Below are 72089 nucleotides of genomic sequence, written 5' to 3'. Positions count from 1 at the left end.
AGCAATGACCACAAGCAATGAGAACTTTTAACTGAAGTTGGCAGGTGAAGGGACAGCCAACCCTCTTCTCAGTGAGGATTAAAAGCTGTCAGTGCCCTCCCTCTCGCCCACAACGCTGGTTCATGAGGTTACAGTATATGAGAGCATACAGTTAGACTTGGTTTAGTCACCCAGCCTTGGCTTGTTTATACTGGATTACAAAGAGGGATGGAGGGGTTAAGCCTAGCAAGCTAAGAATGGGGAGATATTTTAATGTGCGTGAGTCTGAGAGGGTTTGTCTGATGCACGTGTGTGTGTTTTGACGGACAACGACTGGCAGCCTCCCTAACTGTGTTTGTCTCTTTGCAAGCTTTTGACTGACAGGTAGCGAGATTTGCCTGAGCGCTTTTGCATGAGAGCCAACAAGGGAAAGTGAACATGGCGGATTAGCTGGGATTATGTTGTCAGAGGGAGGGTTGACGGACAAACTACAGAGGAATAAATTGGAAATCTGTTTGAGGAGTGTACCGCCCCTCCTTCCTTGCTCCTTCTCTCATCCCATTCGAAATGACAAGGGGAAAATCATTAATAATTTATAAACAAGGCTGGCACATTACCTATGCATCTTTGGCTAGCCATGTGTCCGTATTTATACTAGTTGTCTCTTGTTTGCAGGTCCGGCCTCATTGGCTGGCTAATGTTATTTATTTAACATTATGACAAGTGAGTCATTGAGATAAAGATAAAGGTAAGGCTGGGCCTGATGGATCTCATTTTCCCATGCCCTCACTCCTCCTTGCATTAACTTCCGTCCTGCAGTAAATTAGTGCGTACAGTCTGCTAAGATGTTGTGTTTTCTGTTAGTGTGCTGATGCAATTTTTTGGCTGATTTTTCGATGCATGTTTCAGTGGTGTGCTAAAATGCTGTAAATGCAGACTTATGTTTATGACGTGCTTCCCATGATTCACACCATTGTAATTCTTGTTACAATGTTGGGCTTCTGTTTGCTTGTCTGCATCAGTTTAGTCATCACATATAGAGACCATTCCCCACTACACTCAAGAGCTGTCTGTAATATAGACTCTAAAGGTCAGATGAAGTAAACTATGTCCCTGACTGTTTATAATGAATCTCAGTTGCTATATTGACACGGTTTGTATGCATATTTTAGGCTAATGGAACTCCTCATATAATTGATATACTTTACTGCAAGTATAGTGAGTTTATATTGTAGGTTATATTTTGAAATTTTGTTAAAGATTATTTTTCTAATTATATTAAAACTTTCTTTTATTCTTTTTTTTAAGATTTATTTTCTTTACAAGATTAGGGTTTCTCTTGAATCCTTCAGATGTTTGAAATCCTCTCATTTTAACTGTTATTTAAACCTGACTTGGAAATCTAGTAAATAGGTTTACGTCTGTATGTTTTCATGCAAAATAATATCAATAAAAACAACAACACTAATAATCATTTCACATAATTTTTCTCCTCAGGGCACAGATCTTAATTAGAATCATTGGGTTATTTTGAAATGCACGGCAAACAATATTAATGAGTTGACTGCATTCTGCAGGAGGTTGGAGCATTAAGGATGCATGTCTGTACGTTAAACATATGAATATGCATTGGCATAGAAAATCTGCTCTCAGAATTTGCAATGAGCCAGTGCTGTGCTCTGAATAATAAGACATAAACAAGATTGAAATTTTACTCTATTTACTGCTAGATTGTTTTTAGAATTAAACCAGGCATAATTAATTTGGAATGATAATTGGGTTCACATCAATAGGTACAGATAATCTATAGCGAGGTATGTAAATGTATTTGATTATATTATATTATAAAAAGATATTTGTCTTTCTATTAGGCAAACTTTAATATATTTATTTAGTTATTTCCATGTTCTTTTGTAAGCCGTTTTTCATTTATGTTTTAATTTATTTGATCATTTATTATTTTTTAAACAGAAAATAAAAAAAATGTGAGAGGAGTAGATGGAGTGAGTTTATTTAAGACCAATGGGACATCTAATTTCAATTTATTTTTGCCATCATACTTTGTTTACATTGCAAATATGATGACAGTGTGAGTAATATTTCTGTATATGTAATCCTCTCTGGCTGAGGATGTTTTAAAGGAATGTCCTGTCCTCCAGGGACATAACCTAATATCAATGTTTGAGCAATTTCACCAAACCTCTCCTGTTTCTCTCTCCACACACACATTGCCGTCTCTGTGTCTGTGTCCATATACTCTGTCAAAACACTGAAGCTGACCCTGTTGCTTCCTGCCACAGTCTGAGCCGTCTGCTTCTGCTCTTTCACATTTCTTCATACGAAACATACACACATACAGTACATATAACGGTTACTCAAGTTACTCTCCAAATTTCCCAGTGAGACACAAACAGTAATATGTAATGTTGTCCAGTCAGAGGGGAAATTTGATGAAGTGGTAAGAACAATTTCAGAGAGGGGTGTGACAGACTCCCTCTATCTCATTTGTATTCTCATCATTTATCTCTCTAGTCTTCCTTTCTTGGTATTTGAGACACTATGTTTGGGGAGATTTTTAGTTTGAGGTTGATCGGTAGGCCCACGGTCAACATAACTGGAGACAAATATTATACATTACTCACCAAAACGTAACACGTCTAAAGAATGCTGGCTTTGCCGTTAAAAAGTGAAGAGACAAAATCAGCATATAACTAAATTAGAATATTAGAATGGTTTCTGAAGGATCATGTGACACGGAAGACCGGAGAAATGGGTGATTGAAAATTCAGCTTTGCCATCACGGGAATAAAGTACATTTAAAAAAATATATATTAAAATAAGAAAATTGGCTAATAGAATTTTGTAGTATTAATGTTTTTAATCAAATAAAGGCCAATTCACACAGCACAGACAAACACCAATGTGTGTGAACAGTTATTTTTCATAAAATTCTAAATCCAACGGCCAACTTGTTTGTTGATGTTTGTTTGTGTTTGTTGGCGTTTGTCTCTGCGCCTTGAATTAGCCTTATAAGAGACTTCTTTTAAGAAGAAGACGACAAAAACAGTAAAATTGTACCGTTCCCAAACTTTTGTGTAAAGTATTGTGATGTGTAAATTAATAATTCATATTACAACATGCAATAATTTTTGCACTGATTTAAACCTTTCCTTTTTGCTACTTTGTGCATGTAGAAAAGATAGTCTTTGATATTTTGATCATATGGTTTTTCACTTTGGGACAGCTGACACGTGTTGGGGTAGCATAAGGTCGCCATTCTGCTAGATCATTTTCCCCTCCCAGCATTCCTCAAGTCACGACCCTCAAAGCTGTCTTTGAGTTTGCAGGGGTCAGCACTGACCAAACACCCCAGATCATTCCTCCCCTTCACATCTCTCCAACATGACTTCTTATCTTCTTCAGTTCTCCTCACCTCTGTAACCTGCCCCTTTTCCCTCAGATTCCCCAATCATGACTGTAGCGTGCGACCGGCCCACTGGCCCAAGTTTGACTCGGGCATGAACTTTGCTGGAATAACAAAGATCCCCTTCCCCTCCTCCAGCCCTCCACATCCCCACAAGAGAAGGAAAAGCAAGCCTCTCCGTCCTTCTATCTAGTGTTCTTACAGACTGAAGCGGATGGTTGTTTGTTTCTGCCCGCAAACCCAGCAAATCTCCATTACTTCTGTTTTGATAAGCACAATGACGCAGATAATCTTTGTTATTATTATTGTTACTTTTCATTAGTTTAATTCATTTCTCCCTGCGGGGCTGAGATAGTAATGAGATCCAGACAGAACCAAATCTCTCTCTCTCTCTCTCTCTCTCTCTCTCTCTCTCTCTCTCTCTCTCTCTCTCTCTCTCTCTCTCTCTCTCTCTCTCTCTCTCTCTCTCTCTCTCTCTCTCTCTCTCTCTCTCTCTCTCTCTCTCTCTCTCTCTCTCTCTCTCTCTCTCTCTCTCTCTCTCTCTCTCTCTCTCTCTCTCTCTCTCTCTCTCTCTCTCTCTCTCTCTCTCTCTCTCTCTCTCTCTCTCTCTCTCTCTCTCTCTCTCTCAGCCTGTTCCAAAAAAGGTTAATACTGCCACCTGCAGTGACCATTTGATCTATTGCTACTGTATAACCACTCTACTGAATAAAGTCCTTCATTATAATTAAGCAATGTCACATGAGAAAAGGTGCTCTACGTAGCAGCGGCATGACTGTGATTCTGCCACTGATATTTACCAACAGTACGATTACAAGTGTGATATTGCTTAGTTATAATTAATAGTTCAAAATACTGAGTTAATTACACTAAAGACACTTACTCACTTTGACTATGCAAAGTCTTCAAAACAAAGCCATAGCAGAGCCGTAGCATCTACTTGCAACACATAGTGTTGTTCCTGGATCAATAAGTGCACTAAAATACAGCGCACTAAATTTTACTCAACAAATTGGTTAAATAAATGATTCAGTGATTCACTCATAAAAACTACTTTCATTCCTGTGTTTTGAACAAATCTGTTGACTGAATGCATCAATATCTCACTCATTGGGGCTGTTTACAGCTGGCCACTTAATGCGTTTCTCAGATCGGATGGCTATCTGATTTATCAAAATGATTCCATTTACACCTGGTCACATAAATGTGTTTTCGCAAAACGGATAGGCTATAAATCCGATCTTCAATTCTGGTTATATGCAGATTTAAAGGTCAAGTGTGTGATTTTTAGCGACATCTAGCGGTTCGGCTGCGAGTTTACACTAAGGGCTCAGCCCACCGCTCACCCCTCCCTTTCGAAGAAGCTACGGTGGCTAAAACGGGACAAACATCGTAGTCTGAGACAGCAGAGAATAGCCAGCGTAAACCAAGTTTCTGTACCACAGTCCATTATAAACCACATCATGGATAAAGTTTCAGGTGAGGATCAAGGGTCTTAATACATAATATAATAATAGTAATCAGCTGATTGTCTCACGAACGTAACCAGCACATTCTCCCCACATAGCAAACCCATAATACAGCGAGGGAGAAGAACCACATGAAACTATGCAACTATATATTTTTTCTAACAGGGTAGTAAAAGTTTAGCTGGCTAATATGAGCTGTTACTGTGGCTGAGCTGGTTAGAGCGTAAAGCCTTGTTTAAACTCGACGCGTCCGCATGAGCCCAAAGGTGCGTGCGGCAAAAATGACGTGATTGTAACAGCGCGCGCGCCTCCGCATCCCCTAGACACACTTACTACACACAATAGGCTTTTAACTCTGATTTTGGAAACTCGATCGACTTAAAATGCTTCCAAGATCGACGGGTTGGTGATTCCTGTAACTGTTTTACGGTCAATGACAAGAGTAGCCTAGCTGCTACTAATCAGCTGTCTCACGAACTTAACCAGCACATTTATCCCCACATAGCAAAGCCATAACACAGCGAGGGAGAAGAATTAAGTTACATGAAACAATCCAGCTACATATTTACACCACTGACAAGGGAAAAGTCACTACTCACGGTGTTTATGACTAGCTTCTTCTAGCTTCCTGCGGCTTCTCTCTCAAGGTAGTGACGAAACGCGCTCTGTAGTGTTGTTTGTTCGCGTTCGGCTACTGTAGAAACATGACGTCACAATATGGCGACCTTCATAGAAGGGGATTCTCGCGCCTATGTAGATATAAATGCCTCATTCTAAGGTAATAAAAACATTACGGTTTATTAAGTAAGTTCTTTATACACCACTGAACACATAGTAATGGATGTCATATTGCATTTCTGTTTATAAATACTCAAAAATGTTCTCAGCTGCTCATCTGCGGTGATGCATATGCTGTAGTAGCTGTCATATCTGGCTATAACATGACATACTATAGCCTATATAACAAGCTTTAGCATTGTTGGGAGGAGTAAAATTTACGTAGGCCTATTTGGTTTCAACAACCAGATGCATTTACCCTTGTCCAGTTTCGTCTGGAATGCGGCCCAGACCACCTTCTGAAGTGGTTTGTCTCGAGCGATCGAATTTAAATCCGTCTCGAATGCGTTTTCTGAGGGCATTTACACCTGGTCTTTTCACGATTGGATAGCTATCCCATCACAGAAAACACATAAAGTGGTCAGGTGTAAACAAGATATTCTCATTCTTCGTTATTAAATTAATCCGTGTTTCACATTAAGAGGCACAATTTGGACGTTAATCCATTCCCTGCATGTTGTCAAATAATTCCACAAAGTTGAATTTGCCTGTAATAATACTAATGTTTTAGATTTGAAATATTAACGTGTAGGCTAATGTGTTAGCCCACAGTTATTTGTCATAAACAATTTTTTTTTATAATTAAACCACACTGATTTTTGATCACTTGTAAAAAAATATATATATATATATACATACATACAGTATACAGTGTGTGTGTGTGTGTGTGTTATGAAGTATATGTTGAATGTATTGGTTGAATGAATGATTCAGTGACTCACTCATGTTTCATTCCATGAATGAATAAGTGTTTTGAATTAATCGGTTGATTGAATGATTCAATGACTCATTTGTAAAGACAGTCACTTACTGTCACCAACAGTTGTAACAATGTAACAGAAAGTGACTAAAAATCCCTACAAATAATGCACAGACTGACAGCCTATGAATGTGCAGTGATAATCCAGAATTATCCATGCGTTTGCCATTATATCTGAAAAGTGGGGTACAGTTTAAATGTATTGTTGAAGAGCAATATAAAAAAAATACCTATATTTCTACCCTTCTCTCTATATCTCTGTGATAACTGTTGCCACAAGGTATGTCACAGTGGATCTACTCCATCCAATAAATGATCGAGGCTTTACAAACTTGTCCGCGGATCCTCAAGCTCTTCACAAAAGTGGCTGAAAAGAGCTAATCACTCCCATTACTGTTTATCCCCTCCCTTAATCACCTTTGGCAAGACGCTAACAAATATTATCCCATTTTGCTAAATCCACTCTGCATGGCTACACTACCCACTTATGGCAGCTCCTGAGTTTACCTCGGGATTTAACAGGCTTGGGTGTGAGTGGCGGCGAGGCTGAGGACACTAATCTACACGCCAAATTTAGGATTAGCCTGTTGAGCCAGGTGACCTCTGGGGCCTGTCTCTGATTGGCCACATTGGAGAAAAGGCTGTGGATTGATTGGCTCTGTACACTGTAGAAGTGCTTATTGTCTTGAGCAATCATTTTCAAGGTGCTCTTTTTTTGTTGACTTGTATCATAAGGAGCCAACGGGCAAAGCATCTTTCTTACTTTTTCTCGAACCTGATAAGAGTTCATGTATATGCGGCAGTAGATTAAGGGGTTTAAACAGCACTATTTTGATTCCTTTCAAATGCTAGAGTGACAAAAGTACGATATGCAACAGCAGACCAGTGTGAAGTGTCTGTACAATTAGTCAGAGTTATTTTCTTTCACAACACCTCCTCACCTCACCAGTTGTATCTATGGTTCTTGCTTCAAGTTCCATCTAATATCTATTTGCTTATAACCTTTACATATTTTACACATTTCATTGAATAACTACTTGTAAAAGACAAGCTCGAGTCATACTCTGTTAAACATGAGCACAAGCATCTGTAGAGTTGTCAGAGGATGATTTCTAATTTCTTTGCTGATAACAAGCATTTAAAGGATTAAGTGGCATTCAGAGCGAAGATGAAACCCTCACCCTTATTCCATCTATTTCTTTATCATTCTTTCTCGCTCTCTGTTTTATGTATGCAGAATGTTAAAATGCAGTTCATTATTTGGCTGCATGATTTTGACCTTAGAGTAATCCTACATGATTGGATTAAGAGGCATAATTTGGACATTCATTCGTTCCCTGCATGTTGTCAAATAATTCCATAGTCATTATGATGAAAGATTTACCTGTGATAATACTGTTTTTATATCTGAAATACTAATCTGTAGTTTGTTATCCCACATTTATTTGTCTTTTACTATTTCTATTAATTAAACCAGCTGATTCTTAGTATAGCCTACTGCATGGGACAAAAATATTTTTTATTATTAATTTGGTATTCAACTTTGAATAAAACTGTGAATTCCTTCTTTCAAGACAAATAAATAAATTCATTCATTCAAATGTATGTTTCTCTTTTTCATGATTTTATATATATTTTAATTTGTGTATTTTATTTTATATAAAGGTTTGGGTTATCTCAGTGGTTTTAACACATTTTGTTATTAAATGAAAGAGAAAATGAAATGGTGTTAATATCTGACTAGTTTTGAAGTGCAAATGTTATTTTCAAAACTATATAGGCAGGTGAAATTGTGAAATAACATTTGATTTTATATAACATTTAAAATCGATTGCTATCTTCTATTATCACACGGTTTCTCTCTCATGCTCCAATACATTTAGGACCAGTTTAACAAATTCCAAAACAGTTGAAATAATCTGACATAGTCAAGGTAACACATTACAGCATCCCAACGATCCTATAAAGAGCCAGATATCTGATGCGTGTGTTGGCTTGGGTCCTGCTGTATCTGGGAGACAGGTTGCTTTCACATCCTCCCCCATCCTGAGTTGTAATGAACGAGCTGTCTTACCCAAACAAACAGGGTCTCTGGAGAGACATAACAGCTACCTCTCTAATCCAGGAAGTTGCTCTTATCACAACACAAATGGAGTGAAGAAGGGAATAGGCCTATACAGTATGTAAAACCCTCTATGAATATATATAAGATATGGCAGATCAAGTAAAGAAATCTGGGAGTGAAAGAACCTGTCAACTGTGATATGATATGCCTCAGGGCTATGTATTAAGTCCAACTGATTTGTTTGTTTTTATTGATGTGGATGATTATATTTTCTTTTTATAGCTTGATACATTTTAAAATGAGTTAAACGCTTTTAATTTTTGTTTTCAGAGAATGCATTGAGCATTGCAGTGCAGCCAAAAACTTGAAATTGATAACAAACCAAGTGCCATTTATTTATTATAAAGATATACAAACACACTTTTCAAGCAAGCCATTCCACAAAAAGAATGTATTTAATACAAACATATAAATCATAATATAAATAAATATTAATAAAAATAAAAACTTTTTGTTACTGTATATTTATATTATAAGTTGGGTTTGTATTAAAAATCCTAAATGATAGAAATTTTGTTACAGCAGTGGGAAAAGAAAACGTGAAGAAAATCACTAAACAGCACGAGCATAATAAGCTGATCTGTTAAAGAGGGATTTGGCAGTGAGAGGAGTAATTTGTGTGGCCGTCCTGATGTTTGGCGCCATTCATTAGACAACTTTATGGAGAGCTAAAAGCAGCTTCCAACATTCGTCCCACTCCCACACACACTGCCTTCCGTGTCAGGCACCGCACACGCAAACACACATTCAACTTGTAGTCACACATTCAATAAGCCAGGTCATTCTTGACATCACGTTTGTTTTGCTGGGTCAAGAGCAGTCGGCCATAAATATAAATAAGCACATTAAAAGCCAAAGATATCAGCAGCGCACCGCAGTGAAGATATCGTTCTGGAGATGTGTGAGAAAAAGCAGTGTTTTCATGATATGATCCAAACGGTGTCATATTATTACAAATGGCTTGGCTACTCATACTCTAAAAGTGCATAAATTATATTAAAGTTGTGCATTGCATTTACAAAGGAAATACACAAAGGAAAAGCACAATAATTCTGTTTATGTAAATATTGTTATATTGAACCCAGATATATATATATATATATATATATGTGTGTGTGTGTGTGTGTATATATATATATATACTGTATATATATATATAATGTATGTATATACATACATTATATATATATATATAATGTATGTATATATATATATATATATATATATATATTTTTTTTTAATATAAAAAGTTTACTTGTAAATCATCTGCAAACCACATTTTTTTCAGAATCACATTAACAAGCAGAAAATAAATAAATACTATCTTTAGGTTTTCTGTGCACTTCTTCTGTATTTTTACTGCTATGTGCTGCTTAAATCAACACATGTGTAATACATATCGGTTAATTATTGAATAATTGAAAAAGAAGGTACCCTTTTCCTTGGTAACCTAGACCACAACCAGAGAGTTTGTGTGGCTTAAAACAGCTGTGTTTTTACAACCTCTGAAACCTTACACAGCACAACCTTTGTTTTGTTTTTTCTTATATACCCAAACTACACCTGTCATATCCATCTCAGTTTAAAATACAACTGTGTGTGTGAAAGAGAGAGAGGGAGGGAAGTGGAGCACATCAAATTTAATATCCTCTCCCGACCTACAGTAATTCCTTTATTCCGTTCTTCACTTGTCCCAATAACACACATGGCACTTAATGAATGTGCAAATAAAATCAGACTGAAAGCCTAGACTCCAAGAACCAAAACTATTAAAATTTCATATTTAAATCCCAAACATTTGTGGAAAAATTCTCTGCAAGTTATCCTAACTTTGCTTTCTTGTTTACTCTCCACTTTTAAGCTGTAAAACTTGATGGTTTGCCCTGCCTGCCTCATTACAGACATTTTGACCCCCTGTTGGAAATGAAATGATGCCCCCTGTTGGCACGGATCTTGTGGGGATTAGGACGCCTCCCAGGATCAGCTGGGTCCTGCTCTGTCCCAAAGAAGTAAAACAAATATTAATCAGCAATAGCTCTGTCACACACAAAGCGCAAAGAGCCATAAGAGGATGGAAGGAGTTAGAAATCAGATGTTGTGGGAATGGGGGAGTAAAGACACCCCTGTGTGTGTGTGTGTGCGCGCGTGCAAGTGCGTGCGTGCGTGCGTGCAGGAACAGTAGTTTACTAGGGGACAGGAATGTTTGCTGTTCTCCCTGCCATCCTCAGGTTGGCAGAGGTCTGTGCCCGCACCATGTGTGCCAGTGTCAGCCAGCACTGCCTGCCCCGCCTCCACCTGCTCATTCGGGCAAAGCTACCACGGCGCCATCTGGTGCCCAGTGCAGCCACGCAAGCCATGCCATGTTTAATCAGCGCATATGAGCAAACAGAACGAGCAGGCTGAGCCAGGTGGCAGAGCCGGCTGCCCGTTTGACTGGGGGCCTGGGCGGCCAAACCCGGCAGGGGCATCAAAGCCGGCCCGGGATTTACTGAGTAACCAGCCCCTAATCCACCCCCTTATTGGCTCCATTCATATTGAAATGTGTGATCAGAGGAAAGAGGGAGAGCCTGGTCTGGCCGGAGAACGGGCTGGCACAGCTGCAGGGATAAAGTTCCACCATGAGAGCAGCACTTTATTAGACAGCTAAGGCCTCATTGATTGGATTAGAGTTTGGGGGTCATGGGTGGCAGTCTGTCTGTTTGTGTACGTGTATATATATATATATATATATATATATATGGAGGGCTGGTTCAAGGAAGTGTCATTTTCCACATCTCCTGACTTCGAGTACGTGTGGTAACCTGACTTGGTGAGTGCGTTTGTGAAAGGTTTGGTTCTGGTTGGTGCAGGACTTGGCAAAGCACAAAAGAGTGAACGAAACAGAGAATGGGCGGAACAAAATAGAGAGCAAAAGCTCAGGCCTGGTGTCTGCGCTAAAGATTGATTCCGCCCTGGCCTCTCAGCATGATCCTGACTGGTATTAAGTTGTAGCGCAGGAGAAGTTTTTTTTTTTTTTTTTTGCCAGACAACTGAAACAAGAATTAGCTGGTGACTTAAAGGTTTTCTCTGATTCCTCTGCTAGGAAGCGAGACCCGTTTAGGAGCGATTGAATGTGGCTTACCAGGGATCACTGATCATCCTCTGAGCTATTTTGTTTAGGGTAAAGTGTGTGTGTGTGTGAGAGAGAGAGAGAGAGAGAGAGAGAGAGAGAGAGAGAGAGAGAGAGAGAGAGAGAGAGAGAGAGAGAGAGAGAGAGAGAGAGAGAGAGAGCGTGAATATGAACATTTCACTGGAATTTTATGATGGCTTTTCAAGATATATAAAATATTAACAATTTTGTAAAATTATAATATTAATTTTAAGTGATTCTACAATGCATTTGAAAATATGCCAATTTTGCTTTTCCACCTTGTGATCTCATTCTATCCTCAAAATATTTCCACTTTTTTCATAACTTTATAAAGTAATGAAATAATATTTCATCAGTTTTATTCGCTTCATAAATGTTTTTGATTCCATATTTTAATAAAGATTGGCATGATAGCAATTTCACTATAATCAATAAAACAATTCAATGTAATGAATATAAATTAATAGAAATGTGAAAAATATTTAAATGATTCAAAATATCTCTCGTTTTAAAAAGTAACTGACATTTAGTATTTTATTATGATTTATTTGTTATTTTTAGTTCTAGAGTTTGGTTTTGTATTGATCACATTTATAAGCCAGTGATGATGTATATGTTTATACATTCTGTAAAATCATCACTGATGCGAGTTAATCAACTTTATCTGAAGCAGCATCTATTTTATATTTAATAAAAAAAAATTCTTGTCTTTTAATATGCAAGATTCCTTCAGGATCAAATCCTGAAAAGACCAGAATGAAATGTAACAGCTACAGACAGCTCCTGTTAATACTAGACTATGTGGTTATGTAACTGTTATTTGGACATTGGTTTCAAACTTTTTCCTGGAAAACAGCCTGTTGAGATTCCACTGGCAGAAGCACAGCTCCCAGTTAGTCCTACACAGGTATGAACGCCAAAACAAAACTGCAAATGAAAGTATTCTTCAGATTCCACCAAACCGATTTAACTGCTGCACCATCTATCTACAGTATTGTGAGACAGAGGAGTTGAAAAGGTTTGTGGCTAGAATGCATTAGTGGGTCCGAGGGTCGGGGCTAATCCATTTCGAGAGTGTTTAGAGTCTCCAGCCAGCAGACCTCGGTGGAATCCCTGTTCAAATTCAGCCGGCCCTGCCAACCAGCTAGCTAGCCACCAACTGAAGCCACACTTGACATCTTATTTAAAGCTTATTGAGTGAAAGGACTTTGTGCCAAGCAATTTCACAGTTATTTGCAAAAGATAAACCTTGGATCTGTAATCAGAGCATTGTAATCTGACAGAGGGGAACTGTTACCGGAGCTAATACCCTGGGTTTTTCTTCAATGAGGCGATGTTCTGAGTGCACATCTGAAGGGCCATCACGTTCACAAACTGACAACATGAGGAGTCCCGAATCACTCTGCATTGTTGGATATGATCATGCGTCAGTGTGCATGTTTCATATCGGATATCAGTTATAATATGCATCAACATTCCCTGTGTCCAAACATCTGTGGTATGTGTCCTTACTCACCGAGCATCAAAGGAAGATTTGTTAGCCTTTGTGGCAGACTGAAGCATGGAGAGGGGGAGGGCCATGAATGTGTGACAGGGAGAAAGGTCAAGTTCCTCCACCATGGCAATCTGACTTATTCATGCTCTTTAAAATAACCTCTCATCGTAAACCTAAAATGGTCAAGAAAAATACAGGACCCTTGCCTCCTATGATTCGTACATCTCTTCCTAATTAATTGGTTCAGCACATAAACCTGAGACTTGTCTCTATGCTCAGCATTTTTCATGCTGAAGTCAATAGTGACCGTCCGAGAAAAGATACAGCAGGTGTAGCACAAATGAAAGGGCACTTTGCCACTGGGCCACATGCTGATTGTTGACTAAACGGGATCTATAGTCCATCAATAGTCTAATATTATCTGCAGTATTTCATTAAGAACCAGTTTCTTTTGACTGAAACCTTTACTGCATTTTTATTCAATTGTCAGTCTGGCTTGCTAACACAATTTATATCGCAGATTTAACCATTCAGTAACAGCAAGCAAAAATGTCATTAGAAACCAGGAAATTCCATGTGATTATTTACAGCCGTGGCTCAAACGTAGTCATTTGAAACTATATTTTACTCATAGTTTGCTTATTGATTCCAGGGACTTTTCTGTACTCTCCTGCAAGTGAATCTTTGGTCATTCACTTCCTCTGCAGGTGAAGAAAAGAAAGACAAAATCTAAAACAGAAAAGGAAAGAAACCTCAGATTTCCTTGCGTGTATTACCTAGGGATTGGTCTGTATGAACACACACCCCTGATGGAGTCATCTGGTGAAGGCATGGTGCTGTTTTTTGGTTCAGAATGATGGGAGATTTATAGTGGTTTCATTGAACCCACGCCTCTGTGTCATAAAGGTTTATAATATTTTTCCAGGATGGAGATTTTTAAGCATATCTTTACCTCTAGCATGAAGATATAATTTACAGAGCCTGTAACTCACTGTGCTGTGGCAGAATTTCAAAGCATTAATACTGGACTGCTCGAACATGATAAATGACCTCTTTGACACTCCTCCGCTGAACACTGCACTCGGGTTATACATGCAGACGGGGAGAACAGGCAGGATCGAGATTACTGTAAAAGTCAAGCAGTCTGATTGCTCACACTTTTGAGTTTGACATTTACTTTCCCCATTGTTTGTGTGCTATACTCCATCTGTGTCGTTTGGCTGACATTATTATCCTGTCAAAAGTTGGAACTGAATCAGGGTAAAATAATGACACACCATATTTCACACGCACACACACATATGCCCATAAGCACAAAAAAAAAAAATCATTTTTTCCATCTGTGATTTCTGAGGTCCTAAGCTCTGGAAAATTGAATGAATCCCTTGCAGTGCTCCAATACACTTGGTTTCTTGTATATGTCCACCACTGTAGTGCAACATATATTTTCAAGTGCAGAATTCTCTTATTGTTTTTCTTTTATTTCTCTTCCTTTCAATCCCACAGGCAACATTTTCATCATTACTCCACGGGAATGGCCTTTCTAAAGGCGGATTGTTTGATTGTCTGCACATTAGCTCCCCCTTGTGGTGTAAAGAAATAAAAAACACTTGTCATCTAAATAAGCAAAGGAAAAGTGTTTTATTTAGGAAGGTTTTTAAAATCTTTTTTATATGGTCATACATCAGTTAATTATATTGCACCTGTATGTTGAGAAGAAAAAAAATATATACACATACATGCTATATACACACATGCTCACAAAAACTTTACTGCATTCCAGTATCTTTAAAGTTTATATATTGAAAACCTATGATTGTGAATGTTTAAGTCTATCTGCATTTGAAGTGCACCTTAAGTGCTATTATATGTTATAGAGAAGCACAGGAGTTCAAATAGGTAGAACAGAAAAGTTTTCAAACTGACTAAATCTGTGAGTTTATGAAAGATTAATTAAGCAAAGCTGTAAATAAGCATCTAATTTAAATATGCTTGTTGTTGTTATGTGTGGTTTGGTTTGTGATATGTCTTTTAGTTTAGGGTGGGTAAGGTTTTTAAGTGTTTTTTTAAAGAATGCTTTTGAATTATGCTATCCAGAGCTGCATTTATTTGATCAAAAATACAGTTTTGTGAAGTGTTATTACAGTTTACCCGTAATTTATTCCGCTAATGGAAACGTTGAATTTTCAACAGCATTACAGTCTTTAGTGTCACATGATCCTTTAGACATCATTGTAATATCCTGATTTGGTTCTCAGAAACATTTCTTATTATCAATGTTGATATTATTATCAGTGTTGAAAATAACTGTGATTTCTGTCATTTCAGGATGCTTTGATGATTCTTTGATGAATAGAATAAATAGAACGTTCAAAAGAACAGATTTTTTAAATGGAAATCTTCTGTAACCTTATAAATGTATTGAATGTCGCTTTAATTAATTGAATGTACCTTGCTGAATAAAAGATGAAAAAAATAAAATAAAATACTGACCCCAAACTTTTGAAAGGTGTGTGTATATACCTTCTTTTTTTATGAAAACGAACATAGCAGAGTACAGTGTCTTATCAGAAATGATCTTTTCCTTGTTCTGTTGGGTTGTTTTCTTAAAGGTTTGCTCATTTATCTCCCCTCATTCTCATTCAAAGGACCTTAATCCAAGGCCACTCTGTCTTCAGTAATTGGTTGTGATATTTTTAAACGTCTCTGTTTATTTTTTGGAGGAAAAAGATGTTTTACCTGTGACTCAGGTAATCAACGCCCTGTGCAACAGCAATTACGCACACCTCTCTGTGGGTGGCTTTAGGGCTGAGGGCCAAGGCTGTGGTGCTGGAGGAGCTTCCATTATGTAAGCCTTCCATAAGACATGCTCACCACCGGCCGCCCACACACAGTCGACTTAATGCTACTTTCCAGCGAGGCTGCAGCTCTTCTGCGTTGCCACAGAAACGGATGTACAGTTTCTAACCAACACAGAGGAACGGTTTGGCACAAGTTTCAGCCTCTGCCGACTCAACAGGCCTCAAGGTAAACATTCACAGCAATCATAACCACACATCAACTTGTGAAAACCACCTTCTCAGACATGCAACTTTGACCATGTCCCAGATCTTCTTGATTGACATAAGGCCCCTTGCATGTTTTTGAGGCCGGGTCTCGCCAGGTGAGCTCTGGGCCTGTTGGGGCAGATGTGCGGGCACTGCTGGGTGGGAGTTACCCTGAGGGCCAGCGTGGCTGGATTAAAACTCAAATCCTCCTGAGCTCCACACAGGATGGGTGGGGCACTCAATCACACTGGGAGAACACGGAGAAAGACACCTCAAAGCACTGGATTCATTGATTGATCATGATAATGGGAAATGTAAATTTGACGGTAATATGGAAAGACATGTCAATGTCATAAAATGTTCATTGTCATTTCGTTATGATTTCTTTCTTTTTTTTGTAGAAGCTACACTACTGTTCAAAAGTTTGGGGTCAGTAAGACTTTGACCGATTTTTTTTTTTAAATCAATTTTAATTACATTATTTTCTAACTATTTTAAGATGCATTTAATTGATCAAAAGTGACAGTAAAGGATTTACAACGTTACAAAAGATTTCTATTTCAAATAAACACTGTTCTTTTAAACTTTCTATTCGTCAAAGAATCGTGAAAAAATGGTTTCCACAAACAATATTAAGCGGCACGATTGTTTTCGACATTGAAAATAATAAGAAATATCTCTTGAGCACCAAATCAGCATATAGGGTCAAATAAATTGGTGAGCATATAGGAGACTTCTTTTCAAAAACAACATAAAAAGAGCTGACTGACCCCAAACAAATTATGGTAGTGTGATTTGAAACTTTTATGAAGCTCTTTTAAAATGGTTATACTATACAAAGTACCAAATTGAGTAGTAGTTAGCTGCACTATATTACTAACACTGTAAAAAAAGTTGTAAGTACAATCAAGTTGAATCTTGTATAACATAAAAAAAAGTTGAAAATTGCTTAACTTATTTTGATGAGTTAAAGCAGTATAAAAACATATGTTGTCATATACTTGATAATATATATATATATATATATATATATATTACAGTGAAATAACTGCATTGAGCTATTGGAGTAATATGTTGCTTGAAAAGAAAACTGATGGCGTCAATGGATAGTTTTTTTTTTTTTTTTTTTGTGGCCTGCTAAATGTGATTACATTTAACAGCAGCAAGGCCTAACAGGAACATGCATAGCCAACCAAACATTGTCCCTTTGTTTCGTGCGTAAAATGTGATATTAAACAGTGACGTAGCATTATAGTCACACTACACAGCTTTTAATTGGAAAAAGCTTGTTTCTAGAGAATCTACTGTGTTTTGAATTTGAATACCTGAATTTGTCTAGCTTGATAACCCTATCAGTTTGAACAAAGAGACTAAAAGACGTAGAGGTTTCCAAATCAAGGGAAATGCATGTATTTAGTGTCATGCAAGCTGGTTTTGAGCTTTTCCTAAAGGCACATACATAAGCTCGGCTTTTCCCTCTGAGCTCCAGAGGACCCAATAAAGCTCCTATCACAGAGAGGATATGGGGCATGTTTATCTTTTCTGACACAAACCACAGCGTCTCACAAATTAAACCACCCTCGCACAAACAATGCAGCCGCATGCTTTCATGCCCTCATCGGCTTCCTGTTGGGATGAGGCCTCTCACCGTTGGATATTGATGATGAGTTTTATTTTTCCTTCTTTTATTTTTTTTATAAAAAAAAAGATTTTTTTTTTTTTTTTTAAAGTCTTATTTCCATTCAGAAATTTGGGATTCAGTAAAAATAAGAATATTTTTATTCAGCAAAGATGCATTAATCAGTGTCAGTAAAGACATTCCTAATGTCTGTTCGTCAAAGTATCCTGATAAAAGTGTATCACAGTTTCCACAAAAATATTAAGCAGCTCAGTTGTTTTCAGCATTAGAAATATTAATAAGAAATGTTTATTGAGCAGCAAATATTAAAATGATTTCTGAAGGATCATGTGACTGAAGGCTGGAGTAATGAAGCTGAAAATTCAGCTTTGCCATCACAGGAATGACTTAAAATATATTTTAAAAAGAAATTTTAAATTGTAATACTTTTTTACTATATTTTGGATCAAATAAATGCAGCCTTGGTGAGCATAAGATACTTTTTTCAAAGACACTTTTAAAGGGGTCATATAATGCCATTTTTGTACAAGTTAATATGAATGTTTAGGGTCTAAATGAAAACTTTGTAATATACTTTTATTAAAAATTCTCATTAGTATTTTAAGAAAACTCTCATTTTACCTGGTCAAAAACAGCTCTGTTTTCAGCACGCCGTATCAGTGCATATGACTTTAAATGATAATGACCTTCGCTGACTCCGCCCCTCTGTTCTGTGGGGCGCTTTGACCAACGCACGTGGAGCGTTGCCTTGACAACAGTTGAGGGTATATTTTGGAGAAAGAATGGCAGCGGGAGTCTCTGAGGACACATCTGTGCAACCGTATCAGTTTGAACCGGAGTCGGACCTGGAACAAGATGACAGCCGCAAAGAAGTTCGACAATTAAGGCTCGAACAGGACGTTTCTGAATGGTTGGTTAACGTAATGTCACTTTGATCTATTTTTGTATGCACTGGCAGGGTAGAGTAGTGAGATACAAATGCAATATGTTTACTGATGTATACGTTAGTTCATTGACAGATTGACATTACAACTAATGGTCATGAAAAACTTTTTTTCGCGATTTGCAAAGATTAATATGAAGGTTAATAAAACTTTACACTTACTTCTTCTGGAGGTGCAGAGGGAACATAAATAGTTGCCACCGATTCTTTTTTCAGGAGCAGCTTCTTAGCAAAACCAGCTCATACTGACCCTCGTTTATAAAGCAGTCTGGTGAGAAATGATTCGCGCAAACATGAAAGCAGACGTTGCTCGTGGGGAATATTCCCTTCGAAAACGAAACTCAGCCACTGTGTCTTCAGCGGTTCGGATTTAGGAACATCAAAATGACTGCTGTGTTCGTTATTACACCCAAGAACAGAACACCACAATCGCTTAGACGCCATTCTGCTCCAGCGTATCAACGGACTATGATTGACAGCTCGCTCACGAGCGAGGGCGGGTCTGTTGAAATGCTGCTGTCAATCAACAATCGTGGGAGGGGCGTCCGTTTTATCGACGTCACAAAAACGAACGGCTCGATTTGAGGCAGGGGAAAACATATAAGGAGATTAAAACAAAAACACTGGATGGATTTTTATCATTATATGATGGTTGTGTACAGGCACTGCCAACACTCATTTCAGTACAATCAACTTGTAAAAGTGCATGTACCATTATATGACCCCTTTAAAATCTTACAGATCTCAAACTTTTGAATGGTGTTTTTCTTTTTCTTTTCTTTTTTAAGTGTGGCCTTAAAGGGATAAATTACCCCAAAATGATTCTGTCAAATTCTGTACTCAGACTCATGTCATTCCAAAATCTAACTTCTTTTTTCTGTGGAACAGGAAACAAGATATTTTAACAGTTAATAGGCTCATTGGACCACATTGACTTTGATTTTATGGACTATATCTTTTGTTTTTTGTGAAAGTTAAACAGGTTTGGAACAAAGTAAAGGTTAGTAAATGATGACAGAATTGTCCTTTTTTTAGGCGAATTATCCCTTTAAGCACTCCTTTAAAGAGCTATAATAATTCACACCCCGTCTGAATTGACCATTTAAATCTCTGAATTTCTTTGCAAATTTGCGTGGCAAAGTTCTCATGTGAGAAGAAGGTCTTTGTACTAGGAAAAAAAAAAGTGAAGGATCTGTCCCCTAGCACTCTGGTATTGAGGAGGCATTACATATTCACAGGGGGGGATCTAATGCAATTATGAGTGTTTACTTACACCATGTGTGGCCCCCTTCTGCTGCTCTGTGCCACTGGCTGCCCCGGCCAGCCAGGAGGAGATGAAAAGACACAGAACGGGAAGCCAGTGTGGCTCTGTTTGTTTTCAGAATTTAGCCCATCTCCCCTCGTGAGAGGCGCTATCTGAGACCCCTGCTAATTAAAGTTACCCAAGAAGGGAAGGAGCGCGCAGAGAAAGAGATGTGTTTGGATATGAACCCAACTCAAGAGCACACCGAAAGTCAAAAGTGGGGTTCGGCACTGTGGAAAAATATACATAATGTATGATGTGACAGCAAGTAGCCTTGTTAGTCGAGTATTAATGTTTGTTTTAAAGATTAGCTATGGCTTCTTTATTAGCAGCCATCTGAGGAGGTCTCCCTTTAGTGTCTCATTACTGATGCTGTGCACACTAAGGCCACCTCAATTACCTTAACCTCAAATATTGTCAATTAAACAGAGGAAACAAACAAGTGAAAAAACCCTCCTTTTATGTCGTTCTTCCGTAGTTATTAGTCCCCTCGTGAGATAATCTCCATGTGCGCTGATAATCAGCCGAGAGGACGTGTAGGCCCACTTTCTGAACTTAAACACGCCTCACACCCTGATTGTTTGACTTTCTTATATTTTGACTTTGTACCTAGGGACCGTGGTGACATTTCACGGGTGTGTGTTTTGTGGCAGAGTTGATATTAAGCAAATCTGCTGCTGCTTATATTTGCGCTTAGGGATTTTAAAGTGAAAGCAAGCACAAGCGGGAAAGGTTTCCGACCACCTGAGGGGAAAGCATTCGATATTTGCTAAATAGATAGAGCCTCCGAAAGCACTCCCAGTGTGAGGTTTAAACACACACATTCCTCCCCCCATAAGTAAATGTTCATATTCAATAAATGCTCTTCTCCGGTTTTAGCCAAAGTAACACTGCGACTCCATTCAAACATGAGGTGACCTTCCATTTAAAAACCATTATGTGACGTCTCCTGCTCTATTCTACAGTAAAATAGAAATGATGGTAGATCTTGATACCGTGGATCTGTAGATCAACAGATAAAGTGACAAATCCATTGGAAATCTCCAAGCAGCATATGGTGTAAGATTTAAGCCAGTGAGCTATTGAACCTAAGGCCAGGCTTAGCTGAAGGTAACAGACAGCATATATTCTAAATGTCTCTTGTGTCATCTGTATCTCTGTTGTGTGGGAGGTAGACAGAGAGTGGTGTTGCACATTTTATTTATCCTTCCACACCCATGTCCTTTTGTGCAACTCTTCTGGGTACACTGCAACAAACATATTTATCTGTGTATGAAAATGTAATAAGGCAAGTCTTTGTTTCATTGCAGTCAAAACATGTAGAGAATCATGGGTGTTGAGGCCCATCCTCCAATTTATAAACCTGACGGTGTTTCTTAACACTGCAATTACATAATTACTCCTTAGACACAGATGCTAACCATCCATTTCGGTGGGGTGTGTGTGTGTGTCCCTTCACAGCTATTACACAACATGACCTCAAATCCTCTACATGAGCATTAGAAAAACCATCACAAACAAACCTTGTCTCAAACCTTTTGTTCTGTGTTGGGGAATAACTTACTAAAACTGGAGAGTTTCTAACTTCATTACAATTTTGGTTGGCTGACATCTGTTTTCAAAAAAGAATTTACACTTCTGTTCAAACGTTTGGAGTCATGGGTAATTGTTTTTGAAATAAGTCTCTTATTCCCACCAATGTTGCATTTATTTAGAAAAAATTATATATATATATATATATAGAGAGAGAGAGAGAGAGAATATATATATATATATATATATATATATATATATATATATATAGAGAGAGAGAGAGAGAGAGAGAGAGAGAGAGAGAGAGAGAGAGAGAGAGAGATATTATTACAATTAAATATAACTATATTTAAAATGAAATATATTCACGTGATGGCAAAGCTGAATTTTCAGCAATCATTACAGTCTTCAGTGTCACACGATTCTTCAGAAATCATTCTTATACTGATTTACTGCTCAAGAAACATTTTAAAATTATTATCAGTTAACAGTTGTTGTGCATCTTAATATTTTGGTGAAAGCCATGGTAAATTTTTTCAGAATTCTTTAATGAATGGAAAGTTCAGAAGAACAGCATTTATTTGAAATAGCAATCTATTGTAACATTATGTCTTTAATGTCACTTTTGATTAATTTAATACATCCTCACTAAATAAAAGTATTAATTTATTATTTCATTAAAGAGTTTAGTTAAAATCTTACTGACCACAAACTTTTGAACAGTAGTTTATGTAATGTAATTAACATTAACCAAGAATATTGTTCATTGTTAGCTCATGATGCCTAATGCATTAAAGTATAATTGAAACTTACTGTAACATCATTAAAGTTTCAAAGTGCCTCCCAACGCTGCTTTTGTCATAATATTATAACTCTATTTAATAAAACGGTCCTCTAATTACCAGTAAAGTAGTTGTTTTACCAGTCAAATAATTATTATCTACTCCCCTAAAAATCCCCAACAGGCTATGCTAATCCAGTGTCCTTCAAGCAAGGAGATCCGCTGCAGTGCAGGTGTGCAGCTTCAGTATTGCTGACCTCTCCTAACCCTTCCAGCCACTTTGATAAGGGGTTTCCCTTGCTAGAGCAGCCAGGACTGTGTCACTGGATCCGGGTTTGCTGTGTTGAGCTTTAGGCTGGGGATGTCTGAGGCATTGGCTGGCATTAACACTAATGGCCCGGATTTACTGCTAAAACAGGGCTTCTACCAGGGTGGTCTTTCACCGACTTAGGGACGCATTCTTCCATGGCAGTTTGGGCTTTGTGTTCATCTGAACTAGGCCACTGTCTTTTTCTCTGAACTCTCTCTCTCTCTCTCTCTCTCTCTCTCTCTCTCTCTCTCTCTCTCTCTCTCTCTCTCTCTCTCTCTCTCTATGTGTGTGTGTGTGTGTGTGTGTGTGCTGTCTGTCTCTCTGTCTCAGGTACTTGTTTTAAAGTTATCATTGCCACTGAAGCTTGAGTGAACCATCAATTAAGACAATCCAGAGGCTGTGTTTGTTCATGTTCTCTGCCAAACCCTTTGAGCTCTGAGTAGCACAGGAAAGGAAACCTAAAAGAAGCACACCTCTCAAAGTAAAGAAATGCCAAAGAATACAGACAACCAAAACTGAATTTTATGCCTCACCACCACAGCTTCAACTTCAAACAAACTTTCAAGTAGACATTCATTTATAATAAATCTTGACTCAATTGTTCATACTGGCTAAGGTCACAATGACGTTTTATTTGTTCACTTGTATTTCCACATGAGAGGAATTCCATCTGACAAAGTCTTCATCTTGACAAATCTTGATTTACCTTCGCACATAAATCACTGCAATTACAAAGTCAACTGACATAAATATGTTTACATTTCAAAAGCGTCACAAGTGAGTTTTTCTTCATTCAGATCAAATCAATTTGTCTCTCAGTCTTTCACAGTCACGCTCGGTAGATCCTGACCCAGATCCTACATGGTCCAACCAGTTTGTTATCTATTCTTCAGCTACTGGGCCACCTATGTGTCTAACAATTTGGTTAAAATAAAAGTTTTTCAAATTCATGTTTCAGATGCATGGAATTTCTTGAAGAGGGAGGTTTTTCATCCTTAAGGCTATCACACGAAATTATAGAGATATTATATTGGCAAAAACATGAAAAATTGGCTCGTATGATCTTTTAACTGGAAGATCCGCTCACACATTGCATAGTGACCAAGGCTGTTTTGCACTTTCACCAATAGCACCGTCGCCTAGCAGTGTCACGCATTCACAGGTGCACCCCCACACACATTTGAACACCCTTGCACACGTTAAATATAATAATTAAGGGAGAAATCTTTTGATCCACATCTAAATATTGAGAAAGGCAACTCAGCCCCTTTGACATTTTTTCTCTTCCAAGCTATATTTGCTCAGCAATATTTACCTATGCTGGCATTTCCGTTGTTTGTCAATTTTCCTTATGAGTCTGTCGTGCCTGTCGGAATGATGCACGGTGCTGACTGCACATTTGGCAGGGTAAATGCCTGATATTTGCCTGGACCAAGCTCATGTGAGAGGAATATGTCTCATATCTGTCATGGTAAGCACACAGGACAAATCGTTATTCTTCATTAGAATCTGATACTCCATTGCTGTATTTGACTTTACCTTCTATTTATATGTCAATCACGTTGATGAAAAACACACAGCTCAATCAAAGGTCACCACATTTGTGATAGACAAGTGACATTTAAATTGGCATGGAATCATATTCGAAGTAAAATATAAACTTTAATTTAAATAAAATACATTTGTTCATTTAGCAGACACTTTGGCAAAACATTAGTATATCAGTCGAGTGGGTCTATTAGCCTACGCTGGAAGCTCTTCGAACGATTCACACTCTCAAACGTGACTTTGATGATTCAGAATTGTGAGGATTCGAAATAGCCTGCTTCACAAAGTTAACATTGAAAAAAGTAAGAAGAACTTCTTACCATCTTACCAAAGTTCTTACCATTTTGTCTCTAGTACAAGATTACAAGGCAATACCTACAATGTTTTGTAGAGCATTGAACATGTGTTCGGTTAGTTTCAAGTGCTTGCAAAGCAATTGGTTAAATTAGTTTGAGGTTTTTAAAAGATAATTGTCAACATGAAATAAATTATTGTCCTATATATAGTATATATTTCCCTTATCTGTCCTCATAATCTTTATCCAAAATAACTTCTCCCTCTTGCAACATCTCTTCTTATCTTATGGCGTTTGCCGGCACGAGGGTGGGAAATGTTCCCACATGATGATGAGATCACAGCAATAGCAAACCACAACGATCCAAATTTCCGATGGACAAAATTAAGTCAGTTTTATGCCAACCTTAAATTCTGAGCAATTTGTTTAAACGAACTGATTCAAAAGAGTCATGTAATGACCTGTAGAACCAGACATCACTTTTTATGATCGTAAACAATCGACACTACATGCATGTTTTTACAGTTGACACATTGCCGAGATAAATGACTGTATTTCACAATGCTGACCTCTGTTTATAAAATAAAATAGCTTTCCTTTGATTTTAAAAATACTGATGCTACAGCTCAAACTAAGATGTTTGCTACTTTTAGCGCCACTACTGATCCTGCCCACTAACTGAAGGTATGCAGTCTGAATGGTCCAATATAACCTAGTGGGCCTTTGTAAATCTATCCCCTATAAAATGCCCTGCATTTACAAATGAGCGCACTGAACAAGCACCTGTCGCTACTTGTCTTCTATCTTTTGATGTCTCAATTTTTTAGTGATCTTTCTCAGTTTCAATGGAAAGAGCAACACAGAGTCACAGCTTTGAATCTCAATCTCTGATTAATTGCACAATTTGGCAGGGGATGGGGTAAACGTGAGGGAGAGACTTTGCTTCATTTTTCCATTTTACGTAAAGATGGAAAAGGGGGAGGGGGTTCTGCCAAGAGTATTCATTTGATCTGAATGGAACTACAATTTATTTCTGGACAGCCATTCCAGTTCATCACGGAGAGGCATTCCCCAGCCAGCCCTTTGTCTCTGGTTCTGACAGGCCACAACTGCTATTCTAACCCTCAAGAGCATGCTATATTAAATCAATATATAATATTACCAAGGTCAAAATGCTACCTGTGATCAGCTGCATGTTTCCCCAACCCCTAGTGACACGCACCCATCCATCTGCTTATGACAAAATTCTTTCTGTTTTTCTAGAGGCTTCTCTCACACAGCATGTCCTACTTGGAGACAATGAAGGCTCAGAGGATAATATTATTGTAGATGAGGATGAGAACTGGTGGATAGTGGTTTCAAAGGGAAACAATGGTACATATTTAAAAGAATGGAGTCCTGGTGGTTTGCTCTGTAATGATGTGGAACATAAACACAAGAACATGGATATTCAGCCAAGCCTGAAAAGAAATACAGGCAAACTGAAGAAACTTTGTCTTAATTCAGACAGCACACAAAAGAAAGACAAAAGGAGTGAAAAGGGATGTTTTGTAGTACAAGATTGCCATCTACTGGCAAAAGAGAAAATATACAACCAAATGAAGCTTTATTGTGTGAAACAGTAACATTGTGACTCAATGTATATTACTTTTAAAAAAAAATTTTAAATTAAATTTTTTATCTGAAATAAAGCTTCTCTCTGCAGTACATATGAAACCATACTGAATGAAACTGCTGTGTGATGTGACCATTTTTAATGTTTACTATATAATTATGTTGAACAGGATTCAGGGCCAATGAGATCTGAACTGTGGAGATCTGTGCTGTTTAATTGCTTTATTGCATAGTATTTGACAACTTTTATTCTTCTTCCTGTAATGTCTGAACAGAATATAAACACTGTTCTGTTTGAGGAAGACAGGACGCTTCCTTCATTTCACATATTGATCACTGTACGAATACTGAAAAAGAGAAAGTGTGTATTAGTGTATATTTTATATATATACACACACAATTATTAGTCAATGTAAAGACTTCTGTGTGTCGTATATGAAAAATGTTATCAGCACAACACAAGGTCATTAGTATTCACAGAGCTGACCTTTTTCCAGTAATCATGAGATCGAAGGCATGGTTAACCTGATCTAAAGTCAGATTGTGTGTCACAAACTCATCCAGCAGAAGCTTCCCACTCATATAATCCTGCACCAACTTGGGCACCGCGTCAACACTCTTCCAACCTGTCAATCAGATTGCATTTTTCTGGGTGTCTTCCACCCAAACAACTCACATTACTCTAAATGATTAGACCTAATTCTCCATATCACATCAAGCTGGTATACTGCACCTGCAAGATACACATCAGAACACGACCATGAGTGATATTTTAATTGATCAGGCATGCTTTTACCACCAAAATAGGAGCCTTTCAGAGTTTTTCCAAGCAGAATATCCTCAGAGACCAGAGTTAGTTCCCCCATCCGGGTCCAGCCCACCATCACACAGACTCCCCCTGCAGGACTGCACGCTTCCACAGCAGCCCTCTGATTGTACGATAAGATTCATTAGTTTACATGAATCCGGATCAGTGATGTTTTTCTATGACTATGTGGTTTGCAATAGGAAATAGAACTGTTTGACCATAAAAGTATTCCTAAAAATAAAAAAGCTATACTGTATAATAACGATAAAAGATAAAGCTTTAAAAATCATTGTAAATGTAAAAGAATAGCAGAGTCCACACCACAACTTTAACAAACACGGCACAAAGGAACGATATTGGAATCACTTTCAGAGCTATTTTTGAGACAGAGATAACTGCAGGTCGGAGTAATGGGAGCTCCAAAAGGTTCAGAAAGGTACAGAATGCTACAAAAGAAACTAACCCCTAACCGTATCTTTTTTTTAATGTTTAAGGGCATTTACCATGAATGGCGTCAGCCCTAGTTATCTTTATAGTTAAATAAAGTTACAGTTACTTTATAGTTACAGTTATTATTATTGGTGTGGAAGGGCCTTAACTTACCATGACTCCCACGTTCCCCACACACTCGATAGCAAAGTCAACGCCACCATTCGTCAGCTCCCTCAGCACCTCCTGAATGGGTTTATTGTGGTCTTTAGGGTTCACAAACTCAGTGGCCCCAAACGTCTTGGCGATCTCAAACTTGTCTGGGTTGATGTCAACGGCGATGATCCTGGTGGCACCGGCAGCCTTGCATCCCATGACCGCTGCCAGTCCGACAGCTCCCAAACCAAACACTGCACATGTAGAGCCAGATTCTACCTGGGAAAGACAATGCCAAATTAGCTGGTGGGATGTTATGTTTATTTTATGTATCGCCTTTTTGACCTTATACCAGTAGAAATCACACACACATTGCCTGTGTTTACTGCTGCCCCATATCCTGTAGACACTCCACAGCCCAGCAGACAGACTTTGTCCAGCGGAGCGTCTGGGTGAATCTTGGTGACGTTGTCCTCTGGCACAACAGTATATTCAGAGAAGGTGCTGATACCAATAAACTGATGGACCTGCTGATTCTTACAGGTGATCCTGCTAGTGCCATCAGCAAGAACACACTGCTGAGTTTGCTCCCTAGAAAATAAAGAGATTCTTAATGCAACTGATTTATTTTATCACCCACCTCATCAATCTAGTCTATGAGTTTAGGAGAACTTAAAAAAAAGACTAACATCACTCAGTCACGATAACTCACCAGTTTTTGGTGCAGAGGTTTGTCTTTGGACTCATGCAGCGTTCACATTTTCCACACTGTGGCACGACTAGAGTAATAACTTTATCTCCTGTAGATAAATTGTAGAATGGTAGAATGCAGTTTTAAAGTTAAAGCAAAATTGTAAAAACTATACATCATATTTATTTACATGCCTTTTATTTTAAAGCTGCAGTCCGTAGCTTTTTTGGGGTTAAAAATTATCCAAAATACATATTTGAGAAAATACATAACCAGCCAGTGTTCAAAACTATATGCTTGCCTTAGCTCGATTCAAAGCGGCAAGCTTGTAATAATGTTTTTGTGCTTTGTAATTATGTTTTTGTGCTTTAATGCTGTGAGAGGAAAGTCAGCTGTTCCCTGCGGAAGTGGCTAGGCCTACCACGAAGCCTCAGTGACATCGCCTTGTACGGGAGGAAGAACAAGCTAAAAATGCCCTTCAGCAGTCTGAAGGAAGAGTTTATGGTAACCCGATCAAGAGAGGTGCTACTGTCTAGAGATTCCAGTGACATCAAGGTCTCTTCGGCAGGCATAGAGGTCAGAACCGGCAGGAAGTGGAAGGCCCAAGAGGCAGTAGATCAGGCCGAGTCACGGCTGCGACATAGTGAGCTGGTGGGGGCAGTGGCATCTGGACGGGCAGGACTTGGGAGCAATCCAAGACCTCGCTTTAACAAGGCCCAGGGGAAGGAAAGGAGGCAGCTGATTCAAGAGGAGGTCCGAGCTGGGGTGGAAGAAGTCCGCTGCAGCAGGTCAGTAGGGATGAGGCAGCAGGGAGCATGGACTCGATGGGAGCAGGCGGCAGACCGGAAAATATCGTGGACAGAATTGTGGAAGTCTGAGCCACACCGGATTAAATCCCTGGTTCAGTCTGTCTATGATGTCCTCCCCAGTCCATCCAATCTCTTCCGCTGGGGCCTGGCAAAGACACCACTGTGCCCACTCTGCCAAAGAGGAGGTTCATTGGAGCACATCTTGAGCTGCTGCTCAAAAGCACTGGGAGAGGGGCGCTACCGTTGGCGCCACGACCAAGTATTAAGGGGTTATTGCAGAGGTTATCAGCAGTGGGATCGCCTGCAGTAGATACCAGCAACCAGCAAGACAGAACATCGCCTTTGTTAAAGCTGGGGAGAAGCCACACCAGCGCCTGAAGCAATCAGGGGGGCTGCTGGCAACAGCACAGGACTGGCAGCTGAAGGTTGACCTTGGGAAACAGCTCAAATTCCCAGAAAACATTGCAGTGACCACACTCAGGCCAGACATGGTCCTGGTGTCAGAAATAACAAGGCAAGTGGTCCTGCTGGAGTTGACTGTTCCCTGGGAGGACCGGATAGAGGAGGCTTTTGAGAGGAAGAGGGCCAAGTACGAGGAGCTGGCAGGCGAACGCCGAAGCAGGGGGTGGAGGACCCGATGTAATCCCATCGAGGTCGGGTGCAGAGGATTCGTCGGCCAGTCACTGATTAGGGCCCTCAAGATGCTTGGAGTGGAGGGACTGCACATCAGGAAAGCCGTCAAGAACATCACCGACGCCGCCGAAAAGGCGTCAAGATGGCTATGGATTAAGCGGGGCGATCCGTGGATCATACAAGCTACTCAGACACAAGCCAGGGTCTGATCAACCCTGGCTGGGTCGCCTGGGCGAGGGTGTATGATGTTGTGAGACCCGAAACACCCAATGAACCCAGGATACATCACTGATGATGTGTCTGAGTTGCACCAGAGGTGTATTTCAAGAACGAAAATCAATTCCAGTGGTACTGGTGGATTTCCACGGGAGATCACATTACGTCACATCTGTACACATAAGGAGTCTCGGCTAGTAGGCTATATTGCGAGTGAGGATGTTGGAGGTGGAGATTTATAGCCTTTTCTCAAAGCACTTGATATAATTAAACTTATCAATTTGATGGCGGATCCAGAAAGGTTCAAACGACAATCACCAGTGACAACAGATTCGCCCGCTGTAAAATGCAAAAGACTTCGTTCGGACTTCGGAGTGGCTACAGAAAAAAGAAAAAAGAGACTGCAACCGGGCCATGCGAAAACAAGGATACATATCGGAAGGACATTACATGTAGTCACGCAATGCTGACGTTGTTAACATTAACAATTTGAGAACAAAGTATAATTTGTACGGTTTTGCGGGATATGATAACTTATAAGCGATTGTTAGATTTAATCAGCGCGATTTACTGCAATGTCAGAACCAGAACAAAAGTGGATGTTTCTTACTTGTTCAGATGACATTTTCCGGTGAAAATTATTATGTTGGTCATACTTCCAAAAAGAATAATCTGTGATTCTGAATGACAGTATCCACCCGGCGCGGCGACTGACAGCTGCACACTCTCCTCAAACATTGTGTTCATCCACGCTGTACCGTGTCGAAGTACAACTCACGTAAAGTTGATAATTCCGCGAATGACTGCAATTGCAGATTTCGAACAGAGATGGTGACAAAGAGGAAAACCGGCGGACTGCAGCTTTAACAAAAATATTTTTTATCACTTCTAATCTATTTATCTGCTCTTTATTCATGTTTTTGTTACATTTTGTACTCATGCATAGGCAAAGGATGATTTCAGGACCAAAAAAAGACCAATTACAATTCAGTTTGCAAATATTACAAAGTAATCACTGTCAGTTACATTTTAAAGCTCCAGTCCGTAACTTTTTTGGGTTAAAAATTATCCAAAATAATTTTTTTAGCAAGTACATAACCAGCCAGTGTTCAAAACTATCTGCTTGCCTTAGCTCAATTCAAAGCGGTAAGCTTTTAATAATGTTTTTAATTCCAGTGGTACTGGTGGATTTCCGCAGGAAATTCGAGCTTGTCTTTGCGTCATTACGTCACATCTGTACACATAAAGAAGGAGTCTCGGCTAGTAGGCTATATTGCGTGTGAGGATGTTAGAGGTGGAGATTTATAGCCTTTTCTCACAGCACTTGATATAATTAAACTTATTCATTTGACGGCGGATCCAGAAAGGTTCAAACGACAATCACCAGTGACAACTGGAGATTCACCCGCTGTAAAATGCAAAAGACTTCGTTCGGACTTCGGAGTGGCTACAGAAAAAAAAGAGACTGCAAAAGGGCCCATGCGAAAACAAGGATAATATCGGAAGGGCATTAAATATAGTCACACATTGCCGATTTTATTAACATTATAAATTTGAGAAGAAAGTATAATTTGCGCGGTTTTACGTGATATAAGCGATCGTTATATTTAATCAGCGTGATTTACTGCACTGCTTTTTTTCCCTTAGTTGGTCAGAACAAAAGTCGATGTTACTTGTTCAGAGGACATTTTCCGGTGTAAATTCTTATGATGGCCATACTTCCAAAAAGTAGAATCTGTGATTCTGAATGACAGTATCCACACCGGCGCGGAGACTGACAGCTGCACACTCTCCTCAAAACATTGGATTCATCCGCGCTGTGCCGTGTTGAGGCATAACCCACGTAAAGTTGATAATTCCGCAAATAACTGCAATTGCAGATTTCGAACAGAGATGGCGACAAAGAGAAAAAACTACGGACTGTTTGAATAAATAATATATCCATGTAAATTATATTTTAACATATTTATATGTCTATACTTACAAAAATTATATCAATAAATTGGCAGAAGTTTACTAGTTAAAGTTAACACACAAAAAAGCCTCCTTGATGGATTTACCTTTGGACATCTTTGTGACGCCTGGACCGACACTCTCCACCACTCCTGCCCCCTCATGTCCCAAGACCAAAGGAAAGGGCTGGGGATTCATAGTTTTACCAACCTCATACAGGAAAGTCCAGTCTGTGTGGCATACTCCAGATGCTACTATCTGACATGGGTCAATTAAAAGTCATTGGTCTGATGCATAAATACGTAGTGCCTGGCTATTGATACAACATCATAATCGCGTCTTTATGCAAGACTATGCGTTGTACTAAAGAGATTACATACAGACTGGGTTAATGAAGTGTAATGGACATACCTTAATTCGTACTTCATGTGCTTTGGGAGGGGCAACCTCCACTTCCTCAATGGAGACTGCTTTCCCTGGTTCCCAAGCCACTGCTGCCTTGCACTTGATCACCTTATATATATATATATATATATATATAAAATAAAAAAAACTGAAATCTGAATGCGATTCATTTCACAGTCTTAAAAACAACATCATTCTTTGATGACAACTATGTGAGGATTCTCTTTCCTTTATGTCCTTACCTGACCCTCAGTTTCCATGATAACCACACACACTTTTAATACAATGAATCGTTTCCAAAGTTGTCAATAAACTGCCTCCTAAAAGAACATGAATGACAATTAAAGCTTGAACGTGTTAAAGTTTTTTTTTCTTTCTTTCTTTTTGTACAAACCGACCAAGAGGGGGGCAATATAGAAATGATTTTACAGAGACGGGAGCTATTCTGGATTATTACCCTTCAGACTTTATAACCAATGCATTTAAACGATGAAGCGTTATTTCATGTAATGTTATTAAAAATAATGGTATTTGTATTTTCTATGTATGCATTTATGTAAAATGTAATATTTTTATGTGATGTTATAGAATGATATATTGTGTCATTGATTGTTATTGGTGGCAATAACCAATAAAACTTAAAAAAAAACTGATTGGTCATTTTAATTTTTAAATTGGATCATCAAGTAATTGTCTGTTTGTGTATGCCTGATGAAGGTCATGTGAACTGATACGTTGTGCTTAAAGTATTTTTTATATTTTTGCAAGTACAGATAGTGTGCAGGATTTTCTTTTTTATAATTGTTGGCTATCTCTTAATCTTTTTCCAATGCACCTATCGATTACCTGCAGTTGTGTGAGGTTAATTGATGTACAAACCGACAAGGAACAAAACGTTTTGAAAAAAATAGAACAATCACTTAAAATCAAATATTGTGTTTTTTAAATATGATCATTTTGAGTACTAATTATGAAAATGAATGTATTGTTGCACAATTTTAAATAGTTGTGATGGCATATTTTAAGTACTATCCCACTTTAGCTTAACATGTTAGATGAAAGGGGACAGTAGATTTCATGTAAAGTGCATCACTTTAAAGTTATTCTGATGGATTATCATCATTAAACATGCGGTCATGATTTACCTTTATGAACCATATCATACATTAGTTAAAGCCTAGATATTTAACTAATATTTATATCTGCACACAGGCATGAGGTTGCATTTATGGTGGCATATGTGTTTCTCGCCCTCATGTGGTGTACCAATAAGGAAGTATGAAAGTGCACTATATCATATGTCACATGCATTCTTGTTTTACATTACAAACCATGCAACCTTTTCATAGCAGAATGATGTTTTGAATGTTTTTAGAAAACCATACACATTTCTTTTCATTTAAAACACTTCACTTTGCCTTAAAAAACAGTTCAAGTACAAATCATTGCCTAATAGTATTGTACTACTGACGCAATAGTAAATTTGTTTCGAATTAATTCACATTGAGGAGGATTGTGACATCCCTCAAGGCTATAAAGTAGTTTTGAGTAATTTACCATATTTAAAACACATTCAATAAAGCAGATGAATGCATGCACAGATTTACAGCATATGTTTGCATTCTATTTATAACTTACATTCAGAGCTGTTTTTGTCAGGGCTCGGGAGAGGATCTGCTGGTACTAGTGTACTTTGTACTAGTGCACAGCTGCTATACGATTATTCAAAGCATGTGTTACTGGATTATTGACCAATCCAGAAACTGAACAAGCTGCTGCATGCATGTGATTGGCTAACCCACAGATAACTATGGGTCAGCCTTCCTCTTCCCAAAAGGGGCAAAAGCAAAATAAGTTTGATTGTGATCAGTATCGAATGAAGCCCCTTGGAAACTAGCAACACTTGTGGAAGTGTGGAATATAAACACAAGAACTAATACATATTCAACAAATATTAGCCTAAAGCAGTCTGAAGGCACACAGAAGGGAGGGATACTTACTTCTCTATACAGTGCACAATGAGTGACGAGAAATTAAGTAAACAAAGTGCAAATGCAGTGCAAGCATGCCATCTACTGCTAATAAAGAGAAGATACAAACAAATCAAATTCAACAGATTTGGCTTTATTGTGTGGAACAGTTTCTGACCATAACAGACATGTTCCTTGTATTCTTCTCATTGAGAATATAAACAAAGAACAATCAATGTGCTGTTCAGTGAATGTGACTTTACCTTTCCAATACATTTATATCAGTGCACCTTGTGCTATAGCTACTGCATACAGGAAATGAAAAGGGACCTTTGGATTAGCAGATACAGGAGATAATCATTGTCTAAACATAGGCCTATCTCTCTTTTCCTTTGTACATATTGCAAAACAGTCTTTTATTATGGCAGTTAACTGTCAAAATAACAGCAAAAAATAATTTCTTAAACTTTTCACTTATGACATTGATTCAGCCTTTCCTTTTCGATGGTGCATGGCTTTTAGAGAGGTAGAAGATGAACCCACCTAAAGCACTGATATTATGTGTTCTGTTTAAAGGATATTGGGAATCTCTTGCATTTCACATCTCAATCACTGTCCGAATACTGAGAAAGAGAGAAAGATATCGAATTACATAGACGTTTAAAAATATATATGTTTTGCATTTCATACATAGACTTGAAACAATATCATATATTATACAATATTATATTCACTGATATATATACACTCACCTAAAGGATTATTAGGAACACCATACTAATACTGTGCTTGACCCCCTTTCGCCTTCAGAACTGCCTTAATTCTACGTGGCATTGATTCAACAAGGTGCTGAAAGCATTCTTTAGAAATGTTGGCCCATATTGATAGGATAGCATCTTGCAGTTGATGGAGATTTGTGGGATGCACATCCAGGACACGAAGCTCCCGTTCCACCACATCCCAAAGATGCTCTATTGGGTTGAGATCTGGTGACTGTGGGGGCCGTTTTAGTACAGTGAACTCATTGTCATGTTCAAGAAACCAATTTGAAATGATTCGAGCTTTGTGACATGGTGCATTATCCTGCTGGAAGTAGCCATCAGAGGATGGGTACATGGTGGCCATAAAGGGATGGACATGGTCAGAAACAATGCTCAGGTAGGCCGTGGCATTTAAACGATGCCCAATTGACACTAAGGGGCCTAAAGTGTGCCAATAAAACATCCCCCACACCATTACACCACCACCACCAGCCTGCACAGTGGTAACAAGGCATGATGGATCCATGTTCTCATTCTGTTTACGCCAAATTCTGACTCTACCATCTGAATGTCTCAACAGAAATCGAGACTCATCAGACCAGGCAACATTTTTCCAGTCTTCAACTGTCCAATTTTGGTGAGCTCTGGCAAATTGTAGCCTCTTTTTCCTATTTGTACTGGAGATGAGTGGTACCCGGTGGGGTCTTCTGCTGTTGTAGCCCATCCGCCTCAAGGTTGTGCGTGTTGTGGCTTCACAAATGCTTTGCTGCATACCTCGGTATTAACGAGTGGTTATTTCAGTCAAAGTTGCTCTTCTATCAGCTTGAATCAGTCGGCCCATTCTCCTCTGACCTCTAGCATCAGCAAGCCATTTTCGCCCACAGGACTGCCGCATACTGGATGTTTTTCCCTTTTCACACCATTCTTTGTAAACCCTAGAAATCCCAGTAACTGAGCAGATTGTGACTCAGACCGGCCCGTCTGGCACCAACACCCATGCCACGCTCAAAATTGCTTAAATCACCTTTCTTTCCCATTCTGACATTCAGTTTGGAGTTCAGGAGATTGCCTTGACCAGGACCACACCCCTAAATGCATTGAAGCAACTGCCATGTGATTGGTTGATTAGATAATTGCATTAATGAGAAATTGAACAGGTGTTCCTAATAATCCTTTAGGTGAGTGTATATACACTCACCGGCCACTTTATTAGGTACCCCATGCTAGTAACGGGTTGGACCCCCTTTTGCCTTCAGAACTGCCTCAATTCTTCGTGGCATAGATTCAACAAGGTGCTGGAAGCATTCCTCAGGGAGTTTGGTCCATATTGACATGATGGCATCACACAGTTGCCGCAGATTTGTCGGCTGCACATCCATGATGCGAATCTCCCGTTCCACCACATCCCAAAGATGCTCTATTGGGTTGAGATCTGGTGACTGTGGAGGCCATTTTAGTACAGTGAACTCATTGTCATGTTCAAGAAACCAATTTGAAATGATTAGAGCTTTGTGAGATGGTGGAAGTAGCCATCAGAGGATGGGTACATGGTGGCCATAAAGGGATGGACATGGTCAGAAACAATGCTCAGGTAGGCCGTGGCATTTAAACGATGCCCAATTGGCACTAAGGGGCCTAAAGTGTGCCAGGAAAACATCCCCCACACCATTACACCACCACCACCAGCCTGCACAGTGGTAACAAGGCATGATGGTTCCATGTTCTCATTCTGTTTACGCCAAATTCTGACTCTAACATCTGAATGTCTCAACAGAAATCGAGACTCATCAGACCAGGCAACATTTTTCCAGTCTTCAACTGTTCAATTTTGGTGAGCTCTTGCAAATTGTAGCCTCTTTTTCCTATTTGTAGTGGAGATGAGTGGTACCCGGTGGAGTCTTCTGCTGTTGTAGCCCATCCGCCTCAAGGTTGTGCGTGTTGTGGCTTCACAAATGCTTTGCTGCATACCTCGGTTGTAACGAGTGGTTATTTCAGTCACTGTTGCCCTTCTATCAGCTCGAACCAGTCTGGCCATTCTCCTCTGACCTCTGGCATCAACAAGGCATTTCCGCCCACAGAACTGCCGCTCACTGGATGTTTTTTCTTTTTCGGACCATTCTCTGTAAACCCTAGAGATGGTTGTGCGTGAAAATCCCAGTAGATTAGCAGTTTCTGAAATACTCAGACCAGCCCTTCTGGCACCAACAATCATGCCACGTTCAAAGTCACTCAAATCAACTTTCTTCCCCATACTGATGCTTGGTTTGAACTGCAGGAGATTGTCTTGACCATGTCTACATGCCTAAATGCACTGAGTTGCCGCCATGTGATTGGCTGCTTAGAAATTAAGTGTTAACGAGCAGTTGGACAGGTGTACCTAATAAAGTGGCCGGTGAGTGTATATATATATATATATATATATATATATATATATATATATATATATATATACTATAGTCTTGTCTTTTTCTTTATATCGCAATGACATTGTACTGTAATTTTGAACAGAAAAACAATAAAAGTGTCACTGTGAGTGTGAATCCAGTCATTTTTTGCAATCAATATCCCATATACAGTAATGAGTCAGTTTGTACTGTTAAAATTGATATATGCCATACAGATAAAGTGGTGTATTGTGCATTTTCAATCACTGTCATCAAAATTATAGCCATAGTTTACATCTGAAAATACTGACAGAGTATGCTGTTATATTGACAACATGACTAAGAATGTTGTTTGTGAACAATGAAACAAGGACTTGTCATTTTCATGCCACTGATATGTTCATTGACATTGGCAAATATACTAATACTGTATTTACTTTTGACAGATGAACTAAGGATTTTGAGCAAGTTAAAGGCTTTTGCAGGTAATCCATTGTGGTTTGTACGACTTGTTTTGAGAAATAAAACTTATGGTTTGCAAATCTTAAATTAAATTTCTGTCACCATTTACTCACCCTAAAGTTGTTCCAAACTTGTATGAATTTCTTTCTTCTGCTGAACACAAAAGAAGATATTTTAAAGAATGTCGGCAACCAAAGAATTGATGGACCCCATTGACTTCCATAGTATTTTTTTTCCTCTCCATATGGAGTCAATGGGGCCTTGGGCCTGTTTGATTGCCCATATTCTTTAAAATATCTTCTTCCTGCAGAGGAAAGAAATTCATACAAGTTTGGAACAACAAGAGGGTGAGTAAATGATGGCAGAATTTTTTATTTTTGGTTGAACTAAGGAAGATTCAAGAAATGTACCAAAGCGAGTGAGAAAAACTATGATGTAATTGAGAAATCCATTTCCATTTATAAACATTTCATATCGAAAGTGAAAGTGAAAGTGACACGTGATGGCCAAGTATGGTAACCCATACTTGGAATTTGACCTCTGCATTTAACCCATCCAAGTAAGGGCACACACATTAGGAGCAGAGTAGTGAGTAGTGAACACACACACACACTGCAAACGTGGATACACACACCCGGAGCAGCGGGCAGCCTTGAGTGGCGCCCGGGGAGCGATTGGGGGTTAGGTGCCTTGCTCAAGGACACCTCAGTCATATTCCTGCCGGTACTGGAATCGAACCAGCAACCTTTGGGTCACCAGTCCAACTCTGTTACCATTAGGCCATGACTGCCCCAACCAATCTTGTTAGAATTAAAAAAAATATTATGATCAAGTGTTTATGATAGATTTTTTTTTGTTTTTGTTTTTTGTTTACCTTTAGACACCTTTGTAACTCCTGGACCAACACTCTCCACTGTTCCAGCTCCTTCATGTCCCAGGATTAAAGGAAAAGGCCGTGGCTTCATTTTAGCATCATCATACAGGTAAGCCCAATCTGAGTGACACACCCCAGATGCTGTTATCTGACAAGGATTGATGAATAGTCTTTGCTCAGTGAAATAAAATAATACTTGGTCCCTTAAAAGCACAATAATAAAAAATAAAAACATTTTTTGAAAGCATGTAGTATCCAGAATAGTGTTACTTGTTACCCCTTATTCTCAGGCATTTTTATAAGTAGTTTTTTTTTAAGTGCAAATCTACATTTATACTATATAACATGAAGAATATAACAAACCTACCTTAATTCGTACTTCATGTGCTTTGGGAGGGGCAACCTCCACTTCCTCAATGGAGACTGCTTTCCCTGGTTCCCAGGCCACTGCTGCCTTGCACTTAATCACCTTAGGAATATATATATATATAAATTAAAAAAATATATATATAAATACCTTTATGTAGCTATATGTATGTGTGTGTGTATATATTAAAAAATTTCAACATTGAAAATAATAAGATGTTTTGAGCACCAAATCAGCATGATTTCTGAAGCATAATGTTGTTGTTTAAAATTGTAATAATATTTCACACTACTGTTTTTACTGTTTCTATCTGATTGAATAACTGCTGCCTTGGTTGACTCTTTTCAAAAACATTAAAAAATCTACCCAAACTTTTGAAAGGTAGTGTCTGTATATATGATATATATAATTCATTTCCTCTTATGTACTTACCTTACCCTCAGTTTCCATGGCAACCACACACTTTGATAGAGTGAATCTTTCCACTGCTGTCTTCTGTCTGCTATAGACAACGTTGCAGAAACAGAACATTTATGACAATTAAAACGCTGAAACATAAACATAAATATTCTGCTGATGATTATACAAAAAAAAGTTATTCCTGTCAATAATTTTTCACTGCCTCCTAATTCTAGCACTCTAGTATGCTACATTTTTGTAAGCAACTGTACAATTCAGCATAAACACATAACCTTTCAACATTCAAAATGACATTCGGAGCAGGAGATGCATGTTACTAATAGCTACTCTTAACTCACTCAATGACTACTGCTTTTATCGGGGTTCATGAGAATGGTTTGTTATTGTTGTTGACACTTCTTTTCTGCTTTGCATATTCAGAATTTGGGACGCTGGCCCATAGCAGAGCTGGCCCATAGGCGCTGGCCAGACTTTCTTCTGCGCAACGTTTGCGGAATCAAAACAAGTTGGAACGTGATCTCCAACTAGTGGAGCTGTTTAGGAACTACGTTCATTTAAAGCAAAAACATCCACCCTCAGTTCCAAACCCGGATGACTTTCTTTCTTCTTTGATACACAATATGTTAGGCAAAATGAGCCTTAGTCGCCTTCACTTTCTATATATGAAAAAAAATTGGCAATGACGGTAGCCTAAATGGTAAGTACATCCCACAACTCCCTAATATGTTAGTAGGGCGGGACAGTGGGACAAATTAATGACACCTGGTTTACGACAAACCACTTGACTCAACTATCACAACAACAAATGTAGAAACAAACCCAGAGTGAGGGGAAAAAGAGGAGACTTATGGCTTTACTAGCTGTAATTGTGCTTTTTGTTGTAAAATGCTGCAGCACATTGTCAGCTGAAGGTAGATTAAATATTATATATATAAAAAAAAAAAAAAAAAAAAGATTGTTCTATGTCTTTGACTGAAAGGATTGACAGTCAATATGCTTTGAATGGTCTATTATTATTATTTTAGCATAAATGCCACAAGTGTGTTGTCAACCTTTAGTTTTGTTTTATACCTAGAGCCCCCTCGATCCTCTAATGAAGCCAACAGTACAGACACCACCTATGGCTTTGTGGCCTGTGCTTTTGCAGTGCTGTTGTATGGAAGTTACTTTGTTCCTGTTAAAACGATAGATACCGGCGATGGTGAGGAGTTTAACTGTACTATTACATGCCACACCAATATTTGACCAACCTTGCCTCAAAATCTGCTGTCTTTACAGGAATGTTTTTCCAGTGGATTTGCAGTTCAGCTATTTGGTGTGTTGGACTGGTTGCTGACACACTGTTTCACCCCTCAAGAGCTCATCCTGCTGCTATGCTTGGAGGAGCACTTTGGGCCACTGGTAAAGTGTATGTGTGAGCGAATAAACATGTTTAATATACATACAGATGTAATTTATAATAGATTTATCTCTTAGGAAATATAACAGCTGTCCCAGTTGTGAAGTTTATTGGCCTTGGTCTTGGAATTTTGCTTTGGGGATCCAGTGGATTGTTAATTGGATGGGCAAGCTCAAGGTGAGCTGGTTTGATGTTTGACAGAAGGGGCCTTATAGAGATGTATTGAACTTCTGATGTTAAACTTTGGTGCATTAATTTATATGCTGGTCCAGGCTGCATTTCCCAAAAGCATCATGAGCCAAGCTGATCGTAGAGAACATTGGTGGCAATAGACCTTATTCACAGCAGGGCCATCTGTGAGGGGTAGAGGCTGTGAGGAATAGACATGCATCTCTTCAGTGGGTTGTACTGTTATTTAATGTTTGTTCTGCTGACGAAACAATGCAAAAATGTATTTCCAAGAAATTTCAGTAGACAAAAAAATAAATAAGTGATCTAGGAGCTTTATCCAGCATTTTACAGCGGATGCCACTGAAAACAGTAAGTCTATCCCTCACAGCCTCGCTTTTATTAATGTTGCTGCTCTGAATAAGGTCTATCGTCTCCATGATCAACTTGGGGCTCACAATGCTTTTGGGAAACACAGCCCAGGCTAATTAATGCAGTTTGAGCTAGTTGACAAGCAGTCCACAGGTGACGTGAGACAAGCTGAAATAATACTGTATGTTGGGAATGTTTACTTGATGTAACTTGTTAAATCATTGCTAAATATGTAATGTTAAGCAGTTTGTCAGATAACTGGACTTTTGCTGGAATTTTTTTTTGTATAATTTCAAGAAAAACTTTGTTGTAATCTGAATGACTTTTTTAAATTTAGTCATCCTTTTTTCTCAGTAGAATTATATTGTATTGGTTTAATGCACTTTTTAAACAGTGTTTTACACAGAGCTGTGTGTTTTGTTAACACTTAGCGATAAGGTTCCATTTGTAAGGTTCCATAGTTAGCATTAACATTGAAAAATATTTCTAAAGCATTTGTTAATCTTAATGTAAATGTCAACATTTACTAATACATCTGTTATTATTTAATGGACCTGAGTTAACACAAACTAACAGTAGTATTTTTATTAACTAACATTAAGAAAGATGAACTGTAACAAATGTATTGCTCATTGTTAGCTAATGTTAGTAGTTTAATGCATAAATTAATGTTAACTAGTAGGACCTAATTATAAAGTGTTATCCATGTTTTTAATTAAGACATAGGTAATATTACCTCTTAAGTCATTCCTTTCAAGGTTTGGCTGGTTTGGGCTGCATCCAGATGAGGTGTCCAAACCGATACTCAATTACTGTGGAGCTGGCCTTTGTCTGCTAAGGTAAATATATATATAAGTTGTTCACTTAGTAGTTACACCTCACAAAGATCCTTTTGAGATGAAAGTGCTGCTGTCTTACTCACTCAAAAGTTTCTCCGAAATTGAAAATGCAATATATTGTGTAAGGCAGGATAAAGCTCCTCCTAAGACCTGAAGTCACGTTGTCTTGGATCTACAGTTCCATCTGATTTTATGGGATATGGAAAAAAACATCCTTGCGTTTTATTTATTGTGAGAGAGAACTCTCTTAGGTTTTATTTTTTTCTCATAAGACAATCTTGTCTTTGTTTCAGTGCCATCATATTCTTCTTTGTGAAAAGTGATGTTCAGAAACGTACATCTCCTGAATCCATGCCTTTGTTGATTGATGATAGGGTAAGTTATAGGGCTTTTCCACATTAAGAGCTTTTTGGATGTTATGTAGAATATTGTTTGGTGTATTTTGTTATGGATACACACATCTTTGCTGACATTTTGTGTGCATGTATTCACACTGTCTTTAGATGTTGAATCAAGACATCACAAACCCCAGTGATTCATGGGTGGACACGATTTCACCAAAGAGCAAAAGAGTGTTGTGAGTATCTGTAGGCCTTCCTAGTTCCAGTCCATTTCTGGTTCTTAATTATGTACTGGGATGTTTGAGGCCTTTTTTCTGTGCTTATGTGTGCATGTATAAAAAGTTTGTGAATTTATATGGCATTTGCAGCTTTATACATTTATATATAATATTTATTTATACATGTATATATAATATTGTTAAATTCTCTGGAAAATAAATATTAAATCTATGCAATATTTATTTTCTATGATAATATTCTCTTGTTACAGGGGCTGCATCTTGGCCATATTTTCAGGTGTCCTTTATGGCTCTTCTTTTGTGCCCGTTTTCTATATTAAAGTTCATGCCAAAACCAATTCAAGTATTTTCACTGGATCCAGTGAGAATGGTATGTATGTATGGGATGACCAAGTAGTTTCAGTATTAATTGTATGCAATTTTTATAGCTTAATAAGATGTTAAAAAGCATTTTACATGCTATTCTAACATGTTTTTCTGTCCATTACAGAAATTGACTACTGCTTTGCCCATTACAGTGGAATTTTCCTCATGAGCACAGTGTATTTTCTTACTTACTGCGCAGTCATGAAGAACAGGCCCCGGATCTATCCCAGAGCCATCTTACCCGGTAATTAATGTGCATTCCATTCCATCATCTTTATTTCAACTTGGATGAAAGGACCGTGTTGCTTTGCAGCTCCACCATATTTGTGGAGTATTGCAAAGCAACTGTATTGTTACAGGTAAAGTTTACTGTCAGCTACTGGACACGATACCCCTGAAAACATTCCTCCGCTTTCTACTGAATATTGAGTTCCCGTGTTTCTTAACTCATGTAAAATCTTCCATGCAGGTTTTCTGAGTGGCTTGATGTGGGGATTAGCCACATATGCCTGGCTTATGGCAAATTACTACCTTAGTGCAGTGGTCACATTCCCTATAATTAATGCTGTAAGTATGGTACAAAAGAAAATCTTTCATGTTCTCTTTCACCTTGCATTGAAAATCGGAAGTAATGACAGTGTGTTCTACTATGATTTCAGGGTTATGGTTTTGTAGCTGCTCTGTGGGGAAGTGTGGTATTTAAAGAGGTCAAAGTAGGTAACATAAAGCTATTTGTATTCATTCAGTATTTTGGATGGTATTTTTACGTGACCTAGTCTGACACTTTGTTTTTCAAATGAACATGAATATTTATGTGTTGATTTAAATCCGCATAAATTCACTACCTTTCATTAGTTGTGATATTATGGTGAGCCATTAGTATTATAATTATGCATTTAGTGAGTACATGTATGCAATTTTATACGTGTGTGTGTGTATATATATATATGTGTGTGTGTGTGTGTATATATATATATATATATATATATATATATATATATATATATATATATATATATATATATATATATATATATATATATATATATATATATATATATATATATATATATATATATATATATATATATATATATATATATATATATATATGTGTGTGTATGTATATGTGTAAATACATACACACACACACACACACACACAGTTGCAATCAAAATTATTCAACCCCCATTGCAAATCAAGTTTATTGGCAAAATTTACAGACTTTCAGCGGTTTGCAATGAACAAATCAAACAAAAGTAATTGAAGTAGCTCATCACAACAAATGTTTAAAGGGGCACTTGGCAACTATTTCAACTTAATAAAACCGTTTAGAAATCATTTGAATGGTTCAATAACCTGTTCTGGAGAGAATGGTGACTTTCCCCGCTCGCCCCAGCGTCCCCAGGCGGAAAAACCAACCTTGCAACATGGGGACTAACGTCCCGGTAAGTTGGAAATAGGAAGTCTCGCGAGAAGCGAGAACGAGCGAGAAACACGAACTGCTTTTATGGCAATTCTCGACATAATTCTATGATACTGTGTGTGATGCATTACCCACCTCGGTAGACATAGCTCCACACGATAAAGTTGTCTGGCTCCGATCATAACAAATGCACATGAGCAGCGCTAGAAAGCAGGAGGAAGGTGCTGCAAGTGAGTTTTTTTTTATGACAGTGTTGTGAAAATATACGCCGCACAGCTGTAGGGGGAGCTCGATGAGAAAACATGCGACGTGGGGATAGGTCGCACTTTTGACGCAGGTGCAAGTTCTGTCGCATACTGTGACGTCGGCTGCCTAAAACTGTTTTTCTCAGTTTACATGCAAAGGCGCAAACAAAGTTTTCCAAAATCTCCACTCTGGCCGGAGTTTTTAGAAAGAATCGTTTTCAGAGGCGAATTCTCTGTTTGCATGTAAACGAAGGGCACAAACGAAGGGAAATGTATCCATTTTTCAAAATAACCATGTACGTGTAAACGGGGCCTGATGTGTTCTAGCTCAAGCACACCTGGTGCAACTAATGAAGCCCTTGATTAGTTGCATCAGGTGTGCTTGAGACAACACCTGTTTTGCACCTGATTTGTGCTGTTGTGAGGGATTCTATTCAGGGGGTTGAGTAATTTTGAAACTGCAGAAGTCATTAAAAGTTGCATTTTCAATTAAATTTGGGGAAACCACTTGAAACATTTGTTGTGATGAGCTATTTCAATTACTTTTGTTTGATTTGTTCATTGCAAACCGCTGAAAGTCTGTAAATTTTGCCAATAAACATGATTTGCAATGGGGGTTGAATAATTTTGATTGCAACTGTGTGTGTGTGTGTGTGTGTGTGTGTATGTGTATATATATATATATATATATATATATATATATATATATATATACTCACTCACTCAGTAAATGCATAATTATAATTGCTCACCATAATATCAAAACTAACAAGTGTGTGTGTAAGAGCCAGTTTAGATCATAGTCGTTTTAATTTGCTATTGATTCATTACCAGTAATAATAAAGCAGAAACTTCTATTTAGGCCAGCCTAACAAACTGATTTTCTTTCCTCAGGGTCCTGGGAACTTGCTGTTGTTTGCTTTGGCAACTTGTGTTGTCCTGGCAGGCTCCCTGTTAACTGCTTATTCAAAGACTTAAGTATGTACTTACCACAAGGTGGCAATGGTGGATCAGGTTTTAAACCAATATTCCTAGTCACCGAGCTTATCACCTTGAATAAGGCCTCTGCAGTTGCTTAGTAGCCCTTGGTGTTATTTGTACGTTTCTATTGCATTTTAATTGCAGTCCAAATTAATTCTAGGTTTTTTGTAAGTTTACATGTATTTGAATTAAACAGTAGCCGCTTTGGCTATGTATGTAAATTTGTGTTTGTGCTATGTATTCAACAGAATTTGTGTATATCACCCCACACTTTTTGAGCTGTAAAGGGTATACACTACGGGTACATTATGGGGACTAAATATCCCCACAAAGATGGCAATATCTGAAATCCCTGTCCTTGTGAGAACATTTTTGGGTCCCCATGAAAAACAGCTTATAGGCCTAAATCATATGAAGTGTTTTTTGAAAATCCAAAAACTAGCTTTCTGTGATGGGCAGGTTTAGGGAATCGAATATAGGCTACAGTTTGTACAGTATAAAAATCATTATGGCTGTGTGGGATGTAAAATATGAAAACCGTGTGTGTAAAATGTCTAGATTAGAATAGTCTGTCAGACTCGGTCTATGCATTCCATACCTAAAGGACGTCATAACTTGTATGCTACTGTTGCTGTGTTTCCTGTCCTCTTTACCGAAGCCCATCATTAATAGATGTTATTGCTTCATATTCACACCAGCAAATTACAAGTACAAAACATGTCAAAACAACATTGTTCACAGGCAAGGTGTGCACAGGAAACTTTTTCCTGCTGGCAAATATTGTGATTAAATTTTAACATCTTCCTAAAAGACAACGAACTTTCCTATTTTTGTAATTTATCAGCTGTTGGGGGGAAAAACAGCGATGGTCGTTTGCTGCTACAACAACAACAAAAAAGCTGGTTTAAGATGGTTTTGCTGAAAAATGCCCAAACCACTCTTAAACCAGTCAATTAACAGACGAGCTAAATACTGTTTTTTATTTATTTTATTTTTTTAGGTTTATTATTATTATTATTCAGCAGGTAAATCTTTAATATTTAGATAGGCTATGTTCTGGAAAAATACACATAAACGAGGATTTTTATTTTACAGTTTAGTTTCTAATGACCGCATTCTAGCCTCTCGCGTTTTCAGTGAAAAGGGCGTGAGGACAATTGCTGCATTCTAGTCAATTTGGGACTGTTATCTCAGCTGATCCGGCATCGGGACAGTTGTCTTCATTCATGCTGTAGCTGCGCGCTGAGGGGATTTGGAACTCCTGTGTGCCATCAATATGTAAACGAAAAGAACGCAATTCCAATGTGGACAAAATAATTTTGACTTGGCCTAATCATGCGCAGACACTCGTACCAATGGATACGACTCGTCCTGGAAATGTCGGGGACACTATGATTTGTTTGTCCGTATCGTTTTTGAAAGTCTGCAACTGTTGTGGGAGATATTCCGCCATTAAGAAGTATTTGATCATAGCTGTTGTGTGTTTTGTTTATTTGTTTTTCACCGTTCACGTTAATCACGCGTCTACTCGCCAAGACCAACGTCCTGATCCGTGGACTAGCAATGGCGTTTATTCACAAAAAACAAGAAAAACCTACCAGGACCCCACTGAAGGGGAATTGAATGAGTCCCTGAGTCCGACCAGGTCTAATGTGGTGTATATAACTCTCAAATCGAAGCGGCACAAACCGGCCATCATCAGGGGCACAGTGCGCCCCAAACTCCGGAGAAAGAAAGTTAAAGTGAGAGCGCAGAGTGGCACACAGGGCAAAGCGAAGGACGCGAGCCACGATACAAACACCGTTGACAAACAACTGGGATATTCTGAGCTTGATGGCAGTAACGGTGATTATTCATCCATCAGGATATACAGTGAAAGAGCTCCTCCATGGTTCAGCATTGACGATATCACGGCCATGCGCTTTCTAGCTGATAGTAAAATTACGCATATTGACGAAGTTGCACCTCCGGGCTTTTCTTCTTTCATTTTATTTAAAAGTGCGACAAATCAGACGGACGATGCTGATGCGTGTCGCAAATGTTGCGGTATTGTCAGGAGACCCTTGGACATGAGTGAAGTGTTCGCCTTTCATCTGGATAGGATCTTGGGACTGAACAGAACTTTGCCAGCTGTCAGCAGAAGATTCCACTCTCTTGGAGGTAGTGTGTTTGTTTCTGTTTTTGTTTATTAATTTTTTTTTTTATAATTAGGCCTAAATATTTTACTTAATTTAATATTTTATTCTAATGTATTTATATATTTTAGTAGCTGATACTGCATTTTACTTAATTTTGGATTAAATTGGTAAAGAATAAAGTGGCCCATAAAAGGTTTTGGACACTTAAAGGGATAGTTCACCCAAAAATTAAAAATTTGTCATTAGGCCTACTACTCACTCTCAAGTTGTTTCAAACCTGTGTTTCTTCTGTTGAACACAAAAGAAGATATTTTAACCACCAAATATGTTTGTAACCGATGGCACCCATTGTCTTCCATAGTAGGGAAAATGTTGGAAGTCAATGGCTTCCGCCAACTGTCTGGTTGCCAACATTCTTTAAAATATCATCTTTTGTTCAACAGAAGAAAGAAACTCAGGTTTGGAACAATATGAGGGTGAGTAAATGGGAGAGCAATTTATTTAAGTCACAACAAAAAAAGATGTGTAAATGTAACTGCATTAGATAACAAAATATCAAACCAAGTCTCTTATTTATGTATTTATTTTTAAAGGCACATTTTGATTTAAACTAATTGCAAAATAGATAAGAAAAAGGCAATTCTAAAAAAAAAAGCTTAATTTGATTGTCATTTTCAATGACATTTTTGTGCATCTTATATAGATTAAATGGACTTAGGCTATAGTACTTTCTGGGGCCACTGCATTCGGAGCAGTTCATTGTCATCAAAGCTGCTATCAAGCTAATGAGAAATCAAATATGACTGATGCTGATCTAATGAATGTATAGCCTACATACACTCACCTAAAGGATTATTAGGAACACCATACTAATACTGTGTTTGACCCCCTTTCGCCTTCAGAACTGCCTTAATTCTACGTGGCATTGATTCAACAAGGTGCTGAAAGCATTCTTTAGAAATGTTGGCCCATATTGATAAGATAGCATCTTGCAGTTGATGGAGATTTGTGGGATGCACATCCAGGACACGAAGCTTCCGTTCCACCACATCCCAAAGATTCTCTATTGGGTTGAGATCTGGTGACTGTGGGGGCCATTTTAGAACAGTGAACTCATTGTCATGTTCAAGAAACTAATTTGAAATGATTCGAGCTTTGTGACATGGTGCATTATCCTGCTGGAAGTAGCCATCAGAGGATGGGTACATGGTGGCCATAAAGGGATGGACATGGTCAGAAACAATGCTCAGGTAGGCCGTGGCATTTAAACGATGCCCAATTGGCACTAAGTGGCCTAAAGTAAGCCAAGAAAACATCCCCCACACCATTACACCACCACCACCAGCCTGCACAGTGGTAACAAGGCATGATGGATCCATGTTCTCATTCTGTTTACGCCAAATTCTGACTCTACCATCTGAATGTCTCAACAGAAATTGAGACTCATCAGACCAGGCAACATTTTTCCAGTCTTCAACTGTCCAATTTTGGTCAGCTCTGGCAAATTGTAGCCTCTTTTTCCTATTTGTAGTGGAGATAAGTGGTACCCGGTGGGGTCTTCTGCTGTTGTAGCCCATCCGCCTCAAGGTTGTGCGTGTTGTGGTTTCACAAATGCTGTGCTGCATACCTCGGTTGTAACGAGTGGTTATTTCAGTCAAAGTTGCTCTTCTATCAGCTTGAATCAGTCGACCCATTCTCCTCTGACCTCTAGCATCAACAAGGCATTTTCGCCCACAGGACTGCCCCATACTGGATGTTTTTCCCTTTTCACACCATTCTTTGTAAACCTATTACTAAGGTTTTTTAGTACAGATAAGGACAGCATAGAGCTGACACACATAGTCCACCGTAGACATGACCCACACCACCTGGTTTTCTTTTACAACAAGGGCTACTTTGACCGAGATGAGGAGAATCTGGACTTCAGGCTACTAGAGGGAATCAAAGAGTGAGTAAAATTACCAGACCTACAGTGCTTAACACATTTTATTAGACCACCTGTCATAATAAGGAGTTAGAAATGGTTGTGCGTGAAAATCCCAGTAACTGAGCAGATTGTGAAATACTCAGACCGGCCCGTCTGGCACCAACAACCATGCCACGCTCAAAATTGCTTAAATCACCTTTCTTTCCCATTCTGACATTCAGTTTGGAGTTCAGGAGATTGTCTTGACCAGGACCACACCCCTAAATGCATTGAAGCAACTGCCATGTGATTGGTTGATTAGATAATTGCATTAATGAGAAATTGAACAGGTGTTCCTAATAATCCTTTAGGTGAGTGTATATTTCATCTTGTTTCAGATGGTCAGCCTTGTCCAGTGGTTTTGTGGGATCCTTCTTTAAGCCCAGCAGTAGATCAACCCTCTGAGAGACTGAGCTGGGGTTCATATCAAACCTCTCTCAAATACAAGTGCTGGCATCGGGGCATCATACCTAAACCAGAGTGGAGGTGCACCAGCATCCACCACCATGAATGGAGCAAGCTAGTAGTCTTTGATTTCCTTCTGCAGGTACTCTACTCCACTTTCATCTGTTGCAACTTTAAACAAACTTAGATGCACATTAACACATATATATATATATATATATATATATATATATATATATATATATATATATATATATATATATATATATATATATATATGTAATGTTTTCTGACCAATTAATTTAAACTGAATAATTTAAAACAAAAATAAAGATTGTTTTTCTTCTCAGATTTATGAACGACTAGATAAAAACTGCTGTGGATTTAAGCCCCGCCCAGAGGACACCTGTGTTGAGCTTGGTCACCATGAAGAATGTACAGATAAGGACAGCATAGAGCTGACACACATAGTCCACCGTAGACATGACCCACACCACCTGGTTTTCTTTTACAACAAGGGCTACTTTGACCGAGATGAGGAGAATCTGGACTTCAGGCTACTAGAGGGAATCAAAGAGTGAGTAAAATTACCAGACCTACAGTGCTTAACACATTTTATTAGACCACCTGTCATAATAAGGAGTTAACACAAATATATTTTGAATCTATCAAAAACTTGTTTAAAACTAAAACTGACTAACAGACTGAAACAACTAGCCTAAATAGTCTTTATTCCCACATAATAACCAAAACTTAATATTTTGTATGTGGTGTCCTTTGGCCTTGCTGCCATTGTTTTTATGTACAGTACTTTTCCACAGTCTCTGTTGTTACCGACTTCCAAATAGTTTTTAGTTATTCCCAAATACTTGCTTTTGCTGAAACTTTTGTGCAATCTGTCTTTGAATCCACTAAATCCAAACTTTGTTAAATAGGATTCAAATCCGGACTTTGACTTGGCCAACTGTGACTAAAGAGCTTACACATACGGATGGATTAACCATTACAGAAACATCAAATATTTTGGTAATCACCAATACTGTGGGCATTAGGGCAGCTGTGGCACAAACCTTACAATGGGTGGTGGTCTAATAAATTTAAGCACTGTATTTCAAATGTTAGAGTTTATCTTTAATTTAATCTCATAATGATGTTATAAGTGTCAAGAATAGCCAGATTTTGCAGATATGTTGCAAATGTTTTTTAAAGACAGATAATTGAGTGTACATCGGGTGTCTTCTAATTGTCACACCTTTAGTTCGGTGGGGGAAGTTGTAATCTTCTGATCAGTCAGTTTGAATGTCCCACATTTGGGTTTCAGTCACATGGTCAATGAAGGGATAAAAGAATATTGCAACTATTGCTCTGTCTCTTTGATTCTCGGTCTCTTCTTTTTGCTGGGGCTTCTTTGCTCTCATCTTTTCCTCTTTTCTAAAGTCTCTCTCTCTCAAATGTCTTGCAAGTTGTTGTGAAGGACTTAGAAACTCATGACCTCAAAGAAATTAATCCTTGCAGTTTAATTGAATTACAAATCTCCACAGGTTATCAGGTTTGCATAGACATTAAAATCCAGATGACAAATGTATTTTTTAATTTAAATAAATAGTTTTGTGCATTTTTTCTTGTTCATACTGGACCATCTGAGGTGATTTGTAATTGCTCCAACTAAAACTGCAACTAAGAATTTGTTTCTGTGAGGCCACAAGTTTGGCCTCAGTAAGCCAACACCTCTACAACACCACTGAAGACGTAAGCAAATACATACGCCAACAATCTGACACGTGCTGTCTGAGCTAAGGGATTCTGCTGGCGATGCTGCTAATGTGATACCTCTGGGAACACAAGCTCACTTGTGCAATAACATCAATCAGAATAAATGATTGGCCATTGCTGTGTTTAAGTATCACAGCTTGCACATTATCTGCATCACAGCATGGTATTACATAATTTGTCTGTTAGCAATGCAATTTGTTTTGTGGGGATTGTAAAAACAGTATTTAATGATATTGTATGTTACACATTTTTAAAAGGTGGTTATTTATTCTATACTAAGTTTGTTTTAATAATTTTGGAGTGCATTACTATATTCTTTCAATATTTTTCCTCTTTCAGGCTACCAGATCAGTCTGTGTCAGTGTTGAGGTCTCAGCGTCTCAGGGAAAAGCTCCTGCAATCGCTGTTTCTCGACCAGCAGTACTGGGACAGTCAGGGAGGCCGTCAAGGCATTGAAAAACTCATTGACGTAATTGAGAGAAGAGCCAAAGTTTTGCTCACGTACATCAATGCCCATGGGATACAAGTAGTACCGATGAACTCTTGACAAACGGAGCCTCAGTTTTCAGTGCGCAAGATGAACCACCAACCTTTTGGTTTCCAGTAAATGTCAATGTTTTTGACAGATTAGTATGACAATGAAGAATTGTTGAATTGAGTGATTCACCTTTTAAGACAAGATCATATTAAAGGATATTTTCCCTAAATGCTCTACACAGAGTCCAGGGCAATGTTTTAACACAACTGACATTCCACAAGTTAAAGGCGCTGTAAGTGATATGATCTGTTTCATTAACTTCCACCAGACAATGGCTGCATCCGAAATCACATTCTTTCTATTAGTCGAAAAACAGTATGTGACAAAAGAAGTAGGTTTGAATTCACAGTACTCATAAAAGAGTAGGCAAAAAGTACTTGGATGACCTACTTCTTCCGATGAGATTCTGAAGTGTGCATATGAAGGACACTTTACTATCCCATGAGGCCACGGGAGAGGATTTGTGAATGGCGGTGACCTGACACTAGTAGCTCACATGATAAGGGCAACATGGCAAATGTAGTACGTCCAAATTACATTTCATACTGTAAAGAACATACCTTTTTAGTGGTTGTGAAGTAAGAAGTAAATACTCTCTTGAGTATGCGATTTCGAACGCATCCGTAGCCTCTGAATCAGACCACCCCTTCAGTCAATTCCCGACAACTAGTGGCATGTCAGAAAACCTGATGCAAGTAACCAAAACGCTCAGCTTTTTAGGATAATTTCTGCTGTCAAATGGAGATGATTATGGTTCCAGAGCATTATTATTAAATCTGGTAATGTTGCACTTGTGTACAAGTTTATCACCGTGAAGATAAAACTTGATTATTTTTGTACTATGATGTTTGTTTTTTTAATTGAATAAAAGTGTCCCATCTGTCCATTGTAAAATCACTTCAATATTACATTAATAGAATAATGAATTGAATTATATGAATTATATTATAGACAGTACCACAGTTTGTTTGTTTGTCAACTTCGAGAAAACATGTTAATCTTGGAAATGGAAAAGTACTTTAAACCTATGCTTAAAGGAACACTCTGACTTTTGGGGACTTTAGCCTATTCACCTTATCCCAGTTAGATAAGTCCATACATACCTTTTTCATCTCCGTGCGTGCTGTAACTCTATCTTACGCACCCACCGCTAGCCTAGCTTAGCACAGTGCTAAGCTAGGCTAGCGGTGGGTGCGTCAGATAGAGTTAGCTTAGCACTGTGCTAAGCTAGGCTAGCGGTGGGTGCGTCAGATAGAGTTACAGCACGCACGGAGATGAAAAAGGTATGTATGGACTTATCTAACTCTGGGGGATAAGGTGAATAGGATAAAGTCCCCAAAAGTCGGAGTGTTCCTTTAACATGACAGCCTTTGGATCTATATTCACTGACTGTAGTCCTTGAACAGCAATCATGTTAATTTTCATGCTATCTGTTGACTGCAGGAATACTACAGTTTGAGTTCAGCTGTCTTCTGACTCCGAGCCTAAAGTTACCCCTTTTGAAAGCATGAAGGAAAACTCCAGACACACCACAGAAATATGCTCACACAAGAGTTATTTTATGAGTTTGAAAATACTTAGTGTTTGGCAGCATTACCCATGTCAGAGATGTATCTGCTCTGCACTGTGGACTTGCTGTGTCTTGCCACACTCTTTGCCAGACAAAATCAGGTCATTTGGAATGTCAAATCACCTCTGCTGGATATGCAAACACTTGAAATGAAATGTTTAAGCGCTCATGTTCACCTTCCCTACTGTTGTGTCCATCCTGCAGATGTGTTCTCAAATCCATATGTTCGGCGCAAATAGTAGTACAGATTTTTTTTTAACTGTAAATCCATAAGTGCTGTTTTCATCATATCAAAAGTCAGCATGCCATAATGTGAATGGAAAAAAAGCATCTTTTGAGAGCTGATTTTGCATATGACCTCATTTTATTTCAATGTTTGAAGTGTAATGAAATTCATTTGTTGACAATGATTCCAATCTAATAATTTCCTGTCTGTTTCTTCAGTCGAGTTTACAAAAACATGCTGGGCAAGTAACATATTTGCCACAGTCATGTCATAGGGACCATTTCCACGCATTTCCGTGCCTTCTGCCCTCATTTTATATCCTAACAAGAAAGCTTTTATACCAATTGTTCTGATTATTCTTTTGTTAGGACATTACCGCCATTTTGCGTTGCAGATCAAACAAGCCATTATTCTCAATTTCTCCCTCTTTGTTCTAACATAGCTTGTGACCTTAACCAGACTTCTAAAAGTCCACAGAACAGCTGAACATCTCATTAATTCAGAAGGCTTTTCCATATAATATAATTCATTCGTATAACTATAACAGCCAGAACACTTTCTTAAAAAATAAATAAAAAAAATAGATCATTGCTCATCATTCAACTCACAGCTGTTTCTTACTAACATCTCAATCCTCCTTTCATTTGCCTGCACAGCTGACCTGCTCCATTTCTCGAGCATGTGAAAGTATGGAGAGGAATTTTACACTGCCGCTCACTGTCTGTCTTATTTTTCTTTCTTTTTTTAATGGTTGCTATGACAACATCACCCCAGCAACATCCCACCTGGTTGGCAGACAGATGTACAGTATGAGAACGACAGCGTCAGTTAGAACACAAGAAGCTATGCGAGCTCATCCCTTTGTACAAAAAAACACGAGGCTAGACATGACACGGGTGCATTAACCCCCCTCAGATTCTCATCTGGAATATGAGTCTTGCTCAACATTAATGTCCTCCACGTGAAGCCAAAAATGAAATGAATGAAACAGATGGTAGAAAAAAAGGAGATTAAATAAAAAATCAGGGCATGTTATAACCTGAAAATGCACTTTGTGATGAGATACAGAAGGTCTTCAGTTGTGCCACAGTTGATGTTTGCTGAGATTCATGTTGGTCATGGGTTTTTTATCTTGGAAAGATGTAATCTGCGTGTAAAAACAGCACAACACGCCTGAGGCAGGCAGCCAGGTTTCCTTCAGTTGTTCCATTCAGTTTGTCAAAAATAATCTCTCTTTGGGGACTGTGTGCAGCTGTCAGATCTAACAGTAGGATACTAGCCATTTAACTCTTCCCTAACCACAGAAACTCAAAAAAAAAAAAAAAAAAAAGTTAATTGGACTGAAAATACATTGGCTTGATCATAGTTGAAAATTCCAAATATTTAAATTCTGTCATAATTTATTCACCTAAGTGTTCCAAAACAATTTTATTTCATTTGTTTTCTATGGAACAGAAAAAGAGAGTTTTCATCATACAACAGCAGTTCATAGTGACCATGTACACAACAGCATGGCAAGCTCCAAACAGACAGAAAGTGAATCATAATAAATCATTCACTGCAAATCTTCCTCTTCATCGCAGCCTTTGCTTAGCTTTTAAAAATATGCTTTAGAATAAAAAAACAAAACATTACTGGTGTGCATCTTGAGACAAAACAATGACACTGACATGCGTATTTTAAGATATGTCAGTGCAAGTTGCTTTCAGTTAAAACAGCTCAAACATGCATTTTAGTCTAGTTTAAGCCTTGTCTGTGAAACCAGGGGATTGTGTACTAAGGTGAGCAAGCCTAAATGAGAACACTTGGGTTAAGTCAATTAGGTTAAGCACATGATCTTGGTCTAATGAAACAGTCATCAAAGTAATTTAATGAATTACCCCAATACAAGAACTCGTCTTGCTGGCCTCTGATGTGCATGTTGTTCTTCATTTAGATATTCCAAATAGTCCATGCTTTCTCACAAACAGTTAATTAAACCTGCCTCTTTGAAGGATTAATTCAACTTCAATTTAGTCCTATAGTCTAGCTGTAATCCTTCCTCTTGCAGTCAGCTTTGTTTAATCCAGAAGAGACTATTTTTAACTTATGTCTGTGCAAGTCACTTAGTTAAGACAGCTCAAGCAGTCATTTTAGTCTGGGACTATAGGTTTAAGCCTGGTCTGTGAAACCGGGTATTTTTGTTTGAGTTTGGCATGATGTTGTCACTTAGAACTTTCACTTATGGATAAAAGATTTGTAAAGGTATTTTAAAAATGAACTCTTTGTGTTCCACAGCTTACAGGTTAGGACACAATTTAAATTATTGGGTGAACTATCCCTTTAAGGTTTATCTCCCTGTCTGTGTCTCTCTCCTATGTTCTCAGCCACACTATACCATGGCTCCCTTTGTCTGCCTGACAGGAATGCACATAGAACAAAGAGTAAAATAAGCTATGTGTGTGAGATTATGATGTGTGCATGTCTTTGTGCGTTGGAGTGTGTGTTGGAGAGAGAGAATAGTCACTGGCATGTTTACAAAAGCTCTCACTAATGCTGCCTCTGTCCCCATGTGCTAGGGGTTAACCCCACATGAGAACTAGATTAGGGGACACAGCACACTGCACTTATCCACATGTCCAGATATAAAAGCAGGCCAGAGAATCTGCCTCACATCGGCATCTGAATCATCTGAGCTGCTGTTAAACTTACGCACATGCAGTTAAGAGGAGCCCATGTCATTTCACTAAATATAGGCGTGACACAAAATATAACTTTGGAAGCCATTACAGCTTGAAATGTCTTCAGCAGTGAAATTATGTTTTTAAATATCACCAAACTTTCAATTGCCCTTTCCAAAAAAAGAATACAGTAATTGTATGGAAAATGGAAATGCATTTGTAGATTTTCAAGGATTCTCTGAGCATTTTATAGACTGAAGTATAATGAGCTACTGTAGCCGTAATGTTGAATTTAACCACTGTTTGTATCCAAAAATGAAGATATTCATTCAAACATGCTGCTTAATTGACTTGTTGATACAGCTAGCATTTGATGAGTGGTGTATGAAACGCAACACATTGTTTATTGTTGTGTCAGTTGATTTATGAGTTGTTTCAGTTGAAATACTTGCTCATAAAGGAGAAGGCAGGTCATTTTTGGAGTGTGTCTATTTGGGAGCTGTGCTACCTCCAATTGGAACGCTGATGTGTAAATCAAGAGTTAAGACAGCTGCTGGACATTATGTCAAATTAAAAATGATCTTGGAAGTCTAAAATGGCATACTGCAACAGTTATGTGGTAATCTACAAGAGTGAGTGTGAAGGACTAATTTGAAACTTATGAGCAACAGCCAAACTGAAGTAATTGCGAATAAACAAAAAATTTGTATTCTGAACAATTTTTAGGCTTAAATTTTGTGATGAAAAAGAACCAAATAAAGAGAGTTATGTGCCGTAGAGTGCATTACAAGTAAATTAGCACTCATTTTTTCCGACCTTCTGGGAAATGACTCGAGCAGGAAGACAAACAGGAATGGGCAGCTCAGAGCAGACGGCCAGCTAATGTGGCAGGATGGACAAGGGACAGGGAGGCAAACATTTCATTCCTGCTGCTCAACGTCATCCGAGGGCAAAAGGAACTGAAGCAGCAGACCTCAGTTTATTCATTCTTAGCTTAACCTTTCCCTCTCTTCCGCTGTAAGTCTGCATGCCAGGAAAAGCTAAATATCCATGTAAGCAACTCTGGACATAGAATAAAAAAAAAAGAATAACTTCTAAACTCATAATCAAACAATAATCCCTTCTTTTTTTTGTGATAAAATTCTGTCTAGTAGCAATATATATTTGTATTATATATATATGAGGTTACAAATATCGGGTCAGGGAGAAGAAAAAGACAGTGTAGCGTAGACTTTACCATTTACATCATTTTAAAGTTTAACTGTTTTAGAATGCACACAGTCAACAGTCAATATGTTATAATGAAGGTTTGGTTTAAAGAATAACTACATTTAATCTGAACTTTTTCGGATTGTGTTTTTCACTCACTGGCAAAAACATACTGGTGCTCACTGCTGATGTAGATGTCAAATCAGTTCAAGTCAAAACAACCATCGACTCATCCTGACTGAATTTTGGGGTACAGACACTAACTTAAAAAGTGGTAGTACTGTCAAAAATCTGAATTGAACTTTATATGAGAGATTAAACTCTGCTGCCATCTACTGTCCAAGAGAGGTGTGTAGTCAGCGTCATTACACATACTACATCTGTGTAGGCTATTATGAAGTAGGCTCGTCTGACTCTGAGATGTGTTTGTCTGTCTTTCACTGTCTCTCACTCTTTCATACTCTCTGATACAATGAAACAGTAAGGAACAAGCTATTGAAATGATGTTATCACTATCATGGATCATCTTAGTGATGGCGAATTTGCACTAGCCAGTTCCCGTGGCAACCGCCTCACTACAGGATGTTGAGGGCTCCAGACCTGTGCGGATACTCTTTACAGCCTGAACGCGTTGTGCTAGGAGCTCTTTCCAGCAGCGAATAACTCAGCATCAGCTGGCAAGCAAAGCAAATAACTAGCACACAAGGAACACCTTCCTGAACTTAACGACACAAAATTAAACAAGAACTAATAAAGACTGGAAGTCACCCAGTTGCTCAAACACATCTGTGTAAACACAGCTTGTCTGAACCTCATAACTGAATAATCAATGCTTACATTTTATATTTCACTCAATTTTGCTTCCAGTTCTTGCTTTTTATGTCATTGTTTGACATGCGATTTGAGGGCCACTCGACTTGGAGACCAGATTTGTGTGCTTGAACCCCAGAGATCTCCACTCTTCTCTGATAGTGACAAAGTGACAATTGCTAAAAAGGTTTGCTGAGAGCAGTGGACCTTTGGAGACGAACTCTGTGTGTCTGTGTGAGAGAGTTTTTATCTGGGGAAATATCACACTTTTACGGGTATGTCAGCTTAGAGGAGATGTGACTGAGCATCTCTGTGGACCAACACCCTAAAATACTGCTACAGCACTGGCTGTAAAAATGTAGGTTTTTATCATTGTCTGTTAAATCCTAGACCGCAGATTAAAAATGTCATAGGCCTAATAATGATTGATGCCCATTCAGATTATTTGATCAAAGAAAAATAACTATGGCTGCATGCAGTTTAAATTCATCAGTACAAAAGTTACTGAAACTTACAGTCCACTAACTAGTAGTGGTCTTCCGTTACCAATGCCTGCTGTCATAAAAACAACTGGAATTTGCTTTTGTAGTTCTCAGGAGAATGCAAAGAAGAACATAAACAACATTTCAGGGACGAAGGCTATTTGATTCAATAAGATGTCCCGAGGTACTCGGCAATCCCTTTGCTATGAGTAACCAGCACCATAAAAGCCTTCACCATCAGCTCATTTATCAGTGTATCAATGGAAGGTAGCTAGTCTATTTTTAGCCCTGGGAACTCTTTACACAGTAAAGAGGATGTAAACATAGCTGAACACTTAGCAGGACACTGACATGCCTTTTTTATTTCCCTTTTCCCCTATCACATATTTTAGTAATCCTCATAAATTAGGAATCATTCAAAAGCTAAAAATTCATCATGTGAAAAGCGTTGTGAAATTGGACATCTCATCGCATTACAATGGAAATGGTACTTGTAGCGAGCCCCTCCCCCATGTTTAAAATATTAAAAAAAATAAAACTTGACAAAGCAGAAATAGGTCCTTTAAACCAGCGTAGATGGATGTGCTAAATGAATCATCCTACTGGCAGATGCAAGAACATTCTGTGCTACAGAAAAGTCAACCTAGGCTATGACAATCACAGTCAGTGAAAAGCCAACTGGAGATTAATATTTAGCTGGCCCTCTAAACCATGGCAAGACTGACTGAGGACATGAGGTTTCTTGAAAAAAAATGTTTTCCATATTAACCTCCTGAGACCCGAGAGTTTGCCTGGTGTGCATTTTATAATTGTTCTTGCTATTTGGGATAAGTAGGACCTAATAAATATAATAACTAAAATTTGTTTTTGTACAGGAAGTAGTTTTTGCAGAAAATGATGTCCTCATGTGAGGACAGTGGGTCTATGATTTACCATATGATGTCCTCGTGTGAGGACACGGTACTATAGCAATAAAAAAAAAAAAAAAACTTGTGGTTGTAAAATGGTTCTAAGTCAAGAATGCTTTGGAATATAGACATATGGTTGGTCTTGTTTTTAAGAAGACATTTGCCAGATTATTGTAGAAGTCAAATAAATTATGAAAGTGAAACAGAAAAAAGTTATATAAGTTTGAGTTTATGAAAATATAGAATGTAAAAATATAATTATTTATATTTTATGTAAAATATATATATTATAAAATATATTTTACTCTAAAACTGCTAGAAAATTAAAGCCAAAAATCTAAACAAGTTGTGTTCCAAATTTTAGGTTGATATCTCAAAAAATGAGCTTTCAGTAAGATTTTATTTGGGCGTAGTACCAAACTTTTTCACTAGATGGACAGCCAGCTTCCTTACTGACCATATAAGGGTGTCTCCATTTTCATATGTTTTGAGTGATCTGAACCATGTCTTTCCATAATTTCATACAATTTATTAAGTATACATTCTATTCAGAAATAGTATGGGTGTTTTGGCAGTATTTGATTTGATTTCAACCTCTAATAAACATAAAAAGAGCACATAGCCTATGTGCGTTATAGCTCGCTGCCGCATCACAAATCGAGAATTCATAATATTTATCTTTATATTCCAAAAATGTTCTCATAACATTTAATAAGTGTTATCTTTTGAACTCTTGGCATGAAAACAAACTGAGGTTTCGACCAATCTTTCATGATTTTTCATGTTTTTTTTCTATTTCAAAATAAAGGCCTAAACACGCCTAATGAATATGAAATATTCTTGTTGCAAATTGATAAATTACTGCTATTCTGTAATTTATTTTAAAAAACAGCCACCAAATATGAAAACTAGAGATTGTAAGCTTTCAAATGATATTTAGTTTGCCAATATTACTTTAGGTTTTTACTAAGATCTTATTGTTCTAAATATATATGGGCAAACGTCCCACGTGGTGGGACGGTGACAGTTAAGGGGATTACGTAATATAGTCCCAATGTCCTCAAACGAGTACTTCATATTTACTGATGTCCTAGAGTGCTACTATTACTAAAATATGTCAAATTTTAATCCCCATATGATGATAGAGACAGTATTGTACATAAATACATTTGTTTCATTCATATAATTTGAATAGATTTTTTACCTGGGTCATTTTTCTTTCGGGAACTGGTGTAGAAGTGTTAGGGTTAGGGTTAGGGTCATTTTCTTCTCACTGACATTGGTGTAATGTTGTAATATCACTACAAGATGGTGTGGGCAGTGCCCCTAAATGTGGCCAACATGTCTAAGATTTACAAATTTGACTATCATTGTGTCAAGAGGCAAAAATGTAATGTCCTCATATGAGGCCGCAGGGTCTCAGGAGGTTAATTTTTAAATCCGATAAGGTTATTATTTGCCGTTGCATTCTAATATAATTTGCAGTGACGTTTTCAGCACCGACCGTTGCTATCGATCACCTGACACGCGAGAACCAATGGCGTTTGGCGTCAACCTTGAGCAGCGTAGCCTACACGAATGGCGTTCGAGTGCAACGGCCGAGGGGAAGATTTTACGTGAACAACGACTTAAATTTCAGTCATTAATACACAAACTGTTATATAACATGGTCTCAGAAGACTTGGAATATTGCTCACCAGTTATATAAACTTCTATTATTGTTTTCTTCGAGCTTGGCATTTAAAATGAACATTTCATTACGGAAAGACCATGGGAAAGACTGCATGAGGACATTCTGCCAAAGATACTGGGTTAGAAGAACAGCATGGTGGTGAGAATTTTACAAATTATTAGTATTATTTTTGTTGTTGTTATATACCTCCTGTTTATATAAAAAAAATAATTTTGGAACAACAGCTTTCTGTTGTGGTTATCAAGGACTTTGTGGTCACATTACAGTTCTTTAGATGGCCATTGGAGGGCAGTGCTTCTCTGCAGGTGTAACGTTAACGTTATTCAAACAAAGTTGAAATGCAGAATTGCTCTTTATCGAGCCAGAAATGCACAGAGTGTGTTTAATATAATATGTGACTGTTCCTGTTATTAGAGAAAGTAATTTTTGTTAGGATGAATGCATGGCTCCTGGACATTAACATTATGATCTCTGGAATATAACATTTTCATTGACTATGGCATTATGTGACTGGCCACTGTTGCATATTCTGAAGAGAGTGTATAGCACGTTAACCCACAGAAAAGTTATCATGTGAATAATCTGAAAAGTTGCTGATACAGATGCCATGTAATTGTAAAATGAAGCGAAGGAAGCTGCAGAGATTATAGGATTTCAGTTTCATGTTTGGATAAAATTTTTAGCTTTGCTCTGTCCCAGTTAATTTCTCTCTTTGAAGTGGCTTCAGCCCTTGCTGTTGTAACCTCCCTATTCCCCTGGTTCATGGAGATCAATAGATGTATGTGAATGGCCCATATCATACCACATACGATACTGTATCTGATGTGTGTGTTACTTTGGGCTCAGGCAGCTCATTTTAATTCCCAAAAAGCCTAAAAAGAAAGTGACACATTTACAATACAAACCTCCACAAAAATTAATACATACAAATACACGTATAGCATAGTCAGTGGGACAGGGACATTTGTGTTTAGTTTTGTTTTTATGTCAGACACCTGTAGATGACAATAAGATGAAAATCGACCAAATGAAATCACAATGATCAGCACAGACTTTGTAGCCTAATTTCACTACTGAAAGGCAAAACAATACAGTGTGATTGACACAGGAGATGTTCTTCACACAATTGAGGCAGAGCAGAGTAGTTTTCATCAGGTTATTTCATTATCCCTGTGATGAATCATTGTGCATCATTATCATTATAGCATGTGTCTGATAGCTTTCTCCATACTGTTTGTCATTCAGGGACTTCATTTTCTAACAAGAGAGTTTGGGAGCTATTAGCAAGCTATAAATACATGGAGGAAAAAAAATGTAGATACCGGTGAGAGGCTTTTGGATATATTTAAAGCAATTAAAGAAAGATGGGACAAATAATGAGCGTTTACCTAAACATTTATGCGCATATGTGTGTGTGGCCCAAAAATGTATTTGGATATTTCACTGAAGACTGATAATTCTGACATCATTTACCCGCCCTTATGTCGTTCCAAAACTCTTCTGTGGAACATAAAAGAAGACATCTAAAAGATTTTTTGTTTCCATACAATGGAGGTCAATGGTAAAAAAAATGGTTTAGTTACCAACATTCTTTAAAATATTTCAGTCATATAGTTTGGAATGACATTTTCCCCATACTTTAAAATAAATGAATTATGTTGCAATAAAGGGATACTCCACCCAAAAATGAAAATTCTGTCATCATTTAGTTTTACTTACCCTCAAGTTGTTGCAAACCTGTATGAGTTTCTTTCTTCTGCTGAACACAAAGGAAGATATTTTGAAGAACGATTGGAACCAAGCAGTTGTGGGGCACCATTGACTTCCATAGTATTTTTTTTTTTCTACTATGGAAGTCAATGGTGCCCCACAACTGTTTGGTTCCAATCGTTCTTCAAAATATCTTCCTTTGTGCTCAGCAGAATAAAGAAACTCATAGAGGTTGCAACAACTTGAGGGTGAGTAAATTATGACAGAATTTTCATTTTTGGGTGAAGTATCCCTTTAACACAATTAAGCCTACATTAAGTGGCATCTTCAAACAAATTATGCTAGACCTAAGTAACTGCATATTTTCTTGGCCATTTTTGCAGTGACCTGTAAATTTTAGGCTATGCATGAAGTCAGGAGAACTGAAGTTCCCACAGGTGTTCTAACAGGTGTAGTGCATATTTGACAAGCAGCAATTATTCAAATAACTTTTTTCTTAATTTGGAACACTATAGCTGTGTCCCAATGTGAAGGCTGCGTCCTCCGAAGGCCGCATTTGAAGGCCGATTGGCCGCATTTGAAGGCCGATTGCGTCACAGCGGCGCGACGAAGGCTGTCCCAATTCAAAGGCTGCATCTTCGAAGGACGCATTTGAAGGCCGATTGCGTCACCGCGGCGCGATGAAGGCTGTCCCAATTCAATTCCGCATCCTTCGAAGGCCGTATTCAAAGGCCGGTTGCGTCATCGCGGCGCGACGAAGGCTACCCTGATTCAAAAGCGACGCCAAATGCACCCTTCGTTTCCCCGTGAAAGGAAGGATACATAAATGGACACTTAGCGGCCTATCCTACCCTGATCCTACCCCATAATTCATTGCGCGCAGGTGACGACAGCATTTTTGGTGCAGCATTTGGTGTGTAGCCTACAGTTCAAATTCAAATGTTGGTGTTCAACTATGCCTTTTAAAAACGTTCATTTTTCGTTTTTCAATTACGGGTTAAAAAATTTAAAAAGAATGGATGCAAATTTACGCAGACTATTGAACTAAAGATAGTTTAGTGATAGTTTTTTAGATTAAAGTCTTTGATTTTACTAGTATTTTGATTGACTATCAAACCTTTCTACAAATACATTATTTGAAATATTTAATAATATAAGGTAGCCTACTTTTGCGTCCATTTGTTTTTCTTTTTTTTTAACCCGTAATTGAAAAACTAAAAATGAAAGGTTGTTGTATTTTTAAAAGCCAAAGTTGAACACCAAAATTTGAACTGTAGGCTACACAAATGCTGCGCAAAAAAAAAAAAGTCTTTTTGCCCCTTTATTAAACATTTAAAATATTCACAAATTAAATTACTATGGGACATATGTCGATTTTACTGGTTTTCTAAGGCCAGATTAGAACCTGGAAATTATATTTTTCCCGCAATGCTGAATGAGAAGAGCCATGTCTCTGGAACCATGATTTATAGGCTAATGATAATAAATGTGTCTGAATAAATAACGAGGCATTTTAATTGTTCGTTTAAAAGTGAACATTTCAAGCTTTAGGCAAGGTATATTTTGTTTCAGTTCATTTATGAGACGCGCTCCAGTTCACGGAGATCATGAAAGCGCGACTGATTGTTTTATTTTATTTTACAAAAGCACAACGTTTTCTTGTTATGTGAGTTTGGACAAATAAAAGTAGCTGCGAATGATGTATTATTCTTTTCTGTATGACCAGAAATTATAGAGTATTTTTTAAGTTGTTTCCACTGTTGATGGGAAAATGCAAGTGTTCGCGGCCGCGGCTCCGTGCCATGCAGTGCGCGCTCACACTCCCACACACATTTGCGTCAAAATCTTGTGTTTATTTGTGATAATCTTAGCCCTGTATTATGACTGACATTTGACGAATTTCTTTGTTCCTTTTTTGGATAAAACCGCCTTCTAAATATGTAGCCTAGGCCTAAATATAGGCTAATAATAATAATATTATCATCATTTGCGTTGAGTTCACTGAAGACAGTAATATGTTAATCATAAAATAATTTATGAATGTTTTATTTTTATATAACCTAACCTTGTGTTTGTGTTATATTTCTTTTTTATATGTGAAGTCTTTTTTTGCTTATTCTATTATACTGAGCTTTTTCCTCCTAAAAAATGGACTTTACTGATGTTAAAGGCCATCTTTCAATTTAATTGTATAACTTAATTTATACAGAATCTTGTATGAAAATGTCAATTTAAAAAGACATACATAAGAATACATATGTTTTACAACACCCACAGGCAGAAATTCAGGAAAAAGTGTACCTATTCTAAGCTAGGCTCAAAAAACCGCCCTTTTCCAGAGAACGCGTCATATGACGCAACGACAGGCAAACAAATAGGCGTTGCTGCCCTGGTTCTCAGTGTGGGTTTACGTAGTCTGAGAGGTGGTACAGAAAATAGAGCTTGTAGTTATCGTTATAACGTTAGTTGAGTTGGTTTGAATTGTCACAATGGTGAATTCTTGTGTTTGTTTTGGATGCAACCACTCCAACTTGTCTGGTCATCGGGTCCACCGATTTCCAAACAAGAAACACAAAGATTTCTGTGCTTGGATACGTTTCGTCCAGGCAAAGAGAAGCAATTTCTCTGCCTCCTCGGTGACAAGACACACGGTGGTATGTGAAAAACACTTCACACCGGATGGGAACGGGCGGTAATGGTCAGAAATTCGGCGGGAACGGGTGGTAATGGTCAGAAATTCGACGGGCGCGGGCGGGAACGGGTGGTAATGGTCAGAAATTCGGCGGGCGGGAACGGGTGGTAATGGTCAGAAATTCGGCGGGCGGGAACGGGTGGTAATGGTCAGAAATTCGGCGGGCGGGATCCGGTGGTAATGGCATTTATCTGCATGCCTTACACCCAGTCCACTTGACAATAAAAGATCCTTGTAACAATGACTATATTTACATGAACAGCATATTCCCGTCCTAACCGGAACACTAACTGCTTTCATACACATACTCCGCAGTACATGCAAACTCATTTACATAATGTCCGTCGGAAATACTATGGGAGTAGTATGACAGCCGGCTAAGTTCGGAAAATCTGGGATCTAAATTAAACATTTTAAGACGCATGTTGCTAGCATAGATGGTGACAATATACATGGATGCTTGAAAAACAACAAAGTCGACAGCAATATTGCTAAATACGATTTATTAAAGATACTGCAATGTGATAAACATGGAGACAACGTTAGCCACAATAAGCTAGCTATAGCCTGTGGTCACTCACCAAGACACCTGCCCAATTCTCCACCGATTCTCCTCACACCACAACTCTATCTCTCTCCTCTGTCCATTTACCCTTCCCCTTAACTCTGCCTGACCCCTCTCTCGCCTAGGTGGCTCATAATTATACGGCAATAGCCCATCGGAAGAGTTGACATGAACTCCTACTGCAACCTCTTCAATGGCTGACTCCATTACGAAGAGATGAGATTTACCGGCCGTTGCGTCACGTCCGATCAGAGCGTTTTTGACAGCGGAAGTAATTTTACTCACAATTTCTTTTAAAAAACTTTTTTAATGCACATTTATGATTAATTTCTTCACGCAAATCGAGTTCCTACACCATTTATCTACACATCTATTCACAGGGATCTTCAACTTGAAAGATGGGCTTTAAATACATGAATTTTCTAAACGACATTTAGACCACTTGTCTTTAAAGACAAGTGGCCTAAATGTCGTTTAGAAAATTCATGTATTTAACATCAGTAAAATATAAAACATAAAAATGACAATAGCCAATTCTGGCTCCATAGCTGTTTACTCAATTATAACAAATTAATGATCAGGACGGCAGCTCCATCTCGCACTGTTGTTTGGCGCCATGGAGCGGTAATCGGGAACACCTGGATGCGCAATTAGGAAATCCTATGAAGGCTACAAGGTGCGTCCTTCGAAGGACGAATAGGCTGCATCCTTCGAAGTCCGCGGCCTTCGGAGGATGCAGCCTTCACATTGGGACACAGCTAACATCTTTTCTTCCTTCATTATAAACCTAACAAACCTAATTTTGTCAAATGTTTTTCTTGAAAGCTGTGTTTGCTGTATCATTAACTAAATAAATGGTACTTGGTTTGATATTTTTCAATTAAGTTAATTAATTCTAAGGTTGGCAAAATATTTTTTGGGGTCAGTGCGTGTCTGTGTTTTGGTATTTGTTTGTATTACAGGCACATGTACCTAACAGCTATAGAATTTTCTAAATTTTATTACCTTTTAATGCATGGTAAAACATGTGATCTGGCTGCTTGTAAGATATTCGTAAGATTGTGAGATACAGAGTACTCCAGTCAAGAAGAAGTAAAATAAATATGCTATTCCCATTGCTCTTTGGTCTAGTCAAAACTGGTGACAGAAATTCAATTAAACCTGTTTAATGACCCTCTAAGGAGTTTCTGCCAGATGCCTACAATATTCTGAATGTGATTTAGAACTGGCCTTGTGAAATAAATTACATCCCAAGCCACCCTGATGCCACACACTAAACTAGCATACTAAGGGGGGAAGGCTGCATAATATGTAGTATGAATAATCTTAAATATTTATCATTGCAAATAATATGTACTTTTACACAAAAGAGGGAATCATAAAAGATAAAAAGATTTGTAGAGAAGGCATTTCAGCTGAGAGAAACATATTAGCACAAAGAGGCCCTAGATGCTGTTTTATTAGTTTCTATTTCCCCTTTGTTTTTAAATTGCCTTTGTTCTTCCCATATCTCCAAATCCATCTAGTCCTTTAAGACCATAATCCAAATTTATCTATAAAGTCCTATAATTCAAAGTAATTTTTTCCTCAGTGAACTATTATCTTACGTGTACTTGCCACAGGTGCACTACAACGTTCCTGCTGTACAACAACACAATAACAGATAGTCCCTGGACAGACAGCTTTGTTATATTGTGCAACGCTCAGTCAATCTGGCATGGTTTTGTTGTATGAAACATTGAATGAAGGATATTGTTGTTGTTGTTGTTTTATCAACATTTGATAACCCCGGGTGTACAGCTGCAAGAAGGGTCTTCTGGACTAGACTCAGTTAATTGCAGAGCTTTTCAATGTTAATAGTAGGGCTGCACGATTTGGGCCAAAATGATAATCACGATTATGTTGATCAATATTGAGATCACGATTAATTATCACAATTATTTGTTGATTTTAACCAAAACAAATTTTATTGTCACATATGCTAATTATTACTGCTTTCACATCTATATTGTGCTACATTCCTGCTAATGTACAAATATGTGCATCAAAATAAAATAGGTCCTCTTATTCACCAAAATTCAGTGCATCTCCTTAAAGAATAAAACAATAAAGACAACGTAGCAAAACTTCAACAGGGCACTATTTTACATTTTACATTGTGCAAATATATTTTAGGAAGCAAAATATAAACTTGTACCTGCCCTGCATAATGGATGTGAATAAAACACTCAAAATATACAATCAATAAAAAACAAATATTCCATAACAGAATGTAACCAAATGAGAACATTTCAAAGCAGAGCTATGCACTATGGAAGTTCGATTAATGGATGAAATTCAGAGTCATTGTTATTTGACGCTTAAGAAACTTATAACCAGTTTGTGGCACAGTGTCAGTGATTATGTTGTGATGAGGCGGAGTCAGGAGGATCCATTTGCAGCATTTATTAGAATAATCAAAACAGGCAGGGTCCAACAGTGGCAAACAGAACAGAGAAGGCAAGGCTGAGACAAACCAGGTAAACAGGCAAAGGGTCGAGGCAGGCAGAGAAGAATCAGAGTCCAGTAAACAGTCCGGGGTCAGGGCAGGCAGAGAAGGGTCAGCAACGATAAACAATCCAAGATCAAACACAGGAAACAAAACTCGGGAAATAACGCTCAGAAATGATGGCCGGGGCAGATCAAGACTTCGCACTGAATGAGTGTGTGAATGAGGCTTATATGAGTGTGTGTGAATGAGGTGCAGGTGTGAGTGCAATCAGTCCCAGGTATGAGGCATGATGGGAATTGGAGTTCGATGGGTAAAGTTAATATTCCGGAGACGGTTCCCTCCGGTGGTGAAGAGGAGGTGGTGCGGGAGCCTGCTCCGTTACAGAGCCCCCCCCCTGCGAGTGGCTCCTGAAACGAGGAGGCAAATGACGCCGGGGTCTCCCACGGGGTCGAGGGGCCGGTTTTTCCGGGTGCATCCGATGAAACTCCTCCGTGAATGTGGGGTCTAGGATGTCTCCAGAGTTGACCCAGGATCGCTCCTCCGGACCGAACCCCTCCCAGTCAACCAGATACTGGAGGACGTTACCCCGGCGCCTGGAGTCGAGCAACTCGTGCACACGATAAGCCTCCTCGCCGTCGACCAGGATGGATGGGGGGTTTGGGCCTGTGACTCCCTCCTCCGACTCTCCTCTCAGACCACCGGCAGGTTTCAGGAGTGATACATGGAATGTAGGAGAAATACGGTAATTAGCGGGCAGGTCTAATCGAAATGATACTGGAGAAATTTGTTTAACAATTTGAAACGGACCAACATACCTGGGACTGAGTTTGCGACATGGAAGTCGAAGTCTGAGGTCCCTGGTTGAGAGCCAAACCCATTGGCCAGGTTGATACTCTGGAGCAGTGCGGCGATGACGATTAGCCTGGAGTTCTTGGCGTCTGACGGCGTGAAGTAGGTGAGTGTGTGCTTGATTCCAGACCTCTTCGCTCCGTTGTAGCCATTCGGTGACAGAGGGTAAATCAGTGGGTTCACCCGACCATGGGAACAGTGGGGGTTGGAAGCCCAGGATGCATTTGAATGGGGTGATTCCAGTGGCGGGTTTGATGAGGGAATTCTGAGCGTATTCGGCCCAGAATAGATACCTGCTCCATTCAGCTTGATGTTGTTGACAGTAGGATCGTAGAAAACGAATTACATCTTGGTTGAGACGTTCAGTTTGTCCGTTGGATTGGGGGTGATAACCGGAAGTGAGGCTGATGTTGACGTTAAGGTGTTTGAAGAAAGATGTCCATAACCTGGAGGTGAACTGAGTTCCTCGGTCAGAGACGATGTCTTCGGGGAGGCCATAGAAGCGGAAAACCTGGTTGCAAAGATGTTCAGCAGTTTCTAGAGCCGTAGGAAGTTTGTGAAGAGGAATTAATCTGCAAGCTTTGGAGAAACGATCCACAATGGTGAGTATGACAGTGTGACCTTGTGAATTAAGCAAATCTGTGATGAAGTCGATGGCTATATGAGACCAGGGGCGTTGCGGTATGGGGAGTGGTTTTAAGAGTCCGGCTGGCAGTTGTCGGGAGGATTTGGATGTGTTACAAGTTCTGCAGTTCTGGATGTGTAGGGCCCTATGAAATCCGTTTTATTTTTTCCCAAATTCCGTTTTATTTTTTCCCAAATTCCGTTTTTTCCATTTTAATTTTTGGGAATTCATTTTTTTTTACCCTTTACTGTTATTTTAGTCATAAAAAGAGTGTGCTTTTAAAGTTAATGGTTAAAATGTATACAAATAAAATAGGAATGACCTTAAATTATAGACATTTACTCAGTAGCCTTTTCAGGACAAATACTGCATGATGCAACATGACACTAAACTCTTCAAGTAACAACAAAATATGGTTATGAGCTTTAAACTGTCCAGTAAAATAAATTATATTAGTTTAAAGTTTAAATAAAAGTCACACTCTGTCTCTCTCTCGCCCAGTGTCGCTCGCGGAGTTTGCTTCGCTTTTGTCCAGTCAGGCGCAGACGCGGTGTGTTTGTGTGTGTGTGTGTGTGTATGTGAGAGAGACGCGTGAGTGAGAGAGACGGAGGGAGAGCGGGGAAAGGAAATACAACGGAAAGAATACGATGCGTGATTTAAATAGCGTATAAAAAATAAACGAAACGCAATATGTGGCGGCCGGAGTTGATTTTGTGGCCGCGAATTAGTCTATGTGTGGGAAACACTGCATAAAAGTCACGTGCGAACTGCTCGGCTCGGTACTGAGGGCTTATAGCGTCGAGTTTCTTAACTTTTTCGCCGAGGAAAGCAGAGCC

General features: G+C 38.4%; 3 protein-coding genes across 6 annotated transcripts; 2 read left to right on the top strand and 1 right to left on the bottom strand.

Annotated features, from left to right (window-relative positions):
• Window positions 1-26436: 26436 nt before the first annotated feature.
• Window positions 26437-39607, bottom strand: LOC130095155 (alcohol dehydrogenase class-3-like). Of its 2 annotated transcripts, XM_056261842.1 has the most exons (10): window positions 33968-34058; window positions 32572-32649; window positions 32336-32437; window positions 32032-32182; window positions 28335-28422; window positions 27994-28213; window positions 27641-27901; window positions 27026-27158; window positions 26717-26855; window positions 26437-26576 (listed from the first exon to the last, which is right to left on the bottom strand). In XM_056261842.1, the coding sequence occupies exons 2-10, from the start codon at window positions 32587-32589 to the stop codon at window positions 26552-26554; spliced, it is 1137 nt and encodes a 378-aa protein (XP_056117817.1). In that variant the 5' UTR covers window positions 32590-32649; window positions 33968-34058; the 3' UTR covers window positions 26437-26551. The 2 variants fall into 2 exon arrangements, with proteins under 2 accessions (XP_056117817.1, XP_056117818.1); XM_056261843.1 differs by lacking the exons at window positions 32336-32437; window positions 32572-32649; window positions 33968-34058 and adding exons at window positions 39148-39249; window positions 39580-39607.
• Window positions 39608-40405: 798 nt separating this feature from the next.
• Window positions 40406-46158, top strand: tmem144b (transmembrane protein 144b). 3 transcript variants are annotated; one of them, XM_056261839.1, is made up of 12 exons: window positions 40406-40478; window positions 40643-40768; window positions 40846-40968; window positions 41044-41143; window positions 42265-42345; window positions 42639-42720; window positions 42849-42922; window positions 43177-43295; window positions 43416-43535; window positions 43761-43858; window positions 43951-44008; window positions 45857-46158. In XM_056261839.1, the coding sequence occupies exons 1-12, from the start codon at window positions 40415-40417 to the stop codon at window positions 46039-46041; spliced, it is 1230 nt and encodes a 409-aa protein (XP_056117814.1). In that variant the 5' UTR covers window positions 40406-40414; the 3' UTR covers window positions 46042-46158. The 3 variants fall into 3 exon arrangements, with proteins under 3 accessions (XP_056117814.1, XP_056117815.1, XP_056117816.1); XM_056261840.1 differs by having other exon boundaries at window positions 43951-44004; window positions 45857-46061; XM_056261841.1 differs by lacking the exon at window positions 40643-40768 and having other exon boundaries at window positions 40407-40478.
• A 936-nt stretch (window positions 46159-47094) lies between these two features.
• Window positions 47095-52937, top strand: gask1b (golgi associated kinase 1B). Its single transcript, XM_056261838.1, has 4 exons — window positions 47095-48103; window positions 50386-50594; window positions 50803-51029; window positions 52565-52937. Exons 1-4 carry the CDS (start codon window positions 47299-47301, stop codon window positions 52770-52772), a joined length of 1449 nt encoding a protein of 482 aa, XP_056117813.1. The 5' UTR covers window positions 47095-47298; the 3' UTR covers window positions 52773-52937.
• Window positions 52938-72089: the final 19152 nt, after the last annotated feature.

This window comes from Rhinichthys klamathensis, unplaced genomic scaffold (genome assembly GCF_029890125.1).
Source record: "Rhinichthys klamathensis goyatoka isolate OS25496 unplaced genomic scaffold, OSU_Roscu_1.1 h1tg000186l_1, whole genome shotgun sequence".
NCBI lineage: Eukaryota > Metazoa > Chordata > Actinopteri > Cypriniformes > Leuciscidae > Rhinichthys > Rhinichthys klamathensis.
This window is presented reverse-complemented; position numbering and strand designations above follow the sequence as displayed.

Excerpts from the sequence above, each read along its gene's own strand:
- LOC130095155 (XM_056261843.1), bottom strand. Across the intron at positions 27,159-27,640 it reads TGGGGAACGTGGGAGTCATG|AGGGCTGCTGTGGAAGCGTG; the intron begins GTAAGTTAAGGC and ends TCGTACAATCAG. Across the intron at positions 26,577-26,716 it reads CTCATGATTACTGGAAAAAG|TATTCGTACAGTGATCAATA; the intron begins GTCAGCTCTGTG and ends TCTCTTTTTCAG.
- tmem144b (XM_056261839.1), top strand. The coding sequence starts at position 40,415 with ATGGCTTTACTAGCTGTAATTGTGCTTTTTGTTGTAAAATGCTGCAGC. Across the intron at positions 40,769-40,845 it reads AACGATAGATACCGGCGATG|GAATGTTTTTCCAGTGGATT; the intron begins GTGAGGAGTTTA and ends CTGTCTTTACAG. Across the intron at positions 44,009-45,856 it reads ATTTAAAGAGGTCAAAGTAG|GGTCCTGGGAACTTGCTGTT; the intron begins GTAACATAAAGC and ends TTCTTTCCTCAG.
- gask1b (XM_056261838.1), top strand. The coding sequence starts at position 47,299 with ATGGATACGACTCGTCCTGGAAATGTCGGGGACACTATGATTTGTTTG. Across the intron at positions 48,104-50,385 it reads AAGATTCCACTCTCTTGGAG|ATGGTCAGCCTTGTCCAGTG; the intron begins GTAGTGTGTTTG and ends ATCTTGTTTCAG. Across the intron at positions 50,595-50,802 it reads TCTTTGATTTCCTTCTGCAG|ATTTATGAACGACTAGATAA; the intron begins GTACTCTACTCC and ends TTTTCTTCTCAG.